Below are 72,089 nucleotides of genomic sequence, written 5' to 3'. Positions count from 1 at the left end.
GCTAGTCGAAAATAGCACGAGCACTAGTATTTCCTAATGATGTCACTTTTGGTCATGGCCTATGTGTTTTACCAACATACATTTCCATGCTTTAAGCAGGGCTGAGGCGAGGAGGGGCTTGAAACTTCCTCCTTATGACCTCTGACTGCTAAAACTTCAGTCTGCAAAAAAGGAATGACAGGCATTTAAATCCGAAGACTCGGAGCTCGATTACGTTTCTTGCGAGTTCACATATGGAAAAGCTCTTTTAAGAAGCTGATCTCAGAGTTGGAGGAGGGAAATGAGTCTCCTGTTATGTCGATCGAGTGGGCTTTGTTGTACAAGTTCTTGGGGCGTCGTATGATTATTGTTTAGCGGCCCATTGGAGATCGACATGGGCCAGACATCTGTCTCCAGCTTGTCTCAGAGAACGAGCGGTAAGTGTATGAAGGGCTTGTTCACTGACTCGCTGTTTACTCACCCACACCGCTATTTCAATAAACGGCCAGGGAGGGAAGACGTGACTTTTTAGGGCTAGTTAAGTCCGATTCCGCGGGAAACCAAGTTCATTTTCAAGTCTGGTGTTTGCACATTGGCTTTGACCTAATCTGATAATGTCTACGCGATGAGACGTACCAAAACGCTCCCATTATTATAAACAAGCGCGTGGATTTTGGTTTGTCTTGTGGCGCGTGTAGAGCAAACGATCAACAAGTACGACTTTGTCACGCGTATCTTTCGGCGAATTTAGGTGTTTGCGTTGATGGATTAGTTAACTTAACTTAACTTAACTTAACTATAACATCCTCCCTTGAAGAGGACGAAAAAACAAAAATGTACTGGCTCGTGCATTCAGGAAATGATTGTTTCACTGTGTACTTTTGCTCTCTTTCTCGTAATGTGCTGTCAAAACAGTGCTGTTGGAAATGTACTTCCTAATTCGGGTTTAAGTATAAATTATTATCTTCTAATTTACGGATGATTTAGAAGAGGCTAAACATTCTCCTTGTAACATCGCTGTATTTTTATGGTAAATTCCTGGCAGTTGCCATTTCTATTTTTACAGTAAATTGAACAAAGAACAGTGTAAGTTTATTCATTATCGAAACCCATGTCTAAACTGCAGGTTTACTGGTTTTGGTTACGTTTAATACAGGTGTGACATGTTCAGTTTCTCTGAGGCTGGAGACTGTTGAGAGTGTTGATTTTAAATTATTTGTTTAAAAAAGAAACAGTAAATTAAGTGTTTTAGAATGCACTACAATCAAATTACGATAGCAAGAATTTCAAGCAAGTACTCCACAATGCACTGTAATTGTAATATTAAGCTTCTTTCTGAACCAAATGTTGAATCACGAGATTTGCCACTACCTTCATTTCCCCATAATTTCCATTGTTGCCAAAGCGATAAAAGCTTCTATTGATCAGTTTACCAGCTCTCAAAAGAAGGTTGATCAGATGTTATTGTGTTTTCATGAACAGCATGCATATGGTGCTTTTAAATAATACTGAATCATGCTTTAAATAGTTTTGACTGGGTCTGAAATATATAGCCTAGCAACTGTACTGGATTTGAAAGGCCACAGAAATGAAAACTGCACATTATTTTGGCAGAGCGAAGATTTGGTTGAATGGCACTGAGTGCTTCTCTATTAGTTAGATCCAGAAATCGTCAGTGCTGTTTTTGTTTTTGGTCTAGTTCTTTTAAATCATTTTATAGGAAAGGCCATTAAAATCATAAGCATTTCCTGTCCGTCAATAGGGGAACAAAGTGTTGACTGAAATTGCCTTTTTTTATTTTCCTTGTATCATGAGGAACTGGGGATGTGGTATTCAAATGCTGCCAGCAAATTTTAATACAGTCCTAGATTTAGCATTCGTTGTTGCCTTTATCCACTTACCTGTTGTCAAAAACAAGCTGCAACTTTTACACTTTTATAAACGTCTTCTGCTCATTTGTTGACTAGCAAGACTTAAAAAAAAGTATTGAGACAATGAACTCATTTTCAGGCAGAGTGGCTTTTTTAGCCATCACTTACCCCCAGATCTCTCTTTACAGCTGCTTTGTATTTATTTTTAGAAGCATAAGGCAAGTCAAATGTGTGATTGTTTTATAAGAAATATGCTGTCAGGGATATTGATATGAGCTGCACTAAAATATGACTCCCGTGAACTTTTTTAACCGTTAAGTCTCACATGCCTTCTTTGAAAGCCTTAGAGGTTTTAATAACTGATGTCTTTTGTTTTCAGGTCCTCATGATTATTTGTCATGTTTGATGCATTTTCAGTGGCCTCTCCATACAAAAGAGGAAGTGAGGAATTTAGTCAGCTGTACAAACTCAAATGAGATAATATAAAACATAATATTTGCAGCATTTTTGCCACAATACAGATCTGAATGGTATGGCTAAAACAATTTTATATTTTTCAGCATTTTGGTGATATTCAATAGGCTATATTTTATATAATGTAGTTGCTCTGCAACCATTGTTTCATTTAAACTACTAATTAAGCCAAGACCCAAATTAAGGTGTGTTTTCTGTTTTTACCCTATTTTTTCAATAAATGAACACAAGGAAGTATATTTAGTCATTTTCAATTATATGCTCCATTATAAAACTACAAATTAATGAACAGATATATTTTTGCTAAAACATTATGCAAATTGGAATTGAATTGGAGTTTGAGTTTTCACTGACTGAATTAGAACTTAGTTTATGTCAGAGACTTAAACATCTTAAAGGGATAGTTCACCTAAACATAAAAAATCTCTCATGTCGTTCCAAACCCATAATTCATCTTCGGAACCCAAATTAAGATATTTTAATGAAATCTGAGAGCTTTCTTTCCCTCCACTGACAGTCCACACAACTACTACTTTGTCACTTCAAAACGTTCATTAAGATATCGTAAAACTAATCCATATGAATTGAGCGGTTTAGTACAAATTTTCTGAAGAGACACAATCACTTTATATGATTAATATGGTTGAATTTAGGCTTTTATTCACATATAAACATTGATCAGCGAACATAAAAAGCTCAACTGTACAAACCTTATTGGTTCTTGCAGAAGCTCAAACGTGCTGTGTAACACGAGAATGAACCACATTGGTTCTCGCACGTCAAGCAAGCCTTGACCTTGACCTTCCATTTACCACAACTGATGTTTGGTGAATGTTTATGTGAATAAAAGCCTAAATTCAATCTGTTGATCATATAAAGCGATCGTGTCTCTTCAGACAATTTGGACTAAACTGCTCAGTTCATTATGGATTATTTCTTTATGAACTTTTTGATTCGGCAAATAGGTAGTTGAGTGGACTGTCGATGGAGGGACAGAAATTTCCCAGATTTCATTAAAAATATCCTCATTTGTGTTTCGAAGATGAACGAAAGTCTTACGGGTTTGGAACGACAGGAGGGTAAGTAAATTATGACAGAATAAAAAATTGTGGGTGTTTTTTTTTTTATTGCAAAACATTCCATGCAACTATGCCCTCATGTTGGTTAGTATCAAACTGGCATTTTGTACATTTCAACAGTGTACTGTGGCTCTACTTTTGTTCTGCAGCATCCACACATGTTCATCTGTGCCCTTCAGATTCAAATTCTGCTTGCTCAGTTGTGAACCGGTGTCCTCTTTGTGTTCATTGTGCTTGATCCTCTGAGGTTTTGATCTCAGGGACTGCTCTCATCACTGGGAGTTCTGGGAGTAACACATTCTATTAATAATCCAATCAGTGGCCAACTGGCTGTTGACAGGCCAATGAAGCTTAGGGTCAGTGGCTCCTTAGGGAGAATTGATTAGTGAAGAGGCGCTTTGGCATTCTCATGATGGTGGTGAAAAGACCACAGACATGCTATCTAGCACATTCCTGTTACATGTGTCCGCTAATGAAATCCCTCCGTGCATTGTGAAAAACGGGCTTCGTGTTTGGGTTTCGCACCATTCTGTGTGAAAAATATCCTGGTTGCTGGTCAGATTTTGATGTTTCATGATGCTTGTGGAAGATGTGCGTGTTGGGCGGCCATATTAACAGATTATAGCATTTCATTGCCCAGGTAAGTGGTGTATTGATGTGTAGCTGAAGTGTAGTTTTGGTGCTTAAAGGGATAGTTCACCCAAATATTCTGTCATTTATTCACCCTCAAAGATGTTCCAAAACCGTATGAATTTCTCTCTTCTGCTGAACACAAAAGAATATATTTTGAAGAATATGGGTAACCAAACAGTTGATGGGCCCCATTGACTTCCATAGTATTTTTTTCCAATTCTTATCCATGGGGCCCATCAACTGTTTGGCTACTGTTTATTTATCTTATTTATCTTGTAAATTGTGCAGTTAGTACTGCCACTCCCTATACAAAGTGTACGCGAATGGACAGTTGTGAAAAGTTATTTTCCATCTGAATCATAGTTCAATCTCATAGTTCAAACTCAAGAGCCAGGAAGTTACTTTCTCCTCTCCTTTCATAATTTACTCACTTTCATGTCCTCCTAGACATCACTGGAAAAAAATGCTGTAGGATTTACTTTGAAACAAATAATTACGAAGAAATGTCAAGTAGCCTAACAAATTGAATTAAACATGAAATTTTGTAATAAATTCTGGAATCGTATTTTCTTGTAAATATTTATTTATTTATTTATTATAACAGCGCTTTATGACTTTCTTCTGGAACACAAAAAAAAAGATTTTAACGAACAACTTTGGACACCACTGACTTTCATTGTATGAAAAATCTGGCAAAAATAACAATGACACATGCACACACTGACCGGGGTCTCTGCTGTAATTCTGTTGAGAACAATGTAAGCGTGTATGCATTTCTTAAAATGATAAATGGTGTCACTGCTTTGGAGCCTGACTCTTTGTTTATTGTTTTCAATTCTTTGATCTCATTTAGCCGTGTGGAAAATGCTCTTGTGATCATTTTACACTTCATCTGGCGAGTTGTGTCTGTGACTTTAGGTCTGCTGTTCTGTTGGATTAGCCTGTTTGATGAACGGGTTTAATATCTCTTCGCATGGGCCATGTGGAAATATGTCTTCTTTTTGCAAGCTAAGAAGAAATGATGTAGTTGTCAGGGTGGGGTGGAAGAGAGTTCAATTCTTGGCTGAATCACAATTGCAAACCTTACACTTCAAGTGAGCACCTAACCTAAAATAATCAATCTGTTCTGTGATTAAGGGTCATTGTTGACTAAGGCCCTGTTTACATCTTGTATTAAGATGCATTTTGGTTGATCGGATCATACGATTTTTGAGGGCTTTTGAAAGAAGTCTCTTGTGCTCACCAAGGCTGCATTTATTTAATGAAAAAAAAAAACTGTAAAAGCAGTAATGCTATTTTAAAATATTTCTGAATGTAATTTATTCCTGTGATGGCAAAGCTGAATTTTCAGAAATCATTATAATATGCTGATTTAGTGATCAAGAAACATTTCTTCTTATTATCAATGTTGAAAACTTTGTGCTGCTAAATAATTTTTGTGGAAACTGAGATATACATTTCTTTTCAGGATTCTTTAATGAATAGAAACAGCATTTATTTGAAATGGAAATATTTTGTAACATTGTAAATGTCTTAAGTCACTTTTGAACAATTGTATGTGTCCTTGCTTGAGTAAAAGTATTAATTTGTTTCAGGCTCTTGTATACAGTTTTTGTATGCTATTCATGGAAAGAGTCAGCTAGTTGTTCTTGCTGCTTGAGGGTGCCTTAAAGGGTTAGTTCACCCAAAAATGAAAATTCTGTCAGTAATTACTCACCCTCATGTTGTTCCAACCAAGACTTTCGTTCATCTTCGAAACACAAATTAAGATATTTTTGATTAAATCTGAGAGCTGGATCACTCCTCCATAGGCTTCTTTGGGATCAAAACTTGCCGGCCCAGTAAGTTAGTAAAGACCATGTTTAAAATAGTCCAAGTGACTACAGTGGCTCAACCATAAGTTTATCAAGCGACGAGAATACTTTTTCTGCGCCAAAAAAAGCAAAAATTAATTTTCTTCTGTGTGGGCCTCTGAGTGAATTCACATAGTGTAACAGCGCAGCGCTTATGGGTTGTATTGTTTTGAATTGTATTGTTGGGTTGAATTGTCCAGCATCACACACATGACCAGCGTCGGCCAATAGTGAGCCTATGTTCTGACGTACAACCCAGAAGCGCTACGCTGTTACACTATGTAACTTCACTCAGAGGCCCACACAGAAGAAAATGAATAGTTGAATAAAGTCGTTATTTTGGGGGGGGTTTTGCGCACAAAAAGTATTCTTGTCGCTTGATAAACTTAAGGTTGAGCCACTGTAGTCACTTGGACTATTTTAACAATGTCTAACTTTTCTGGGCTGGCAGATATCAATAACCTAGCAGCCTATGAAGGAGTGATCCAGCTCTCAGATTTAATCAAAAATATCTTAATTTGTGTTCCGAAGATGAACGAAAGTCTTACGGGGTTGGAACAACATGAGGGTGAGTAATTACTGACAGAATTTTCATTTTTGGGTGAACTAACCCTTTAATGTATGTTGTTATGGTCAGAAACAATCATTCACACAAGTATTTCCTGTTGTAAAAATCTGTTGGCTATTTTCCATTGTCCTGAGGTCATTTCATTCAATGTTCTCATTTTTCCTTGCTTTGATTCACTTTTAGTGGACGGTCTGGAAAAATCTTCTCTGGCCAACTGTGATGTGGTGGGAAGCTCGCAGTCTTCTCAGCTGAAAGGAAAGGGTGGAAAGCTTTCTTCTCTGGGCAAGATCTTTAAACCTTGGAAATGGAGAAAGAAGAGGACCAGTGATAAGTTTCAGGACCTCTCCAAAGGTATATCCCTAATAGCATTTTGCTTTTATGTTTATGCTTGGGACAGTACATCCATCTATGTACAGTATATTCAGAATGTAGTTATCACATTGATACCCTATTGGCTTTTCTTGATGCCTCCTCACAACATCATCCAGCATGATATTCAAGTGGTGATTAAGTTGGATGGATACGGTAGACACGCCACGGATCATAAAATTTATTGCACACAACATATTACAGCTGGCAGCAGCCTGCACTTTTACTGAACTCTGTGAACTATAGTAACCATATAGTGTTCTTGATATAATGATGTCTTGATATGTCCTTCATCTTTATAGTTCTGGAGAGGAAAATATCCACCAGGCAAACTCGAGAAGAGCTCATAAGGAAAGGTGTCCTTATTCCAGACCAAGGTGAGATTTTAAATAAAGCAAGTGAATGTGATGCTGAGCTGTTTTCTGTGAAATTAAAGGAATGACTCATTAGAATGATCAGTTTGTTTATTGTCTAAATTGATTTATAATACAATATAAAGGCATTTCCCTGCAGCAACCCATGTTTAAATGAGGTTAAAGGATCTCTGTACTTCATATGTAAAGTGGTGCTAGTGGGTTATCGGATGCGATCTTTAATCTGTAACCACTATGGTACCATCACCTACAGTGGAAGAAAAATGCATTACCATAGCCAGTAACCATAAACAAATGAGAAGCAAAGGGGGTTAAAGATTCAATTAAAGATTATTAATTTATTCTACCACCCAGGAATGTTTTCCATTAAATAGCTTTTATTGATGTTATCCATATAATAAAAGCTAAGAACTTCCTGGACTTGCTGTTCACACACATCCAAAATGATAAAATTGAGCCAGAAGATTGGGAAGGATTCTGCTGTTCTTCAATGCAGAGGGAGTCAGAGTAAAGTCTCTCACTAATACTTTTATATGTAGTGCCTTTCAGAAAATCACAGTCCGACCTATTGAGCTCTCAGTCTTTGAACATCTGCAGGATGACTTAAATGTTAATGGAACAAAATTGTGTTTTTACTGAATAGCAGGCATGTCGTATTGGTTCCATGACAACTGAGCCATTTTTGTCTATCTTTAGATGATCCTTTGAACACAGAGACCTTGAATGGTCATGCATTGCCCAGTGGAGTTACTGAAAAGGTCAAAGTGGACATTGAAACACCAGAACTGGTCCCTGAAGAAAAAGACTTGGCAGCAGTGGCAGAGGACCCAGAAGGTACAGTTTTCTGTTTAATCTGGTCAAACTGGGCAAAATAAAGATGGTTGAGTCTTCAACATGTCCAACCGTACCGATAATGTATTTTTTTTTATGTTTTAAGCTCAAGCCACTAATGACTAAAATTATTTAGTCTAACTGGAGGGCCCTTTCATAGGTTTTGCAGCATGATTATGTTGTAGTTTTGGGAAATTTCTTCACCGTATTTTGTTGCAATTTAATTTTTACACATCACACCATCCATATCATTTCATATATCATTGTGAGGCCATCCTTAAAAATAGTCTTGTTTGCCGTAACCCGACCGACCCTGTCAATTTAGCACCAACCCAATTATTTATTTATTTTCCCTTTTAGTCCAACCGACTTGCCGGTTGTAAACTTGCGTTAAGACCGACCTATTTTTTTTTAACTCTTCAAACAACTAATACAAATGCAATAAAATAATAGTTATTAAGTATTGTGAATATAAATTGCCTAGACCTACATACAAACATAAGCTACGTTCTTTCTTTTAAATAAAAACCCGTGGCGCGGATTATGTTTACACCATTGGTTTACGCATCACATACGGCCTGTAGGCTAAGTTCGCTTCGTTTCATTCACTGTCAATGGTTCGCGCTTGGTAATGATGGCTGCGGCTTTATCAAATTACTCTAAAGATTATTTCATTTTTATATGTTGTTGAATATGGTTTATTAAAAAATAAACATGTGAGAGCGTGTTATAGGCTATATGCCATGTTATTATCAGATATAACCAGGTGTAAATGGAATCGTTTTGATAAATCAGATTGCAATCCGATCTGAGAAAACGCATGAAGTGGCCTGGTGTAAACAGCCCCTAGACATCGGTGAAAAATGTTCTCTCTCTCTCTCTCTCTCTCTCTCTCTCTCAGCACCCCCCCACCCCACCCCCCCACCCCCGACCACGATTTTTTTTTTTTATTAAAAAAAATATACTTTTTTATATTATTTTTATATATATAAAAAAAATATATACCTACCTACCGACCCTTTTTTTCTTTTTTTTTGCTGTTACTGCAAACCAAAATATTTTTAAGGATGGCCTGATTGAACAACATTAGGGAAATCAATGTGTGTGCAAAGAGCAATGTATCAAAATGGGTTGATAAAGACTGTCAGTCACAAGATAGAAATTAACTGCATTATTTAGAGGAAGTGTGAGCAGCTTTGGAGCAACAGTTTTATCTTGTTCAGTGAAATGTGGTGAAAATGTGGTTAGGTTTTTAATAAACAGTACAAATGAAGTTATTTGTAGAACAAGAACATTTCCTGAGAAGGTTATTTTTGTTTCTTTTGAAGTTTGTTCTATGTGTCATTAATGAACATCTCTTGATTGTTGAGCTTCTTAAGAGGTGAGGTGCCGACTAGTGTCTAATGTGCCGTATAGTTCAGCAGATTTGGTTTTGAAGCTAAGGTCTATAACATGATGGATGTTATGCTTTGTATTGATGCTTTGCATCCTTTTATGGGTAATGTGCCATTTAGACTGACATCATTTTGGAAGTTTTCTTTTCATCATAAGTTGTGGGCACACAAGATATGCAAGGGAAACGTCAACACCAATTATATTTGTATAATTTCTTCCTCTTTAATGTTCTACAACAGTTCTGTAATTGTTTCCACCACTTTTCCTCCAACCAATGAAAATAATTTATTTTTCATGGGGTTAATTTTGAAGAGGCTGAGGGAATCGATGCACTAAAGCATTAAAGGACAATTCCAGTGAAAAATGAACCTAGGGGTATTTAACACATGGTTACCGAGTCGATCGTTCCCTGCGATGCGTTTTCATGAAAATCGAATGTATAGAGTTTTATCTTTAAAAACAGTATAGCTCATAGCAGTAGTATATGGGGCATAGAGTAAGTAAAATTAAATCGCTAGTTAATACCACTAACAAGGCTCAAAATAGCCTCACACTAACACGGTAACATAATGAGGGTCCTTACATACAAACCGAAGCATTGAGAACTTTGTAAGTAGACAGTTTAATAAGAAGATACTTTATAAAGACAGTACATTACGTGTTTACATCACGTAAACGCCGCGAACGCCGTCGATAGGATAGCTGGTCGATAGGAGTTATGTTTGTGAAATCTAACGTAGCACGGCGTTCGTGGCTCGATTAGTCGAGACTGTTTTCCAAGATGGATCCTGGATGTAAACGCGTAATGTCTTTATAAAGTATCTTCTTATTAAACTGTCTGTACACTTACAAAGTTCTCAATGCTTCGGTTTGTATGTAAGGACCCTCATTATGTTACCGTGTTAGTGTGAGGCTATTTTGAGCCTTGTTAGTGGTATTAACTAGCGATTTAATTTTACTTACTCTATGCCCCATATACTACTGCTATGAGCTATACTGTTTTTAAAGATAAAACTCTATACATTCGATTTTCATGAAAACGCATCGCAGGGAACGATCGACTCGGTAACCATGTGTTAAATACCCCTAGGTTCATTTTTCACTGGAATTGTCCTTTAAAGCAACTTGAGGCGTTTGCGCTGTGCAAGAACACCCATTATAAACGCTTTTTTGGCAAAGCAGACTTTTCAGCAGCCATTCCTCCAGTCTTCAGTGTCACATGATCCTTCAGAAATCATTCTAATATGCTGATATAGCGCTCAAGAAACATTTCTTATTATCATGTTGAAAACAGCTTAATGCTTAACAGTTTAAACTGCTTCAAATATTTTTCAGGATTCTTTGATTCATGTAAAGTTCAAAAGCACAACTTTTATAACAATTTAAAAGTCTTTTCTGTCACTTTTGATCATTTTATTGCTTCCTTGCTGAATAAAATGATGCCATTATATATGACAATATATATAATTTGTCAGCCAATTAATATAGTTCACAGTTACTACTTGATGTAATGTATGTGTGGTCATATTTGTGTATTAAAAATGGCTTAAAACATAGCTTATCCAATTAGAAGCTAAATTCTCTATTTATACTATTTGATTATGTGCTGACATGACCGTTTAGGGTGCTCTGCTCCTCTGTGCTCAGTAGAGAGGAATGACAGCAAGCCCAGCCCAAAGACCAGTGAGTCAACCGCTCCAAAAACCCCTACTAAAAAACAACAGACCACACTCCCAAAACCCTCTGGTGAGGCCACAAGCTCAGGTGTGAAGAAAGGTGGCCAAGCAGGGGGTAAAAAGGTAACCAAGACCACCAATAAGCAGGTCTCCGCTCCTCCACCCAAACAAACCACCCGAACTGCCACTCGTGGCAATGGTGAGTACACGTGTCAGTATTGAGAATAGAGCATTGTGATTGCATGTGTGGGGAACAAGCTCTGCATGGAGGGGTTCCTGCTTGCACCTCTTTCCCCCTGACAAGTCAAGCTGGGAACCAACTTGGTCTTTCGAAGAACAAAAAAAAGCTGTCAGAAATGTCAGCAAAATCTATCTACATTTGTTTGAGAATGGGCAAATGTGCAGTTTGCTGGATTCATGCTTTAACTAGTTTGGGTTTATGTTGTCCAGTACTGTGCAAAGTGGTATCCTGACTCATTTGTGACCCAGTATGGCTTTCTTGTATTGTTATTCTGCTTGCGTTACATGTCTCATTGTTAAACATATTATAATCTTGTATTGATGTTTGCCTTTGTGTCTGAATATAATGGTATAATAAATGTGCTGCATTTTGCATGTAACCAGGACTTTGTGCATGTACACCACACTCATGTAATTGTGTATAAACAGGGGCTTATTGTTCCACACTGTGCTGTTCCTTTATCCTTTTAACCGTCCATTGTGTCCCATCATTGGTGGCTTGACAGCTTCCTCTTTTAGCTTCCTCCCTTCCACTTTTTTATAGATTTATTATTTATTCATTCGTAATGTTTTAATATTCTTAATTTCAGCAAATGAATACATAACTCGATGTGAGAACCCTAGATTATTTGTTTTATAGTGTTTTGAATTTCCTGGCTCCTGTGAATGTCAAACTAAACTCATATCTTTGGTCAGCAGTGACCTTCGCATAGAAAGTTTGTTTTTTAGTGGTGAACCTGCATGTGAAAATACACTATATCTGATGTTATCTTTTAGTTCTGTCATTGTCTTAGTACAAGTAATCCGTTTCTATTCTTAGAAAAAGCTTTTAAAACACCGCCATTTGGTGTAGCCATTAACTTATCGTTTTAAGATCTCTAATTCTCTTATTTCTCTGAATTTCTTCACAGCAAAAACATTGAATCCTAAGAAAACTGCAGGCACATCCAAGAGTTCCACTCAGGCCTCGGGTCAATCATCTTCATCGACCTGCTCGAAAACCCCAAAGAACAACAACTCAGAGCTAACAGCAGCACAAGCCAAGTCTGCCAAAAAACCCGCACCCTCCAGGTCACCGCGGCCCCCTTCCAAAACCCCGTCCGAGACTGCGGAAAGCTCCTCTAAAAAGGACCAAAGGAAAAAAGAATTGACCTCAAATGTTAATGAGAAAGCAGAGGAGAAATCTCAGGATGGGAAGGGTGCTGATCAACTTTCCGAGTCCTCTGCCGAGATGGACAAAAGTCAGCCTCATGTTAACCAAGCCACAGAGGAAACATCCTTCACTGGATCCTCAAATGAACTCTCCTCAGACAATTTAGGTGAACCTGTGAGCACAGAGAGCGAAGAAGAGAAAGAGAGGACAGCGGCAGACCAGATACAAAGGTCAGTTTACATGTTATTATTTTTTGTAAAATTTGTATTCCTCTAATGTTGTGCCTTCAATATTGATTATATAGCACATGTGCATGTCAATATATTTCCCCTAAAAGTAAGTCATGCTGTGTGTGTTAGATTACTTTTTGAATTTATGTGATCCAAGATTCAGTAGAACAGTAATATTGTGAAATATTATTACAATTTAAAATAACTGTTTACTATTTGAATATATTTTGAAACGTAATTTATTCCTGTGATGGCACAGATGAATTTTCAGCAGTCTTCAATCGTTGTTTCTCCACCCAAAGTTGCGAATTTAACTTATGAGTAAAACTGGAATATTGCATACAAATTTTGCGAATAAAGCAGCGTTTCCTTCCCATCTGTCCAAGAGAACAAAATGTCCTCTTCCTGGGAAATTGGGAAATTCCTGGCAAAATATCTGTAATAAAAAGTTGCCTCAATCGGTGAAGAAATGGTGGCTCTTTTTTCCTACATCATAAATGACTTGCGTCTCAGAGCATGCAGATGAACACTATAAATGCTGTCATGTTATATTGCATTCAGATGCCTGGTGTTTGGGAATGTAATCATGTGAGACACTTCTGGGAGGGAATTATACCAAATTATTCTGATGACAGACTTTGGCTCAGGCATTTCAGAATGATCAAACCAACATTTGAGATTATGTGCAATGAAATTGGTCTGCTGGTTAGTTCAGTTATCTAATCACATCCACTATTGTATGCATCAATTGAGAGCATAAGGTTTTTTCATGCGCATTTTTATAATTTATGCATATCTTAACATTTCTAACCAGCATTTTTAATGCGATATTCCAAAATGTGCATAAAAAATAGGTGGTTGGAAACATGATCCTTTAAAAATCATAATAATATGCTTATTTGGTGCTAAAAAGGTAATCATTTAATCACATTATCAATATTGAAAACAGTTGTGCTGCTTAATATTTTTGTGGAAAGCATGCTTTTTTTATTCTTCAGGATTTTTTTGAAGAATAGAAAGTTAAAAAGAACAGCATTTATTTGATTTTTAACTTTAACTTTAAGTATATGTAGTTGCTTTTGATCAAATTAATGGGTCCTTGCTGAATAACATTATTAATTTCTTTCAGAAAAATCAAAACAAAACTTACTGACTCCAGACTTTTGAGTGGTAGTGCAACTATTTCTGAAATATAACTTCAGGCTAAAGCATTGTTCTTTATTTTTAGTTGTGCTATATTTTTATAGTTTGCCAAAATGGTTTTGTAACCAATATTTCATGATACATCAAATAGACTTTGATCTTGTAACTTGTGTGATAGGAAATGTGGTTAGTGATAAAGTTTTAGTAATATTGTTAGTTGTCTTGTTTGGAACATTATCGCATAAATATATATGTAGCATTACAACTGCACTGAAGGTGTTATATCAAAATGAATCAACAGGACACGTGCTACTTAAAAAAGTGTGATCACTGAAGCGCAGAAATCATCTTGCATGTGAAGTGGCAGTTTCTTAAAGGCACAGCAGCCAAAAACAAACCATTTAGTTCAAACAGTCAGAGAGAGGAGAGAAAATGGCCATGAAAAACTATATTATGACTCTCTTAGCACAAAAAACTTTACTAACATTATAAATGGACCTCAGGGAAAATATTAATTTAAAAAATGAATGATGTTATGACCTCTTTAAAGTCTTGAGTATGTTGTCCTCTTTCCCTGATTATGATAACTGCTCATCCTAATGAATATTTTAGGTAAACTAAATGAGTGTTTGGCCTTTTGTAGGATTGTTGGGACTGCAGAGGGAGAGAGACAACAAACCGTCAATGTGGAAAGCCCTGAGGTGACCGTCATTCCTGACTCCATTCGAGAAAACCAGGCCAACGACTCGGATGATTCAGATGGACCTATACTCTATAAGGACGAAGAAGAGGAGGACGAAGATGATGAGTATACCTCTAGTACGTGTTCAAGTGTAGTTGTTTAAACCCCTTGTTTCTCTTCATTTTCTGTCCAATAAAAAATTGAGCCAAATTAAAATCATGTAAGTGAAAAGCTTTAAATATTCTGCTTTTCTGGATATGCATGTAGATTATTCTAGGAAATGTACGTGTCGTCAGCCTGATGTTTATGTATAATCAAAACCCGTAACACAAGTACAGGCGAAACATTTCTTTGAGGTTTCATTCTTGGTAACTGCATTTTAGAAGTTTCTCTTGTAACTTCAAAGAATTTTGGCAAAGCGGATGTCCAAGCCTTTAGTTTGTCAAACTGGAAAAACATGCTGCCTCTAGTCAGCGTTACTTTCTGACATGCTGGTAACTCTGCAGACTTTGCTGCCAGTACACAAATGCAGCAGACACATTCCTGCAAAAGACTGACGCCTGTTTCTCATTTTCTGTTCTTTCCACACTGCAATCTGAAGATGTTTCACTGGTGTCAGAATGCAAATATATTAAGTTTATTCTAAGGTTGCATTGGTGCTAAAGCTCTGTCCGATGCAGATGAGCCGATCAGGGCTAAGAACTGATAAATGGCCCCTATTGAAATTCTTTACCATTTTAAATGCTACAAGTGAATTAGGAATCACAACATTATAATGTGCAATATGAAAACTTGTGATTTTGAGATTTGCTAAAGATTACATTTTACATCTATCTATAAATTACAGAAACGTCTGTCTGTCTGTCTGTGTGTGTGTGTGTGTGTGTGTGTGTATGTCTGTTCTTCGCATATCTCTCGAACCGTTAGTCCGATTGATTTCAAACTCGACAGGTGTCTCGCTACGGGCACGAGTAAGTGCAGTGCCAAGTTTGACGTTGTTTGGATGAGAAATGCTAAAGATATCGTTAAAAATATCAGTAAAAGAAGCACTTAGAAGGTTGTGGTTTAAAAATAAACATTCTGACATTAGAGGGTTGTATCATTCAAAGAAGCTCCAAGAAGGTTGTGGTTTAAAAATAAACATTCTGATATAAACACGATGAAAACCATATTTTCTGTTTTAAACTTTCACATAGCATCTTTAGGTTATAATAACATAAACAATTCAAATCCAGATTTTGATTTTCAAAGATTTTTTATAAAAACTGATTATTTTTTCCCAAAAATGCAATAAATTCATGACACTTTTCAAAATGCAGTTAATCCATTGAATCAATCTAAAAGTTATTTTTTATCATATTGAAACTGTTGAAATCAGCCATCGCTAATATCTCCTGACCTTTTTTGACGGCGATCAGCTGCTCACAAAAACTGATTTTGCACGGGCACTTTGCACTGCTCCCTGAATCGATGCGCTTATTCATTTGTGGATGTAAACTGAATCTGTAAGTCAGCTATGCTGTTTACTTCTGAATATTATATTTCATTCTGGTGCGCTTAACGTTATCGCTGCTGTGTAATAGTAGCCTATGTTATTCACCAACTAAACATATCCTTTTCAATGTGTTCACAGTCTCTTTCACGGGCATCATTTGTAGTAGCCTATTCACAAACTGTTTCCTCAAGCATAGCGTTTTCTCGGAGTTCACTGTGTGCTTTCTACCATGCACAAATAAAAATGTCACTGAACTTTTGCTGTGTAATTGTAACAATGAGCACTCAAACACACCAAACCAACAATTACTAAAAACACACTCAAAAACTGATTTTGCACGGGCATTTTGCACTAGCACTTAGAAGGTTGTGGTATACATAAACACTCAGTCAGCTACACTGTTTACTTCTGAATATTATAGTTTATTCACAGCCATCATTTGTAGTAACCTAGCCTGCTCCCTGAATTCAATGCGTTCAGTCTCTTTCACGGGCACCAAACCAACAATTACTAAAAACACACACAAAAACTGATTTTGCACGGGCATTTTGCACTAGTTCTTACTAATTTCAGCGTTTTTAAAGATAAACTTTTAAAGTCGGCATGATTTTCTTCCCTTTTGTGTATTCCGACAAGATATTTTATAATAAATACTGCATTTTTCTATATATATATATATAAAAAAAAAAGAATGGTCAATTTTGATTTCATGGTAACTTTAAAGTGCTTTCACACTAGCACTTTTAGTGCGACCTGGGTTCGATTAATGTCAGAGTTCGGCGTTGATGAACGCTGTTTTCCGAACTCTGTGCACACCCGTGAACCGTACCCTAGTCCGCATATAAAGGGACCCAAATAATATAATGTGAACGAAATCCCGCGGGGGGAGGGGGAGCAATCGAACTCAGATTCAGACCAGGCAATCGAACCAAGTGAGTGTTAGATGACAGCAATGGTAATCTAATTGTAAAAATGAAATTACAGTCCAAGTCACAATTGAATATCTGAATCGTTATGTACAATATATATCCAATCAACCTATAATGATACATTCAAAAACAACAACTATGATCAATAACAAATATGCTACCAATATACTATCATGCATCCCTATTTTTCTTTTTAATAGGCTCCCTTGCCATCAAAATTCGACGCAGGGACACACTTGCTATCAAACTTGGTAACAGGCCCAGCATGAAGGAGCTAGAAGAGAAGAACATTCTCCCGCGGACCTCAGAGATGCAGCGACAGGAGCTGTGGCAGCAGATCGGCTGTAAACTAGTGAGGTACATTAAACCATCCTGATCTCTACTGTTAATATATTGGATACTAACGTTGCCAATTTATTATAATCAATGTACTATCATTCAAAAGTTTGGATACACTTATTTTGGGCACCTATGAATTTCTTTACAAAACACAAGCTAAAGATTCATCAATAGTCTCTGTGGTTCCTCACAAACTGACTCTTGTTTTCTTCCACCCATAGACGGCTGAGTCAAAGGCCCACCACAGAAGAGCTCGAGCAGCGAAATATTCTGAAGCGTATGTCTCCTGTCACCATCTCATTTACGTAGTTTGTAGACAGTTGCTTTGTTTGGGATGCCCTGGGCTCCAATGTTTGTTGTTGCTTATTACTGCATCTGATGTTGGAGACACATTCATTGAGTTACGGGCATCTCTATGTGTCTCAGTCCCTGTGTCATTTTGCCTTTGTTTCGTGTGATGTAATTGATGAAGACTAGGAATGTGATGAAGCTCAAACAAGCCGTAAGCTCTATGGCGACAAACAGGGAGGTGTAAACATTTAATCAAAGAGTTGCCTGAAGCTCACTGCTTACCTGAGATATAATTCATCTTGGCTGCAAATATCCTGTAAAGGGAATGTCCCAATTCTGGAGTTGTAATGTATAAATCAGTCAGTATTGTTTCCTGAAGTAAAAGTAAGCTACATTATTTTTAAAAAGATATTGGTAACTGAAGATATTATATGAGTAAACTAACACTTCGAATTGTTAGGTTAATTTAAAAAAAAAAAAGGATTTACGGACCATTTAAAGCAATCGGTCAGCGTAGGATAGATAAAGAATCCTTAAGTAATGCTCATGGTCCCATGGCATATTCAGTATTTTTGGCCAGTGTTACACAAACATATTTTTGGACTCATCAGTGAGCATGCTTTCATTCTAGACCATTATTTACTGTTAAGCCTAGCTGGTTTTCACTGTACTCTGATCACTTACTGACAAGGAGGACTAAAAATCAACATTGACCGGATACATGTTGTTTAGTCTTGAATGACCTTGGTTGTGCTAAAATGGAAAGTTCTCTGTTTTGCAATAATTGTCAAATAATATTTAATATTTAAACTTCAGAGCAAATATCGGTCATTGGATAAGATAAAAACTAACAAAATCTTTCTTATATCCCTTTAGAGAAAAATGAGGAAGAAGAACAAGAGGCCAAGCAGGAGATTAAAAGAAGACTGTCCCGAAAGGTACAACCTTCTGCAATCGACTAGTTTTCTTGAGTCAAATTCTCATCATTTGTTCAATCTATCAGGAATGTATGGATTTCTGCTACATAAGAAATAAAATAATGCTTTGGTAAATAATAATTATGAGATAAGTTTATAACTGACCATTTTATGAATTAGTTTGTCATCATTTCAATTTATTTGAAATAAATGTATGATTTTTTTTTTATGTGGCAGAAATGAGCCTCCATGGAAATTAGATGTCAGATATTGAAAGATTACAGGTATAAATGTAATGTGTTGCTCTAATTTCAAATAACACACAACCTGTTACTTTAGCATAATGCTCCATGAAGTTATGAATCGTCATTAATCAAAATCATTAATGTGACATCATTGTGGGACATTGCACCACCTGCTGGCCTTACAAGGAAGTTAAAAAAAATTGCCTAGTATCTCAATAATGCATCACTTTTTAAAAACAGGACTTGAACTAATCAACTTGACTAAATGGCTTGTACTTGAATTTTTTATTTAATAAGTTAAGATGTTATGAAAATAGATTAAGGTGAGACACTACAGGTGAATAGGGTGAAATTTTAAAATAATAGATATCACCATGAAACTTCCTCAGCTGATTACTTACACAAGTATATAAAAAAAATGAATTACAAGTTTTTGAAATTTGTATGTTTAATTATGCAAATTAGGCATTATCTAATTAAATATGCCCGGTTTTGCATATATTTTCGGTAGATAGATCTGAACATATGATAAAGCCAGGTGCAAAATTATTTTTTCATTTTGTTTACACACAAGATGAAAAAAATAATAATAATTCATATGCTTTCATTACCTAGGAAATCAAAATATACTGTCCATAGCCTTAAAAAATCGATTTGCGCCATATTTTTTTTATTAAAATGTCACATAAATCAGGCCAGGAATGATTTATTAACAGATCCCTCTGAAAATATCTTCAGAATCTGCTAAGTGTATAACTGGAAAGTTTGGTGTATATAGGTGCTACATAGGCTGAGATGTTTGTACTGGACAATGACAAAAAACTCATTTTGAGAAAATGGCATTTAAAGTTTTAAATAGCTCTAAATGAGATTTCGTCATTAGCTTTAAATCCCCCTTTGGACATTCACGATTGGTTACTGATAGAAAGGAAATGCCCATATTTGGGTTACATAGCGTTGTGCAGGAGACTTTACAACGATACCGGTCATGACAGACTTCAGTAAACAGACGGAGCTCGGCGTGTCGCGTTGGAATGATAACTTCTTGGTAAATTCGGGAGAAACTTACTGCCGCAAGTAAACAAAATGTAATCAAATAAACATCTTAATGTATATTTTCAGCGTTTTCTTGATAGCAGCTTGAAAGAACACATATTGAAGGAGTAAACTAGCCCAAAATCTCAAAACTGACCACTGCATGAAAAATCTGTTTTTGCCTGCCGACACATGAGACACTCGCCTTAAAGAGTCAATTTGATCATGTCATTAACCCACTAGCTAACTCTTAATTGTAATGTGTGAGGTGTTGTGGGGAGTGAGAAAGATATTTATATTCCTGACGTGTTGTAGAAGTGGTGGCCAGAAGTGTCTGGAGGTCTGGCCATTTTAATTTGGCCCTCCTAATTTAGTATGCTTCTAATGCCCTGTGTTATTGAGAGAATCCGGGCAGAGAATTTAAATGGACTGATCAATAAATTAGTTCAATAGTCATTTACAGAGATTTTCCTCAAAGTTGACCTGTTCTGGCTGAAACTGCAATAATAACAGTACTTTGTAGACACATGACTGCAGGAATAGAAACCACTTCTAAATATTTTCACTTGTAAAGTCAGTCACATCCTCCATCACATGCTTCATTATCAAAGATGCATTTTGTTTGCCATTCATTGTTTCACTCACATAAGGAATTACTTACAGTAGGCTAGAAGGAACATGTTTAACTCCTATAGAAGGAGACCACACACACATTAAAAGGTGACTAAAGGAATTGCTCTGTGTCTGTATAGCTCAGCGTCCGGCCCACAGTCGCAGAACTCGTGGCACGTAGAATTTTGCGGTTCAATGAATATGTGGAGGTCACAGACGCAAAAGACTATGATCGGCGTGCTGACAAGCCCTGGACCAGGTTGACCCCTGCAGACAAAGTAAGCCATTCCTCTCTCTTACTGTTGCTTTAAATTGTGCATGCTGTGCTGCATAGAGTTGTGAAGACACTTATGCACATGCACCATGGCAAATGTTGGAGCATCATTTTTCCCATTGTAAATAACAGAATTGTCCCGAGGATTAAACAAATAATGTAGATAATGTTTTGGTGGTAATACAATTTTTTTTAATTGTTAAACTAAATTTAGTACTTTTTACTTTTAACTATGGGAATACATTCTTGCTTAATTTTCATTTATGTAGATTTAAAGATCTTTTGGTGACACTTTAGAATAGTCTCATTTGTTAGCATTAGTTAATGTATTAACTAACATGAACTAACAATGAGCAATACATTTGTTGCAATATTTATAAATCTTTGTTAATGTCATTCATTGTTTGTTCATGTTAGTTCATAGTGCACTGATGTTAACAAAATACAACTTTTGATTTTAATAATGTATTAGTCATTTTTTAAATAAATGTTATAGAAATAGTTCATTCTTAGCTCATGTTAATAACTAAAGTAGTTAACTAATGTTAACTAAAGAAACCTTATTGTAAAGTGTTACAGATCTTTTAGATGATTTTTGCATATTTTAAAGCACAAATGCTTTAATAGTTCTCCCAAAATGGAAATGGTTCAATCAAAAAAAAAGAAAAAAAAAGAAAGAAAATTATTAAAATATTTACCCTCATGTCATTCTAAACCTGTTATCTGCTCTATTTGTTGTTGAACACAAAGTTTTATGGATTTATAGACCCCTGGTCTCTGTTAACTGTGTCAGTTTATGGACAAAATGTACCTGGAAAAACTTGAAGAAAAAAAATATTTTGTGTTCCAAAGTAAATAATGACACACATTTTCGGTCTATACAACTAATTACGATTTATGAGTGATAAACATTTATTAACACGTTTATTACCTGTCTATATTGTTAAATGCATAGTTTATATTATACAGTTGATGGTCCTAAAGATAAAGATAAGTAATGTCCTCTCATGTATAAGTTGGAGAATATTGCATCAATATCAGAAGAGCTCTTGCCTTTTGTATGGTCACTGATGCCACCTACTGGGCATGTGACTGGTGCTTTAAAATATGGTGATTCACAATCACTTGTGTGGTCAATAGTTCATTATAATGAAAAGAGCTGTTTTTTCATGATTGAACATAAAACAGTATATTAACATATTGTATAATTATAATGTGAATAGTGCAGTTTTTTATAATACACAACTGATCAAAAGTTGTTTTTTTTGTTATTGTTTTTTTAAAGAAAGTAGTTTTATTTAGCAAGGACACATTAAATTGACCAGAAGTCATAATAAAAACATTTATAATTTTTCAAAAGATTTCTATTTTAAATAAAAGTTGTTCTTTTAAACTTTCTATTCATCAATAGAATCCTGAAAATATGTATTACTCCACAAAAATAAGGAGGAGCACATCTGTTTTCAACTTTGATCACATCGTCACTAATGGCTTTTTTTTTTCTTGTCACAGGCTGCTATACGTAAAGAACTTAATGAATTTAAGAGCAAAGAAATGGAAGTCCACGAAGAAAGCAAACAGTTTACCAGGTACGTTTGTGTACTACTAGCAGCCTGATCAGGAGGATGAAAGGTTATTGGCTATAGTCCAGTGAATCAACTGTCATTGATACAGTTTTTGTAATTATGTAATTGACATTAAAGCTGCAGTCCGTAACTTTTTTTAGTTAAAAATTATCCAAAATAAATTTTTGAGCAAGTACATAACCAGCCAGTGTTCAAAACTATCTGCTTGCCTTAGCTCGATTCAAAACGGTAAGCTTGTAATAGTGTTTTTAATTCCAGTGGTACTGGTGGATTTCCACGGGAATGTGCGTCATTACGTCACATCTGTAGACATAAAGGAGGAGTCTCGGCTAGTAGGCTATATTGCGTGTGAGGATGTTGGAGGTGGAGATTTATAGCCTTTTCTCACAGCACTTGATATAATTAAACTTATCAATTTGATGGCGGATCCAGAAAGGTTCAAACGACAATCACCAGTGACAACTGGAGATTCACCCATTATAAAATGAGATAGACTTCGGAAGGGCATTAAACGTAGTCACGCAATGCTGATATTGTTAACATTAACATTTTGAGAACAAAGTATAATTTGCACGGTTTTGACGTGATATGATTAACGATCGTTAGATTTAATCAGCACGATTTATGCTTTTTTTCCCCTTAGTTGGTCAGAACAAAAGTGTTAACAAATGTTACTTGTTCAGACGACATTTTCCGGTGAAAATTCTTATGTTGGTCATACCTCCAAAAAGTGGAATCTATGATTGCGAATGCCGAGGCACAACACACGTAAAGTTGATAATTCCATGAATAACTGGAATCGACGCGCGTTCACGGGAGATGGGTGCCGGCGTATGACGTAGGACGTAGCGTAAGAAGCATCGTGACGTAGAACGAAGTATAGCTAAATCAAACGCTACATCCTACGTCATATGCCGGCATCCATCTCCCGTGAACGCGCGTTGACCGTTGCCGGAAGCCAGTTATTTTCATTTATAAAGTTTTAAATATGTATATTTTTACGACAAAACCGCACGGATTACCCTCAGAAGGCCTTCGTTTATCCCCCTGGAGCCGGATGGATTACTTTTGTGAAGGATGCATGCACATTTTTGGGACTTGAAGGAGGTGGACCCCATAACTTGACATTATAACCACTGAAAGATCTAATACATCTTCTAAAATAACTGAAAATGTGTTCGTCTGAAAAATGATTGACATATGCATCTTGAACGGCTCGAGGGTGAGTAAATCATGGGTTTAATATCATTTTTGGCCGAACTATCCCTTTAATTGCATAATCAGTAAATATGGGAATTTAAGATGTGGTGGGAGATAAAGCATTGAATAGTCAGCAGAAAGTTCAGTATTTTTTTTTTTTTTTTCATAATAATTGAACATCAGCCTTTCACTGACCTTCAGTCCACCACTCAGAGTTTGTCAATCTGTCTGAGGTAGAGTGTGGCTGTTCCCACAGGAAAAGGGTCCTCTTAAAGGCACAAAATGTATGATTTTGTCATTGTGTCACCTGTCAATGATGTCATATCTTTGTTCCCTTAGATTTCTGGTTTTACTTCTGTAGAAACCACTTTGATATATTATGTATTTTATTAGACAGATGAGCAACTGTTTGGATACCTTTGTCGACAGAAAACTAATCATTGTTATATAGTCCAACACTGTTTGAATCTATTGATTTCTTGATTTACTGCAAGTAACATGTTTATACCATGCCTCAGAGACAACACTATTTTGTCAAATGGCCAACATAGAATAATCAGAAAGAGCTTTATTTGTAATAACAGTAATACAGCATTTTCTCCTCCATACAATATATTTTAAAATGAACTGCATAGCATTTAGCAACACAAGTCATCCAGCTTTTATCAATATTCTAATATTAATCTAGCTTACTGCAATGTGGTCTCTTACCAGCCACTGTAGTAATTTTACAACATAACTTTCAACACATTCAAATGTATATTAGTATGATTGTACTGCATTACCCCACAATTTTAATTCATAAAATAAAATAGACCTGTATGTAGTAATTCAGTATTTGCGGGTATTTCATTAGATCAAACATAACCAACAATGTTCAAGTTCAGGGAAGGAGGCGGATGTTAAAATCATAAAATCTCACCTTTAATCATAAAATATGCATAAAGTGAAAGGAGCGGCAGCAGCCGACTGCAGCATAAGCATAATAAAAACAGCAGCGTAAAATGTCCGCCCGACTTCATACCACAGTAACGTTAATAAAACTTTAATACATTAGCCCAACCATGAACATAACGAGTCCCGTCGGATTGCTTTCCATCTGCTGTGGAGGTAAAGACAACTCCCATGATTCCACACTCGTTCACGGCATCATCAAGCTAACCCTTTGTTATTGTTTTGAATAAGCGACCTCTAGCGGCACAGCAAAAATTACATACTGTGCCTTTAAAGGGATATTTTACCCAAAAAATTAAAACGGCATTTACTCACTCTGATGATGTTCCAAACCTGTATGTATTTTTTTTCTTCTGTTGAACACAAAAATATATTTTGAAGAATATTGATAACCAAACAGTTTCAGTTGCCATTGACTTACATTGTATGGACAAAAAAATACAATGGAAGTCAATGGGAACTGAAACGGTTTGACTGTCAACATTCTTCAAAATATAGAAAAGAAAGAAAGTCATGCAGGTTTGAAACAACATTAGAGTGAGTAAATGCTGACAGAGTTTCTCTTAAGGTCTCTTAAAATGTAAACGTGAAGTACAGCGAAAAGTCACATGATGTCTATCATCACAGTTGTTTTTGCAAATCACCCTGAATGGGTTCAGGAAATGTATAAACTAAGCACAATTACATGATCTGATGTGTTAGACACCTCCGGTATGTATCTGGCAGGACTCTTTATTCGTCAAGTGCCGTGTTAATAGACTTGCTGCTAATAAAAAGACCCTATCAGCTGCTCTTTCCACTGTAGATGCCTCTCTTCCTCTAAATATTGCTCAGATCTGTTATGTGTCCTGTCTGCCAAACTAGCGTCTGCTGTCTCTGTTTTGTGGCAGGTTTCATCGGCCCTGAGGCGGTGCCTGGTGGAGGGGGTGCTGGCTCTCTCTTCCTGTCTCTTCGCCACGTTTCCTGCCGAGAGGCTAACAGACTGGCTCCCTGCGGCGGCCGGCTCTTCTCTGGCACCGGATGCGCTTTGGTTATTGCTTTCAGCCACTAGGGGGCTACAGCGTGGCTAAAGATGGGCCTGGAATGTAATTATGAACTGAATCGAAGAGAGAGAGAGAGAGAGAGAGAGACCTTCAAACAAGATAAAGCAATGCAATGTTTTCTTTCAAATCAGGAACATTTTTTGCACACACTAAGGACAAGACTTACACTTTTAATTTAAAGTGTCCCTGATATTTTCTAAAGGTTCACTTCAGCACAACAGTGTAAAACTGAGCGCGTGCAGTGACTCAACAGTGGCTTACGTTATTGATGCGTGCAGCTCTGAGGATTCTTTTTGTTGTTGTTGTTGTATACAATACATATTTCTTGCTGTATTCATGCAGAGTCCAGTAATATCTATGAATATCCATGCATGTGAAAAAACATTTTATAAGACTCATGTATCTGGTTCTGTGTACATTACATGGATATCGAGGTCCATTGTGATGTCCAGGTTTATTACTGCCATTATTCCTCTGTATCCAGATTAATACCATCCTCAGTATAATAGAATGTAATCAGATTTATGTTGTGCCTTTACAGTGTTGTTTTTTCCTTAAAAAAGTCTGATTACTTGATATACATGTGGTCATGTTGTAACATATCTTCTATATAACTGCTGTTCAGGAATAGACTATCATCATATGTTTATGACACAATCCATGTTTATTTAACTTGCATTTTACTTTCCCCTAAACATTATGACAGTTTTCCTAAAATTCCAGGTAGTGTCTCATTGATTTGGCTTTTAGGTTGTACATAAATGTGGTGAGTTTTATTAAGAACAGTGGTGCCGAACAAGATTTTGCAAGCAATATAATGTAGTAAAACAATAGTTTTAACTCAGACTTGGAAAGGGCTTCTAGTCCATTATTTTAGTCCATTATAGAATGTGTCAGTATTGCATTATTGCACATGTTGGTGCTTTATATAATATCTGATTGTATGTCAAATACAGAATTTGCTGGACGCTCACTTATGTCCATCTTTTAACTTTTTTTGTTTTTGTTTTTTGTTCATGTTGTTAGAAATTGGGGAAACTTTTAAATTATTTCAAATCAATTGTACAGTCTGTGTATGATATATGTGAATACAGTATATTGCAGTATATTGGCTTGATTTATTTCGCAGAGAAGCATTTAAAGGGCACTAAATATAAACATTTAGAATGTTAATACAAGTTAGTGTGCTTTCACTAACTTGTATTAACATTCTAACCCCTGGTTTCACAGACAGGGCTTAAGACTAGTCCTAGACTAAAATGTAAGTCTGAGCTGTTTCCACTGAAATAAACTTGCACTGACTGATCTTAAAAATATATCAGTGCCTTTTTAGTTTTAAGATGCACATCGGTAATGTTTTTTTCTAAGCATGTTTATAAAAATTACTTAAATGTCCTAATTGATCTATGGTCTAATCCTGGCTTAGTCTAAGCCCTGTCTGTGAAACCGGGCCTAAATGTTTATATTTAGTTAGATATTGGTTGAACAGCTATCGCATTTAAAAATCACCATTTTAGATCACATTTATCTAGATTTCATCAATATTTCATGATCGAACCATTTAAGATCATATGGATTATTGGAGTATATATTGGTGTAGTGTACACATTTGAAATTCTCACATTGTAGTGAGAGATATATTCATATTTAAAGTGTGTATGTATATCTTCATGTTTTAAAACAGTATCCAACATAAGCCAAATCTTACAGTAGATCTTATAGGGTCATATTTTCATTCTTTCTAATTAAATTGTCTTCAGTGCTGGAATCATTTTTGAGAATTATGTGGTGGGGTTTTTTTTTTTACCACATACTAACTTTAACACAAAATGCCCATTTAGATGTAATAGAAATAACTGATCTTTGATATATATATACATACATACATACATACATATATAATATATTGTATACACAGTATATATATATAATGAAAAAGTAATATATATATATATTATATTTAACTGATGTCAGATCACTATTTCCTTATTTTATGCTTAATGAAGATGATGGGCTGAGAAACCAAACATTATGAGTGCATTTGTTTTACAAAATATTTGTGCAGTGAATGAAAGGAAACAAGGACATCTGGTTTTATTTCATGGTGCAGTCAACTGTAAAATCCAGGAGCATTTTAGTAAAACAAAAGAGGATTCCTTGCAAAATAAGCAGCTTTCATTATAATCTTTGATTATTAAGTGTAGAGATCATGTCATTTGTACAGCTTTTGTAATTCATATTGTAGAATTTAGAAGCAATTACATGATATTTTATGCTGTACATACTGAATTATTCTAAACATACATCTATATACTTCGACAAGCTGAAAGGCTTACTAGGTACTGTATGTGAAACCTTTTTATGTGAAGATGCATTTTAAAATAAGCTACTTTATTGTAATGGCACTGGCATATAAATATAGCCATTTTAATGTATATACTGGTTAGATTCCTACAGCAGGAGACATTATCCTGCAGTGGCTAGATTGTCGATATTAAGTCAAAACGATTGTATTAACATGTCTTTATTGTAAGTGATAAATCAGACGCTTGCTATTGTAAATACTGGATTTTGTCCAGGAAATCTTTGTGCGTAAGAGTTTCCCAGTGACGCACTACACAGTAATGCATTGAGTATTGTGCATGTTTTTGCTCTAACTGTGGATCTGTAATGATCCCCCCTGCCCTCATCAAATCATCCTTCTTTGAAGCTGTGTGCATTATAAAAGTGCAGTAAATGACATATGCAATAGTCTATTTCTTATGGGAAAAAAACTGCCATACACATACAGAGCAAATATTGTATATGTCGGCTGGTCACACCTTTCACATCAAGCCCTTTTAGACATGACCAGTGCTGTCGTCATTGGCGCCAAGTGCACTCCATTTGATTTCATGCTTGTTTTAACTTGTTTTTCCTCTCCGGTTGCTTGTGCCTCTAATCAGATGGTGCTGGCATCTGTTCTCACATGTTTAATCATAGATATGCTTATGTACTCAGAAAAATAAATGTTTTAAATGTAAACCTCTATGATCTTATATTGAATTGCAGCATGCCAGACAGATTTTCAAATTAATTGTGCATAACTGATTTGCTGGAGCAAAATGACCTTTAATCTATGAGCACATTTAGGCTCTAGCGCACATAACAAACTGACTTAAGACTTATCTAGTGTTCTGACAGTTCTTCCTCTGCTCATATTCAATGGCGTTCCGCTGGAAGTTATGGCTGTTTGAGATTTTACCATTAGGGATGTAGATGATGGCTTTATGGTTGACTAAATGTAGCAATAGCCACGTCCTTAAACGCATGCTGTCAAGGTTAGCGCCAACCACTGAAGGACATTAAATGTTTGCTCAGTGGTCTTTTTGTGTGGTCAGCCCAGGTGCTCTTTTCTCAGAGCAACGATTATGTTTGAAAGAAGAGCTCAGTCTGTTAGTGTAAGAGGGTAATGACTGACTGAAAGGGTTGTTTTGTTGCAGAAATGACCATCTGCTAAAGTGCAGCATTTTTACACGTAATTCCTTCTGGGGCATCTTTCTAAGACTTTCTGGACTCCTCAACAGCTTAATTCAGCATTATTCCTCATTTTAAATTAAAAATAGCTGGTGTTCTTCAGCATGAGCACTACCGGTGATCTACTGTGCCAGTATGTTGTTCCTGATCCTGACACTGCAGAAATTGCCCTGTTGTAAGAATACCTCAAACTGTGGGGCCAGCTGGCGAGGATTTGGCCTGCTATGATAATGGCAACCGCTGACTGTCACGCTCAAAGACTGCAAATCTCTTATCAGTGAAGTCATGGTGATGCCAAATTTCCTCTGCGCTGATTCATCGGACTAACATTGTAAAAATCCACTCCCTTTTTTATGCGTTCGCTTGATTTATTTGTAAACGAGCAATATACCAAAGCGAATCGATGCAACTTTCCACACTTTTTAGTATATGTAAATAGATCTGATTTCCCATTAAGAGTAAATTTACTTATTAGACCAACCTTATAATGTACTTGCTATATTTAGGTCTTTCATCGATTACGGACTTAAACCCCCAGTTTCCCAGACCAACTCAGAGACCCCCAAAATAAAGATACCTCGTTTTCTTCATTAAGAACATTAGCATCACTATATTTTTTAATAAAAACCCAGGCTGCATTTATTTGACCAAAATGTAGTAAAAACTAATATTGTGAAATTTTATTAAAATTTTCTATTTCAAAATGTAATTTATTCCTGTGATGGCAAAGCTGAATTTTCAGCATCATTACTCATGTCAAATGATCCTTCAGAATATAATATAAATTCCTAATATGCTGATTTACTGCTCAGGAAACATTTCTTATTATTAATGTTCAAAACAGTTGCTTTATATTATTGTGAATACTATAAAGATTTTTTTCAGGATTTATTGAGGAAATAGACAAACAGAAACCTTTTGTAAAATTATAATTGTATTTACTGCTTTTATCAGTTTAGTATCCTTTCTGAATAAAAGTATTAATTTCTTAAACTAAATGTTATAATATTAAAACAATACAATCAATGCATTTGTGTGAGGGTATCAAATTTATTTTCTCAAGACACACTTGCAGTTCAACAATCTATACAAAATATCACAAAAAAAGAGAAAACATTGACTGGTTCTCAAACAAGATGATTCTTCAAGATGATGATGGTTCTCCAGGGTCGATCTCTCCCCCTCCCTCTCTCTCAATAAACATATCAAGAGCACAGCCTTATAAAACATCCAGAAGGGATTCAGTCACAATGGCCCTAAGCATCTTCAGGTTTGTCGGCTGGTGGACCACACGGCTGCAGCATCTTCTCCATCAGGTTAAAGCGGACCCGAGCCTTGCTCTCGTTCTCAGCGACGGCGAAGTAATTGAGAAGGTCAAAATGGCCCATGTAGGAGCAGTACGAGTCTCTGTGCTGGTTAACTAGCCATTCCCATTTGCTAGTGTCTGCGTGGCCCGTGCCGATGTACTTCGACTGCAGATGCTCCAGCTGACTGTGGATGTTGTAACGGTCTGTCATCTTCGATTAGAAAAATCTGTTTCTGACACAAAGAAAGAAAATTAATAACTTAAACCTCTTCAGAGGTATAAAAATGTATTTATTGCTATTCTTCAACACATCAGAACTCAAATAATACATTTTATGTTTCTCTCCAAAATACGGATTTGTTTTCAACAAAAGATGCGAGTTGATTTTTTTCATATCTAGTCAATTTGCTATAAATATTCGTAATACTTTCCCTGAGAAATTAGGCTTTTTCATTCTCCATTCCTATACAAAAACAAGTGGTGGTGGGGACTAACGTTAATAACAACTCCAGATTGTGCGTTCGGGGAACAGAAATATAGTTAAAGCACAGTAAAAAATAGTTTAGATCATGAAGAGTTGCTCGGAAAGCAAAAGTTATTCAGTCTAATCAAAACAAATGAAAACCATTAACGTTAACTTAGTTGTACTACGTTGTGGACATTGAGTAACGTTAGCCTATATTTGCTGTTAAGCTAATTTAGCTGAACGGATTACATTATTTTCTAATCAAATTTCTCATTAAACCACAATACTGTTGTTGGTTATTATTTACAAATACTATTAGTGTACTTACCTATGGTAAAAGAAAAGTAAACGAACGGATCCTTTAACAGTAACGTTAATCGTTCGGTTGTTGTGCGGGAAACAGGCTGTATCAGGAGCGGAAGGAGTTACTCAGATATCTGTCGGTGTGGAAAATATTGCCGTAGACAGAGTTCCGCTCTGATGAACCGCAGGCGTTGGCGTTGGAAGTCCTGATCACACTCATAATAAAGGGGTTTATTATTGTGATAAGGAGTGGCTGATTATCCCCCTAATTACACAGCTACATGGACATTAAATATTGATTTCATGGCTACATGGACATGAAATATTGATTTAAGTTTAGATTATATTATTATCTTACTTGACTATCATAAAGATTCCTCTAGGAAAAATAGTCACTGGGTGGAAAAAACAGTCAGCCTAGCAACAGGGTGAACATTTCAACGATAATAAAAAATTATACATTAGGCCTATAATTTATTTCAAATCAGTTTACTTTTTCTGTTGATTAGTTATCTAGCATACGAGGTAACAAATCTTCTATTTTTTCCATCTTCTGACAGCTTCTGACAAAGGTTGCATGCTCCCCATATAGCCTATATTAAAATTATTACTGCCTTCCCTGGCAATTTTTATTACAATCAGTAGTTATTTTGATTCAATAAAGCTGATGATCTATTTTAACTTACCTTGATATGAAAAGACCTCAGAGTGATACAAGAAACATAAGAGTAGGCTACCCATTATCCACATTATTTTATTTTTAATAGCAGACACGGCCATAACTTGAATGCGCAAGGCTTCCAGTGTTATTCGCTTCCAGTTATTTTACCTGTACAAAAACAGCTCATTATGCTATTTGTTATAATATTATTTATTATTTATATTAATTTATTATCAAAATCATAATCACACTGGTTTGTAGAGCAAATAGTTTTACCATTTACTGCACTTTGTTATCCTTTTAGTTATTTACATAGCGGCTAATGCATATGAAGTCTCGGAAGTCACATTCACAGAAAATAGCCTACTTCTGTTTTGCAAAGTAAGGTTGTCAGAGTCCAACAGTGTTTTTCAGAGGCCTTGGTTCAGGAAATATTTGTCATTTTTCCCACAGGTTTAAAAAAAAAAATATTCTAAAGAGTTATAAGCCATGACCCAAACCCACAATGTACGAGGTGAATCACATTACAAACTTTGCGCTATAGAATTCTTGGTGCGATTGCTTGTTTTAATTGTGTGATTGGTGGAGATTTTTCCAGAATCATGGGTAATGTTGTTTTCACCCGGAACACCACCGTTAAACATGACGGCTTCAACAAAAGCACATTGATTAACAACCCTGTAGCTTTCAGTAGGACTGTCTCATCTTAAGTTTTATAAGTTATTGTTAAAAATCAATTCACCTAGGATAAATGGAATGGGATTTTTACTTCCAGTACCAAACTGTTGCGCTCTACAGACTATAAAAAATGTGAACTTCTCAATGCTGCAAATTGACCAGTCAGAATCAAGTGTTCTAAAACAAAATAAATGGTGACTGCTTTTCGAAGGAAATATGCTGATCTTGTTTGTATAATGATAAAGAAACAGCAGATTTACTGCACTGATTTTGACTACATTAAAAAACAATGGCTTTATTTCTTATGTTCAGAGTGGGTGTGCTGGTCACATCACACAGATGCTCTGCAAGGAAATACTTTTAGAAAGCAGACCTCATTTAATTTTCAATGTTCAAAAGAAAGTATGTGTGAGTCATAAAAAATGGAATCAGACACTTGAATGGGTTATGTTTGATCTCATTACTGTAGCTAATTTAAAGGAAATGACATGATCTCACTTCTGCAGCCCATTTTTTTCAACAATCTGTCACTAATGGAGTTTGCCATCCACAATATCAGTGGTCAAACCCTTATCTTACTAGCAGCAGCAGTGGAGGAGAGAATGCTGCAAGTGCATAATAGAACTCGTCTTGTGCAATTTTCTGGGATCATACAGCACGAGCTGTCTGTTAAAGAGCACTTCAGCTGGAAGTCATCTGTTGAGTGCACACATCTACTAAACATCTTTTAAGAAGCTGTTTAAATACCTTAAAGAGTGTCTAATGACCTCTGACAGGAAACATCTTATGGGACTGATTGCATATTTTTTTTTTAGAAAGGAGAGATACTGTAGGAGCGCAAGCTTAGGCTTGTAAGAGCACTTGTCTTTTAATAATGCCAGGTGTCAGTGGCATTCGTGGATATGTGATAGCCGAGAACCGTACACATAAAAATAGCATTGTTGGCACAAAGTTAGCCGTTTTTCTTTTGTCCTCATAATAACATATGGTAGGTGGTGTGAAAATCACCAGTCTCTTGCTTTCTGACAGCCTCATTAATTTTAGCAGCACACCACAGGTTTGGAGAGGAAAATAACTGATCTGTGCTTTCCAACTGCAGTACATTACAAATGACTTCTGACGATAAAACTATGTTACATTTTGGCAAATTGGTGGCTAATTTGTATGAATTCATACCCCTAAACCTTAAAGGGTTAGTTCTCCCAAAAATGAAAATTCTGTCATTATACGTCAGAACGCTGGTATTGGCCTGCTCCTGCATCAGCATCACACACGTGTCGTGGTTCTCACGTGAACAGCGTCGGAGACTGACACAGAAGAGAAGAAAATTGTTTTTTAAGGGGTTTTCCTCTGCAATCTACAGAATCCATGTCAATTATGCATTCAGAGGTGGACAGTAACAAGGTACATTTACTTGAGTACACTTTTTGAGCATCTGTACTTTACTTGAGTAATATTTTTCTGGAAACTTTTTACTTTAACTTCACTACATTTGAAAGACAAATAGGCCTATCATACTTTTTACTCTACATTTCTGTCAAGGTCCTTGAGTAGAAAGTAGTAACGTCAGTCAGGGGATGATTTTGGTTGCAGGGGTTGCATTTTGGTTGGACATAATAGTCGGGTTGACGTCAGAACCCGACTGATGTTGGTTTCTGATGTCAAACCAATTTTCATTTTCAACCACAATACAACGTCTGTCCAACGTTGGAGATTAATGTCAATCTGACGTTGGATTCTAACATCAACCTGAATTTCATTTTCAACGTTGGGTTTGGTCTTCTAAATGCAAATTTTGTCATTGTTTTGGAGCACACTAGCTTATCGATAACAGTAAGGCTAACATATTCATACTAAAAAACTTTAAATAGGGCACTATTTGAGGGAACAGCCATTTGGGTGTACAAAACCATTGTGGACATTATTGAGTGCACTTATTCATTCTCACATTCAATCCCACTTCTGGAACTGTGTTCTAGAAATAAATTTGATATTGACTGTGGTATGAAGCAGGTCACGATTGCTAATGAGAGACAGATATAAGCGCCACACGCGAGTCCCACGGATATAAAGGAATAAGGACATTTCATTCTACCGAACTAACTTACCCGCAAGTGCTGCATTAATACTCACATTAATACTCACACAGGTCAGTTTATTAGACGAATGAAATTTGTGAGGTAATGCAGCGCTGTTTCACTTGGTCTACACACTATCACACTAAACTGCATTTGAGTGTGTTTAAAGTTATAATATTATTCTATGTGTTAGTTTGTCTGTATGAGACTAGCAGTAAGCTAGATCAACATTAGAATAACATACTGATCATATTCTAACATTTCATCATGTTGAGCTATATAACATTGATTAGTTTTATGTACATTTGCTCACCTCTACATTTGCGCGTCTCTGTCAAGTCACGGACGTGGAGCTCTCGGCATCTCAAAAACCCACGCTGATATTGATCCTCGTTTTAGCTCTCCTTTTGTCCCAAAGTCTGCTTGTCATGGTCCATAATGTTTGAACGAAACAACAACAGCGTGAACGTGCCGCTAGACGTAACGCAGTTGTCCACGTCTGTCGCCATGGTTACTATGACAGTACCAGGCGGAAACCATGGGATAACGCGGATATTACGTCATGCAGGCGACATGTGAACAGGGACCAGCCATTATTTAAAATTGGAATTTCTCTGAAATTAAAAATCTTTGGGAACTTTTGGGATATTGTAAGTACACCACTGCAGGAAATATATCACACTGTGCAAGTGATTTTTGGATATTTTATTACAAAAATCTTACATATTGTAGCTTTAAGTAAAGATACATGGAGCAATCAACCCAAATGTTCATCCTTGGTTTCATGTTATGTACTTCATCTTTTTAATTAGGTTTCATACATGATCATACATGAGAGGAAAAGAAACAATCTTCCATTGCTGTAAAAATACTGCACCCTAAGGTCACAGTTAAATGCAAACTACAATGATGACCTGAATGACTGCCACCCCCCTCCCGCCCGCCGCTCTGCTGTTTCTCTCGCCTTAGGTTACTGTATGCTGAGCCGTCCTGAACATACTAGCTCTCTGTTCCTTAATTTCCCTGGGGTGTTGCAGCAAGACTGCATGTGGGGGGAAACTCTGCTACAAAATGACTGAAATGGCAGCTCAAAGACCATGATTATTTGATTTCACAGTATTACAGAACCAAATTATTGGCCCCTTACAGCTGGCATGAGTCTCAAACTAGATAAGAGATTCTGGTAATAACTGAAAACAGCTGCAGCAGTCTTATATTTTGTGTTTTCATAGAGTTCTCTCCTTCTTGTACTAAAAAGAGTTCTGTTAAGTGAACACTTCAGCTGTCCATCCAAAGAGATTTTGATTCGAAAGAAAAAAAACAAGTAATACTGTAACTGAAAAGTTCAGTAACTCAAAAATGTGAGGTGTTACGATATAAGGCTCAGTAATTTTGACAAAGTTTTGCAGGCAACAAAGGTCTATTTTCAATAGTGTAATGATGTATGAAGCACAGCTCACACAGAAGTCACTTTCAAACCAAGTAGCTTTTTGTTGGTCAATGTCAGATTCCAGATCGTGTGGATTCTTATTGAAATGACTGGATTTCGCCCACGAAAATTCGCCAAACAATGGTAAACGTGACTGTACTTTTAGAATTTTTAGACATATTCTGTTGTGAATTATTTATTTATAATGCTGCATATATAAAAACGTACAGAAACACCAGCACATAGATCTTCTATTTTACAGCATCAAACATTTTCAGACAGAAGGTCTTAGTGTGAGTGACAATCAGACAATTACATTGGACATTTACATTAGTACAAGAGATTTGCATCAGCGTACAAGCACAATACATTTGTCACCACCAAAGCATGAAAATTATGCATTGTTGCAAGAGGCGTTTCTTATTGTGTTCGGCTTTTCTATGAAGTCCATGGTAAATCAGAAAAACAGTGCGCACGTCACTTCCAGCAGTCATTTGATGATTCATTTCAATCACTCCAAAGGAATATAATTGAATCAGACAGCTTTACCAAATTGCTTTGTTGTCCATGAAAGCAGGTTAAAATTGCAATATGATTCAAGGGAAAGACACTGAATGCTGAACATTTTGAGAAAACATAATTTTATCTTACATAATTTACATTTTCTGTGAGCACAAGTGAATACATACTTTTTTCTTCTTTCTACAAATAATGCAAATAAGCAATGTTATCACTTATACAATAATTATTAACATTTAAATGTTAAAGGGGACTTAAGAGACAACTATCAGAGAATATATATATGTATATATATATATATATATATATATATATATATATATATATATATATATATATATATATACATACACACTTCTTGAATACTGGACCAATCTAACAGATACATCAGATGCATGACTGTGAACATCACAGATAGTGAAATAAGCTCAGCTTATCGGGGTAATTTGGGGTCAATAATATAGTATTTATATCATATTTCACACTGATATCTACTTTAACAGTCTTTCTCCATACCAAAATTGTAAAACAGCTCTTTAGGGGAGGCCTAGCAAGATGCATAAAGAGGTTCAACCTACGGCAACTCCTATAGATGAGGGTGTTAGACACCTGTGGTGACCTGCGTGACCTCCGAGCTCATGTCAACACTGGGTTGGCAGTGGGACTCCAGTGATGACATCTCCAGGACTAGTCATACCTGCTGATTTGTCCTGTCAACCGTGTTGCCACTGGACTGGCCCTCACGCTGGGGGTTCCTGGTGCGCGTGGAGTTCTGCAGGTCCAGCACGGAGGGACTGGGAATGCAGAACTCCCTGAAACAACGCTTGAAGTTCTCATCCAGGAAGGCGTAGAGCACCGGATTGAGGCAGCTGTTGGTGTAGCCGAGAGCAATGCAGAAATGCCAGGTGACGGTCTGCAGGAGTGAGCTGGGAATGGTCACCAGGGCCTTGATGATCACAAAGATGTGGATCGGCGTCCAGCAGACGATGAAAACCGCCACTACCACCAGGACCATGCGGGTGATGCGCCGTAGGTTGCGGTCCTTCTCCTTAGAGCCAGACAACATGCGCACGCTCTTCAGGCGGAGGATCATCAAGCCGTAACAGACGGTGATGATGAGGACGGGCATGATGAAGGCAAAGATGAAGACGCAGATCTTCAAGAGGTTCTCCCAGTACCAGGGAGGGTGGGGAAAGAGCAAATTGCAGTCAGTGACTGTAAACGCTGTGAAAATAATAACATATCTCAGTACAATAACACAGTGAGACATGTGAAAATCAATTAATTTGCAAAGATGACAGTTAAACCACTAGTCATTATTTCCTCAAGGCATTGTTTAGGGAGCCTCAGAGACACGCAGGCTATTAAACCATCTTATGATTTTCTCAACAAATGTCTAATGCTTAAGTGATATTAATCTAAAATTTTCTGCCTCACTTCTCTCGTGTCTGCAAAATTTGTCTAATGACATTTTCATGACCAATTGGTAATGGTTCTTTGTTGATTTAGAAATGTTCATAACCAAACATTTACCCAACTGCCGCCAGTGTTGACTAGGTTTAAATTATTGTCATAGGTTTTTGTTGTAGGAAAGTCTACATCTAATCAGATTATTGGAATTGTGTATTTTGGCACAACATCATCTTTCGCTTTGTGGAAGCTAGTCAAAAGGCAATAGTTCATTTCAAAACATCAAAAATTATTACATGTTTTTCATTGTAATTGGCCTAGAAGAGGAATAAAAACAAATAATGGCTTAGTTCACCACAAAATGAAATTAATTCTATTATCAATTCACCCATATGTCTTGCTAAACCTGTGTGACTTTCTTGCTTCTGTGGAAAACAAAATAAGATATTTCTTCTCATTTTACATTGACTGTAGGAGAATGTGGTGGTAAACATACAACTGCCGTGGTACTCGGTAGTGGTGGAGGCCATGACCATGACAGGGAGACCGATGGCAGATGACAGGATCCAGTTACACACGTTGACAATCTTGGCATTTCTGGGGGTTCGGAAGTCCAGGGCTTTAACCGGGTGGCAAACAGCGATGTAGCGGTCGACACTCATAGTGGTGAGGGTAAAGATACTGGTGAACATATTGTAGTAATCAATGGACATCACAGTCTTGCACAGCAAGTCTCCAAAAGGCCATGTACCCATCAGGTAGTTCACACTCTGGAAGGGCAGAGTGCTTGTTGCCAAGGCATCTGCTAAAGCAAGATTGAAGATGTAGATGTTGGTCGCAGTTTTCATTTTGGTGTATCTGCAAAAGATAAAAATAGATCGGAAAACCAGTTTGAACGGGGCGAGTAATGGGTATGTGAAGGACGGTACTATAGAAACGGAAAAAAACCACCCCTTTCCTCATTTTGTATTATATATTATGATTTCAGTTACAATACACAATGTGCTTCAAGCCATTAAGTACGGTACCATGTGCATCTTGTAATGCAACTATGAGCTTCATTGAAATGTAAATTTAAGAGGCCAGATAACCACCATTATCTACACCATTATGCAAATGCACTCTCCACAATACCACTGCATGTTTCAGACATATTTTATCAGCTTTTCAGCACTTATAAAAAAATCCAATTTAAAAATAGGAATATGTGCTGAGGTGTAGAGATTTACGGCATTGTTGTTTTATGTATTACATCATATACTTGTCTATTCAGAAATACACAGGTTAAATTTTAACAGGATAAGTAATCCAAAGTCCTCTTGTAAAACATGTACGACGGCAGACAAATGGAAAATTACAATTACAAAAAGGGATGATTTAAACTTGAAGTTTAAGAACTTTCAAATAATTTTTAAGGAACTTCAGAAGTTTAGGAACTTTCAGAATACTTGTAATTTCAAAAGAGATGGATGGATATTTCCATCTTTGGGTGCTCCAGCCCCTGCCCTTTTTCAAAATTAATCAAAAGTGCCCTTCTCAAACAAATATCAATGATAATATTGTGGTCAATAAAACAAAATGCATTTGATTATAATTAACATGACAAGGTTTACAAAACTAAAGTAGCCTAAATTCACGTTTATTTTTACGTTTCTGTCAGTCTGAGGTGTCGTTGCTATAACGCGTTGCTATGGATTGCGTCACTTGCGTCAAGTTGCGTGTGTCTTGCTTCGGTCTTGACCATAGACTGTAAAAAAAATACACATATTTTAAAATATTACATAATTCACTGAAGCCTGTTTGTCATGTATAATACACCGACCAATCGTCATCTGGCACAAGAAGTTCAAATTTCATTGGACAATGTGAAATGGAGCGGTAATTTTCCGGTCATTTATAAATAAATCGTTTGAAAAGTACATGGACAGACGAATTTACATTTATGAAGCGACCGGAATCTGCGTCGTTGAACTAATGGATGTTAATTGACTACAAAGCACTGCACAAAACCAGCACAAAAAGTAGCATTAATGGTATAGTATTCAAATCACTTGTATTTAGATTGATACACCGTTTACCATTTGATGAAACTATCATAGTTTGTTAAATGAAACCCAGGCCTATTATGTGAAGTGTAGACTGACAACAACACACGAAATGGTGACTTTATTATTTTAATTTTTTTGTATAATTTTGCAGCAATAGTAGGCTACAAAACTAATGGTCAAAAAATTGCACACACATTACTATTTCTTTTTTTAAAAGAAGTCCCTTATGCGCATCAAGCCTGCATTTATTTGATCAAAAATACAGAAAAAAATGATTACACTTTAAAATAACGGTTTTCTATTTTAATATACTTTAAGTAAAAAAAAAAAAAACTCTCTGCACATCCCTTCCAAATACCTTTGGTGTAGAAAATGGAAGGTAATTTTCATGCTATTGTCTGATAGAGAACCTCATGAATAACTGAGCAACAGGGGGATCATTCAATCGCTGAAAAAATAAGATATTGATTTAAACATTTAGTCTAGAATAATAAAAACTGAGTGCAGAGTAGTTGCCTGCATCAATCTAAATACATAAGCTTTTTGTGAATAATGCATAATCAATGGATGCTTGGCTCATTTCCATGAAATATGTTGATATTTAGCACCTCTTTTCTGTCTTTAGGCCTCTGTTCTTTCCGTAATGGGGCGTTCTGAGACTGTATATCAAATCACATCCTTACTTTATCAAGAAATTGCAGATCTATCTGGTTCATTCCTTTAACTGGATTTAAGCATAATTTCCTGGGAATGCTGGGGACATTTATTTAGAGACACTTATACAGCTGGTATTCTTTTGTAGTAAACTCTACATCCAGTCCAGATGAAAGAAAAACATACTTTAAAGACTCTATGTTCCTTACCGTCCTTCTGGGCAAGATAATAAGCAAGATGAGTCATGCGGCAATCTGGACTATGAAGATACACAATTTCTGATTTATTGCAATAGCAGCAGAGATGATAAATTAAGAGCATTTACACTATGTAAACTACCATCCCTTTAAAAACGATTATGGTTTGTCAGAGATCCAATGTTTGACTTTCACAGAAATATACACAAGTCAGGACACAGTCTGGTCCATCCAAATATATACAGTCAGCTCTAGAAATATAGCCAGTGTGTGGACAAAACGACATCTGTAAAAAACACAGCAACTGCAGTCCCGCTTAGCTGGCTGTCACAGGCCAAACTGAAGAAAACACAAAAGGTCTCAAACATGAATAAGGACAGACTAAGCCTATTAAAAAAAAAAAAAAAAATGTATCATGGTTTCCAAAAAAACCCAAAAAACTGTTTTCAACAGTGATAATAATAAGAAATGTTTCTTGAGCAACAAATCAGCATATTTAGACTAGTGATTTCTGAAGGATCATGTGACACTGAAGACAAAACTGAAAAAACAGCTTTGCCCATCAAAGGAATAAATTATATTTTAAAATATTATAAATTAGAAGTAATTTATTTTCAACTGTAATAATATTACTGTTCAAACTGTATTCAGATCAAATAAATGCAGCCTTGGTGGGAATAAGAGACTTATACATATCTTACAGACCCCAAACTTTTGAACGAAAGTGTATTTATTTAAATGAATGTTCACATTTATTTTTCTAAATTATTTTTTGCAACTTTGATCTTATTTTAATTGTTAAACTGAATTGTAAAAAGGCCATCATGACCAGTGTTGGGTAAGTTACTTCAACAGTGTAATTAGATTACTGTACTAATTACTCTGTCTAAAAAGTATTGCATTACTCATTACTAATTACTTTCTAAATCCCATATCAACCTTGAACCGGCTGAACAATACCAGCCAATATCCTAGTAATATCCATGCTAATAAGCAACTAGTTAGTGAGAACTGAACCCTAATCTAAAGTGTGACCAAAAAATAAATGTAAAAATTTAAATCAACACTTGGGTTTGTCCATATTTGACCCAAACATGGGTTGAAACAACCCAGCACTTTTTGGAGTGTACAGTAATGCAATTATATCAGATGTAAATGTAATTAAATTACAGAAAAATTAAGAGTAATCTCTTTAATTTTGAAGTACTTATGCATTACACCCAACACTGATCATGATATTCTCTGTAACAAATAAAATGAAATTTTAAAAAGCATCGAAAACAATTCTATTTTTCAGAATGTTTCAACAGCTGTAAAGCATTTGTGAAAATGCCTAGACACAACACCCTTCCCCACAGTGAGGTGGACGGATTCATTCATCACTAACTAGAAGTCTCATGTAAGGGTTTAGGCCAGCAGCCATTACTAATGATTAGTTTGTCACCAGACAAATGGTCACACCGTTTATTTTTCCCACAGGGCGCTGACTAATTATGAGGGCTGCATCTCAGGGACGCACTGCTCCTCTGTACTCCACATTAAAGACTTCAGAGGTGAAATGCCAGACCTTTGAGTCTTTTCACTGAGTGGAGGAGCTGCTCTTTGGTGTTGTGAACATCACTTACTGGAAGGCAAGCACATTAAAAATGTATTTATCTTCCTTGTTGAATCAACACTGATGGTTAGCAGCATACAGTATATGTTGTGTTTTGGATGCTGGTGAGCAGTTTTTTACAGCAAGATTACAGTACATCTATGTCCTCCCTGAAGCTTTGTAAATCAACCAAGGGAAGTTTACCAAGAGAATAAATGCATTTCGGACAACATGCCTGGCAACCAATACCTCTGATTAACCTAGAGGAAGGTGTGCAGTATTGCTTATGGAAAGAATTAGGACTGTCAACCAACAGCTCAGAGTCACAGTCCATAAGTTCAGAAAGGACATTGACCTGCTAACTCCGAGATGAAGACAGACACGTCTTCTAGTCAACATGTTTTCTACAGAGAGCTGTCAAAAGTAACAATTATTCAAAAGTTAAAACAGGAATGTAATGTCTGTCGTTTACAAGGTGGTCTTTATTCATGTCAATTTGCTTGAGTGAAGCCGAACTGAATTTCTGAGAATAATTATTTTTTCTCTGCCTCTGGTGCTCAATGATGAAACATGACAGGTGAAAATAGGGAAAACATCTTGTGAAAATAGGGCTTTTAAATACCCTGCTTGTGCACCTTCATGCATTGATGGTGAGAATATTTGTGACAAGACAATCAATTTTCTTCTGTTACGGTTGTATTCTCAATGCTATTTATATAAATGACTTTTACTTTTAAAGAAAAATATTTTAAAGAATACTGTTTAAAAATCAGAGTCATGTCTTTATGTTAAATAAAGAATAGGCTATTACTCTCAAAATTGTATGAAGAGAAACCATAATAGCGCCATTTCACTCACGTCACGTTAGGCTGTTCTTTTGAACTTTCCATTCATCAAAGAATCCTGAAAAAAATGTATCACAGTTTCCTATAACATATTAAAATATTAAGCTGCACAGCTGTTTTCAACACTGATAATAATAAGAAATGTTTCTTGAGCAGCAAATCAGCATATTATAATGATTTCTGAAGGATCATATGACACTGAAGATTGGAGTAATGATGCTGAAAATTCAGCTTTGCCGTCACAGGAATAATTTACATTTAGAAATATATTAAAATCAAAATGATGTACTTTAAATTGTAATAATATTTCACAATATTACTGTATTTTTAATACAGTAGTGAGCATAAGAGACTTGTTTTAAAAACATTAAATCTTACCAACAGAAGTTTATTTATTTAAATTAACATTCAAACATTTATGTGTTTAAATTAATTTTTGCATCCCTTACATTTTAACTGTAAAATATGAGTATTATTATTATTATTATTTTCATAAATTACAAATTAAAAGCTTAATTTTTAAAGGGTACCGTTTAAAACTGAGGGTCTTTAAATAAACAATACTGTTAAATTTGAATGATGACAATCCATAATAGATTAACATTAACCGCCATTTCAAATAAGACTATGAACTTGAAGGAAGAGTGTAGTAACCAGGCAAATCAGGTTTTGTTGTGAAAAAACCAAGGACTACTTGTTGCTAGGGAACACCAGAACATGTGCAGATTTCTACCTATGTGCAATCTGCTCATAGATATGACATAATGCTATGTTAAATTACATTAAGAAAATACTTGGAACAAATTAACTTAGATGCTGCATTCAAATAATTAACATATAATTGCCATAACTAGCCAATTTTGCGTCACAAAAAAAAGACTCAAAATATTCAAAGCTTTGAAATTACGTGTTGGTTTTCATTGGTTATTTGATTTGATAGAATGTAGGCTATATGAAAAAAAAAAAAGCATAATTTAAATACCCAATGCACAGCTGTCAATCCAAATAACAAGCTTTTAAAATGAGCACCAGCAAACTTTTTCATCTTTAAAAGCAAGAAAAGAAGAAAATGGGATAGAAACAGATGAATCACTCAAAAGCTTCTTTTCTCTTTTTTCATGATGCGCTTCTGATTTCAAAGCCTCCAGAATGGCTGAGGAAAATATGATAATGTAACCAAACTAATCTGAGTGAGTCATGCATGAATTGCCTATGCTGATTTAAAACTCATCAAAGGTGACGTTTACTAAGGCTCGGTTGCAAGGCTGGAGTCCCAACAACAACCAGTCAGCTTGTCCTTATGTTTCTATGCCAATTAGGTGGATGTCAAGTGCAGTCTTGTTATCTGTCAGGTTCATTAAAAAGAATAAGGGTAGTGAAAAATAGCACTTTTCAAGTCAATCTATGACTATGAGATGCTGAAATGTCTCCAGGAATCTGCTTAGGCTTTGAACAACAATTTTCATTTACTATATTCTCTGTTGCTGTCCACCTCCACTTGCTCTTTATATGTGGCAAAACCAGTGATTTGAGTATTAAAAGACAAAAAATAACCCTGATAAAACATGACAATGCCAAAGACATCGAATTAGAAGTCAAAATAATAAAACAATATTTCTCTAACCATGCCATTATTATTAATTTCACCATATCAGCCAAGGCAAGCACTGCGGTTTTATCTGACACTGAATAATGTTCTTTCAATGATTCTGCAGTGCAGAGAAGTTTGGTCTGTCTCTTGCATCCCTACAAATATTCTCATTTAGTCCATTCACACAGCAGCACAACAGTTCCATTCCAACGTCACGCATGATTGGTCAACAGAGCTCTATATCCTCCTGTGAACATCCGTTCCACATTGAGTCTCTGTGTTTTGCGCACACTGACTGCACTTTGTAGATTATTGACAGTAATAGTAAAAACTAATAGCCAAACATAAGACATAGTGCCAGATTTATTAACAGATTTATTAACAGTTTGCACAAATCCTCTTTTAGCGTTACAAACTATTGTCAGGATTTCGGTTCGTCCCCTCTATCTCCGCTGGGGTCTGCCCACTTTTCCAGCATATTGCCAGTGGGTGGAGTCAGGCTCTGACCAGGGGTTTAGTTACCCTTTAAGACACGCAGGGAAAAATCAGCGATGAAAAGGCGTGGACACAGTTATTCTTGCGGCTGACTTTATTGCATATCCATTTGTAGGAATTTCATTCATCAATATCTTCTGCCACTTTTAGACCCTGTTTACATATTATATACTTAGAATATAGGTAACTTATATACCCTGTATACTTATATTAAGATGGTTTGGTTGACCGGATCAGAAGTAGACGAGGGAGACACACAAGTTTAGCAGCTAACAATTTTTGGTTCCCAGAACGTTCTTTTTTTAAGGTTTGTTTTTGATTAGCCAGGAAAGTTCACTTAACGGAAATAGAACGTTAGTTTTTGGTTTGTATAACGTTATTCTAACATTACTTTAACATTTCCCTAACGTTGCTCTAACGTTATTAAAACGTTTCCCTAATTGTGCAGTTTAGCGGGATATGCTTCTTTTGGTCCGTAAACAAAAAAAATCTCGATTAACATAGCCTATCATGTTCTCTTCAAATCTATCCGAAATCATGTTTACTCTCACATCTATAGGCTATTAATTATGGATTTAATAAAGAGATCGACAAACGAATATAAGTCAGGTAGTAAAACAAAGTGAAGTTCACAACGTAATTTCGGGAGGAGTGAACCCATCTAATCTTTCAATTAACCTCCAGAGCATACACGCAGCCACTCATCTTGCTCTGGCATCAGCTGCTTTGGCATCCCTCCACCTCTACCAACATAATTTAGGCATCTTGCTACCATACTCATCCAAGCTTTAGTAGTCCAACTGGGGGGTATATATATATTGAAGCTGCTTCCTCGAGCCCCTCCACTGCGGACAGCAAGCCAAATACGCTTAACGAGATTATATGGGCAAAGGAACTATGGGCAAAAATAACCACCCTGCTAGTTATTTATGGTTGCAGAATAATAACCATTATAGAATGTTCTGTATAAGTTGTTTTAAGGTTATTTAAAAATAATCACCTTACAATGTTCTGGGAACGTTCTTTTATGGTTGCACAATAATAACCTAAAAAAAACATTATTTTTTCAGATCTTTCGATCTAATGTACAAAATAAGCGTGCGCAATTTATATATGATCATGCCCAAAACGAAGGAAAAACATACAGAGAGCATCAGCTTTTGTTTCTGCTCTGATTGCCGCAAGAGAACTCTGAATGCTGTGAATGAGTGTTAGAAATCAGGAATGGTGAGAGAACATTGTGCTTGCTACGTTTTTCATCTTCAAACCAAACTTGGGTCTTCAGACAACGAAGTTAAATCCCCTCTGGCTAGCGCTCTTCCCATAATGTTTACGCATTAAGTCAGTAGAGGCGGAGAGTAGGTGGTCTTTTGTGGCTGTTCGAACACATTCAACCATATAAGCGTCTACACTACTAACCTGGTATTAAGGCCCTGTTTACACCTGATATTACAGTTTTTCTGAATTGCTAAAACACATTTCTTGAAACCATCACTCACTTTCTCAAAACCTTAAACATTGTTAAATACTGTATAGTATTGAATGTCTGTATACTTGCACTTGCATACTGTGAAAATACAGTGACCCATCTGCAAAAGCCAAAACATTTACAGTAAAATACTCTAAATGAAAAGCATGTTACAGTCACTCAGAAGAGTTGTGCAACTGCAGAATCAAGGTCAGTGAGAGAGATTGATTCTGCTTCAGTATCACGTCTTCATGTCGGGTCCGGCCTGAGGACTTTGTCCACATCACAGACAATGTCGTCTCTGCAGGCAAAGGGAAAAACCCTAAAGCCTCGACAACATTCTCCACACCTGCTCTTTCTCGTCCTCCTTGTTCACCACCTCTTACGCACATACCCTCCCTCTTATATTATTTCCATCCATTGTTGGTATCAACATTCAGTGCAACATTTTGAGTCAATTTTGGGACTCTGAACTGACTTGTATTATGTACAGTTGGTTTGACCACATAATTAGAAATAAGTGTGAACAATTTTGAGTCGTTGTGTGTAAACGATGACAACTGTGTTGTAGTTGTATTTAACCTTTGCCTGCCTGTGTTTAGTGTTTTGAAACTTAAGTGTATCACAGTGCGAAATGTGTTTTAGTGAGTGACAATGTGTTTAGAGTTTTGAAAAAAGAATGCAAGAGATTTGCAAACAGTTTTAACTACCTGAACTTGTGTAATGTTTTACAGAAAGAGTGATTTATTCGACCAATTGGTTATTGAGAATTTGGTTCAGAGAATGGGGTTTAGTGTTTTAGCATTTCAGAAAAACTGTAAGATGTGTTTTGGTCGATCGGATCACAAGTGGACAATGCTAAATGTAGGTATAAACAGGTTCTAAAACGTTTTGAGCTTGTCCACTTTCAACCACATCCAGAGTCGAAAAAGCATTTGACCCGATTTGGTTTCGTAGTGTAGACGTCCATGTGGTTAGGGATACAAACCAGATACCTAAGTTTGGTTTGAAGATGAAAAACGTACCAAGCACAATGTTCTATCACCATTCCTGATTTCTAACATGGACTCGGCGTGGTCTTGTCGCTATCAGAGCAGAAACGAAAGCAACTGCTCTTCGTATGATTTCCACTTGTTTTCTCCGGTCGTGTTCATATGTAAATTGTGTGAGCTTATTTCATCCCTCCCCTCGAAGAAATCAGGACAGAAGTGGTTGAAAGTGCAAAAGAAGGTGTAAACAGGTATGATCTCCCTGATCTACTTGTGATCCGATCGACCAAAACGCATCTTAATAACAGGTGTAAACGGGGCCTAAAGCAATCTGGTCGAACTCTTTTCAACTACCTCTGTGTCACACACACAGCAGGGAACAGACTATTGGTAATGTAAAACTGGTTTATTGAAAAGCAGAGGAGACAAAGAGTGACTGAAGATTGTAGATGGTGACTTAGCTAGCTGTAGATTGATGTGGAGTTTCTGTGTAGATGGTGAGGAAAGGTGAGGAGTCTGTATGTCGTTGAGCATAGACGAGACCAGTGCTGCGTTCCAGTCCAAAATTGTCATGCCCTTTACTCACTAAATTCCCACCGTCTCCGTTCACTCGGATGTACGTCATTGCTTACGTTGCATGAGTGCCCACTACTGGCGGAACCTTTGCAATAAGCTATGCTATGGTTAAGCCCTTGATCACTTAGAATCCACTATGGGGATGATTTATTATTTCTTTTTTTCCCTTAAAAAATTGTTTAATGCAGCATTCTATATGTATATAGGTGTGTTTGAGTTGTTTATTTTTTATTTTAAATAATTAATATCATAGAGTTGTTTGTGGTGGGGTAAATTAAACGCAATATGCATTGACGTCACAACCGTGTTGCATTGTGGTATATGGAGCTGCCTTAAGTATACATATGAAGTAGACTCGCTCCCTCGGTCAAAATCAAGGGATCGAGGGTCTGTCCATATAAACTTCCCTCGTCCACTTCACAAAATGGAACGCACTTCAAAATGGCGGCAGGGATTCCCCCGATGGGAAGTGCTTAGGGAAGTTTGCAAGTGCGTGTCTAAAAGTGGACTGGAACACAGCCATGACCGAGATGGAGAGGAAAGTGACTGAAGGTGTGATAATGAGGGTGATGGTTTTCAGGTGTGGGTGATAGAAGCACCTATTTATTCTGTCTTAAATACAAACAAGACCAGAGGGGGGAAAAGAAAAGAAAAATACAAATATATATTTTTTTGTTTTGTGTGACAAAAACATTACTGGGATACAACCTCTCGAAACAATTTCCTTCCAGACAGGAGCTCTTTTTACACAAATTATATAATGGATCATAAGAACCATTAGGATTGCACAAGGATCAATAAACATTTGTGGCTAGGCTACTGTACCTTTTGTTAGCTCAGTATACATCATGGGTATATTGAATGGTATATGAAGCCGGGTTCAAAATGCTATAAAGTGAAAAGGGTGCAAAAAGCCAGGGCTGGATTGAGTAAAGCTGTCTGAAACCTGAAGACATTAATCAGTCAAGTTAGAGCTCAGTATAAACTAAATAAGCCCTCTTTTGATTGTCTCTGTAATGCCGAATGCAATGTGATTTTTACTTTTATCATAATAATTGAATGTTTCAGGTTCATTTGGCACAAATCAAGGGGAAAATATGCAGAGATAAGGGAGGGATATCAGCAAGCTTTTGATAAATAAAACAAATGAGAGAAACTGTGGTCAGTATTGATTTTTTTTTGCCTGATCTCTTGTGTACTTTCCTGTGGAACAGTAGTAAAATCAAGAACAGCTTTTAACCTTTCCTCAAGATGTGTATGAGAAACTAATCTAAAATGAATTGATATGTACAAATGTTTACTCTAATTCAGGTATCCTTTTGCCTACAGATATATAATTGATGAATGTTTTCCATTAATTTCTCATTTGTTTCTAGCTGCAGGACGCATGTAAAGGATATTATTCCCAGAGCCGAATTGTTGTAAACAATCGCATAAGCTTCTCCATCACAACAAGAAGCTTATGTTATTTGAACTCACAGCATTTACCCTCAGCACTTGAAACTAATTTTCCGCACAGCTGTGACTGTTTATCACTTGCAAGAATGCCTGAACACTGGATGCTCAACAGGTTAAAACAAAATGCAATGCATTAAAAAGGCTTCTGGCCATTTACTTCTAAGGTTCAATTTTCACATTGTCATAAAATGGAGACGCAAGTTAAAATGTTAAGCAGACTGTTTTAGAACACATTTTACAACCAGGATTACATACCTGTTTTTATTTATCATTTTGACACCACAAGAAAAACAATTTAAAAGACAAAGTTTTTCTAATGAACATCTTTGTATCAAGGGAATTGTGGAAATTATAAATAAGAGGAAAAAAAAAAAAACATAAATGAGTGCTGTAGTATAAGGGGGTTGGTTTTGGTACAAGTGTGACACCAAATTTGCAGAGGCAGGACTTGCAAGAAGTGCCTTTGATCTTGACTTTTGATCTTTTTGTAAGTAGTCCGTTCCGGTGTGTTTTAGACAGTGATCTGAAATAGAGATATTTGAATTCCGCAATACTAGCAACCATAGACTTATAAACAAAGTAGAGTGTACATATTTACTATTTATTTATTATAGTGAATATGTACACTTAGTATTAAAAAAGTTAGATTCTATTTACATTGATAGTGGTAGATGTTTGCACCAAGTATAAATAGCAAGAAGTAGCATCTAAGTGCAAATGGAAGTGACAAGTGCAATTTTTACTAAAGGTGAAACATCTGAGCAGTGGTGAGGGGAGTGGGATATTTATACTGCCTCATATTTTTTTGTATTTCATTTTGTTTACAATTACAAGCACCACTTTTCATTCCATGGACAAAACCTCAGTTTGGAACCTTAATGTCACCATGAAATCAAAATTCTCTGACGTGCTTTTCGCATGAGGGTGGGACAACCTGTCACTCACATGAGATCACAGCAATAGAAAACCACAACCATCCAATTCACAATGGACAAAATCAAGTCCCGCCCTACAGTTTTTCTTGTTCAAGAAGCCGTTTCACTCGGATATACATCACAAAAAGGAAGAAAAGACTATCAAAACTTTGGTTTCATGCCGACTTTAAAGAAATCAAAATGGACAATTCTTGATTGTTTTTTTATTTTTAGAATATTGCAGTATTTATTATAAATGATTTATCCGCGCACATCAATTTTATTTATTTATTCATATGCCCTTGTAATCTGTAATCTAAATGACTTCCTCTTCCTCTCGCAACAACATCTCTTCTCTGATGATGTGTTTACTGTCGTGAGGGCAGGACAACCTGTCAATCACATGAGATCACAGCAATAGTAAACCACAACCATCCAATGATCCAATCAATTCTTGATGGACAAAATCAAGTCCCGTCACAATTAAGTATCTTGTACAAGAAGCCGGATCACTCAGATTTCAATACATTCTCACTTCCAACTCGTCACATATTGATGCTTTGTCAGGACCCCCCAGCGTCACTTTTTAACTTTCAGGGTACCTCTTTAGCATAATCTATCAGTATTTCATTGCTTTCAATGAGAAACTTTTGGCATCATACATCATGTTCTGAGGCCAAATTATTGATTTGTGTGAGGAACAGACTAAAAAAACTAATCAGCGTCTCCATCCACCGTCAAGATCCAATGCACACCCATCCAAAAATTGTCAGCTTTGATTGTGAAATGTGTCTCGTCACTGATTGCGCCATGCTAATGTTTGGGTGTATATTCTGAATGAGATATGACTGAGTGCATGCGTTCACTGAGAGGGATCATTTTCAGCGACTAAAACCTTAATGCTGCCTTCACATCTTATTGGAAATGTCCTAATTCCCACTTCTGAAGTTGTGATTACGAGCTTTGTTGTCGAAAAGAACAGGAATCATGGAGGACTCCAGGTTTATTCTTGCCTATTTATTGGGAAACTCTTTTTAAAGTCCGTGTGAACTGGAAGTTGCAACTGACTTTACTTCAGTTTGTGACGTATTCCTTCTCTCCATCTCTTGCTCGTAGCAAACTGACGTTTGGAGGGGAGTGGCTAAGGATATTCAACCCAAGCCGTCAAACTGATGTCATAAGAGAGAGGGAACGCCATTCCATTGATTTTGATTAAAGTTTACCACAACAAACCATTTTTTCTGTGTATTTACTTGCTCGGGTTAATTGTTCACCACAAGACTAGTAATGTGCACTAACAAAGTAAATAGTGTAAATTTTGATTTCATGACGACTTTAAAGCCTAAATCATATTTAGCATTCCATTCATTGACTATGTATAAATATTCCAAGCATAAATATGTGAAGAGTTTGGAGTGACTTCTGTTTCATGCCAACTTAAAGGCATAGTTCAGCCCAAAACATAAAAATTCTGTCATCATTTGCTCAACCACATGTTATTACAAATGTGTAAGACTTTTCTTTGTGGAACACAAAATATATATATATATATAGAACAACATGAGGATTAGGACATGAGGATCCAAGTGAGGATTTTTGGGTGAATTATCCTATTAAAGAAAAGAGAATTGCTAGACCCGTTCCTAAGGTCTTTAGATAACTGCGTGAGAGGAAACCTGCTATGCACCTTTAAATCGACTTACAATGTCATTACTCAATATTTTTTATTTCTCCCAAGGCTGATTTTATTACCACATGATGGGGTCAATAAACCAATCCCTGACTGTAATCGGCTCATTACTCACAGAAGTAGATTGCACCTACTGAGCTATATCTTTCTTTTGCTTCCCACTGTAGGCAGCTGCCTCTAAAACTCTGACTGGTTGCTCATAAACTCTCGGAAAGCACTGAGGCTCCACAAAGCAAAGAAAATCAGGTGACCTCACACAGGGGTCAATGCTTTAGCAATTAAAAACAAATCAACCGATTCCTGTATGTCTTTACGCTCCATATGCCTCATATATCTGTTGACCAAATATTATTCTGTTTAAGAAGGATTAAAAAAGTTGTATTCAACGTCTTATACACAGCATCTCTGAATTGAGTAGTTAATGTGTGCATGATCTGAAATTCAGTGCCGCCTATTTAATCACAATTCTCTAAGACAAACAAGTCCTCACCCTTCTCATTGAAATTCATTCACTATCTGTTTAATTACTGTATTGATTGCATCCTTCCCTTATGCCCAATACTGTGATCCTAGGCTTATAGGATCAGGTCAGATGTGTTTGCCATATGGTTAGATGAGGCAAGTCACAGAAACCAGTTCTGAATCATTTTAGCAGTTTACAGCTGTGAGGTGCATGTATCGGGAAACAGCATGGGCATGTGTCTATCTATCTATCTATCTATCTATCTATCTATCTATCTATCTATCTATCTATTAAAGCCATTCACTTTCTGCTGCATTTTAATGGATTATTCATGTGAAGCATCCGCCCAGTTTTGTTCCATTTGCTTGCTCTTACATAAAAACATGAACGTTACTTAATACACGTGATAGAAAAGTATGAGTAGGCTACTTCACAATATTAAATGCCAACTCAATGTGAATGACACGTAATGTGTTATTCTCTCGTATACGCTGACAGAAACGCGTACGCACTCAATGATCTGTTTCATCAGTGGATATTAAATAGCCTATGCTAGTGCTGAGCCGAGAAGCATTAATATTTTACAAATGAGAACCACGCATATTTTATATAAACATGAAGTACGGCAAGAGATTATTTAATTGTATTATTGACAGGCCGTTTTTGTGACTGAATGACTGACTGACATCAACATAACAGGCAGTTATGTTTCTGTAATGCAATGCAATGAACGTGCCGTTAATGGCCGGAAAACACTATCACCATCTCTTTCAACAGGTTCTCTTTGAAATTAACAAAAAGTCTAGTTTTTAAAGCAACTATTTATCCCTTAAATGTGCTATTCAGGTGAAGCCAGATGTTTTTATGCATCGGCAACAGGTAAAGCAATTTACCTGCATGTCATATCTTACCTTATAATAACATACATGACGAGGACGTTGCCCACTAGTCCCAACACACACACTATAGAATATAGCGTTGTGATGATGATCGCCACTATAAGAGGAGTTGCGCTTTTGTCCAGCTCAGCCGTCCTGTCACATCTGGAGCTGTTCATGTTCACGAGACTGGAGCTGTTGCTGAAGTTTCGGCAGAATACGCTGCTATTCGACATCACTGGGTTAGAAAGCGCATAGAGAAAGTCCGAAATGTTGCCAGTGGTTTCCATGGCAAGTGCTGTACGGGTGAGATTCGCCCAAGTTCTTTGCGCGCGCGGTTTATCAGTCACGTTCTTGGATATCGATACCTGTCCGACTTCAAAATGCTCGGAGCTTCAACTCTCAACCGTTCTACTGAGGCAGTCTGCTGCTGCAAGTGTAGGCTACCTAACAGTCCCTTTTGTTTATGACTCTATGTTAAATCTATCACCGCTGTTCTTACATTACCCTCGTGAAATTGTATCGAGCGTCGCTCATAGCGCGTATTCGCATTTTATTCAACAAAATGACGTCACATATATGCACATGACTAGAGGCTTTTCAGCAGTCGCTGATTCCAGCACTTCACTTTCTCATCGGTGAAGCTGTATGAATTTACAATCGCTCTTCTGCATCTGCATCTGCATTTCCAGCTGGGTTTACGGCTTAATGGCATATTTACAGGATGCGAATTATAGGAGAGTTTGAATTAGACTTTAACTATAAAAAAGGAAGTGAAAACAAATGGTTGAGGTCCTAAAAATACATATTATTTTATGAAGATATTCCGTTAAACAAAGTTAAACAAAGCTCATATTTTCACCTGGAGATAAACAGAAAATCTGTGGTAACCATGGCAACAGTAGAAGCTTGAGAATTATTTTTGTTATCTTCAGCATGGAACATTGAAAAAACTATATTGCAATATATCAGGTCTTTACACTGGCTCCCAGTTAAATTTAGGATTGATTTTAAAGTATTATTACTGGTATACAAATCATTCAATGGCCTTGGACCTCAAAATATTGCAGACATGCTCACTGAATATAAACCCAACAGATCACTCAGATCATTAGGATCATATCAGCTAGAAATACCAAGGGTTCACTCTAAGCATGGCGAATCTGCTTTTAGCTATTATGCCAGCCGGCAGCCGCAGCTGGAACCAGCTTCCAGAGGAGATCAGACGTGCTCCTACAATAGTCACATTCAAATCCAGACTCAAAACACATCTGTTTAGCTATGCATTTACTGAATGAGCACTGTGCCACTGTTCGTCCGACTGTTTGTACTGTACTGTATTTTATTTCTATTTTTCGAAACCGTTTTTAATTATTCTTATTTCTTTTTATTATTTTAATTTCTTCTATGTAAAGCACTTTGAATTGCCATTGTGTACGAAATGTGCTATATAAACTTGCCTTGCCTTGCCTTGCCTTGCCTATACCTGTATTGTCATTATTTATCACTTAATTATAGATTTAAATATTATAACAACACTTAGTCTCCTTACATCAGTGTTGCACATTTTACACTAAATATGAATTAATAGCTACTGATTTGGCTTTTGTTTTTGTTGTTTTTCTTGGGCAAAATTTAGGGAAATGTTTATTTGCTTTTTGATGCCTAGATTTAAGGTATGTGGCATATTTACTTTCACAAGTAAACTGACCATGATATTATTAATTTACAATATTAATTTACTGTAAGTCAAATATGGATTGTATACCAACACTTGTATTACCGGTACATGCTTTTTTTTCCAGTTAAGGATAAAATGAGTAATTATAGCCATTTTATATAATATTATATTATATTATATTATATTATATTATATTATATTATATTATATTATATTATATAAGATTATAGTTGTAATATTTCATGGAGATTCAGCATGTAAATAATCTGCTTTCTGATTTTGCTTATCATTTACAATTGCTTAACAATTACAGAAACAGATCAATTTTAAACATTGATATAAATGTCACATTTAGCTGTGCCTCCATTGGTGTGAAATAAGTTGTCTGATGTGTTTCTGCCTCTGCATGTCTGAATGTAATGAGTGCTGTCAGTGAGCGCTGTCTGTGATTGCTTGTGTCTTTCATAATTTCTTCTCATGTTCAGATGAGCGGAAGGAAAAACAATTCCTTTCCTACACAACTAACACAGTTAATTTTTTTCATTTCGAGGGTTCTGTTGAATAATTAATAATAATCAATATTAAAAGTAATTAAATAAAAAACTACTCAGGAACAATATTTTAAGACATAAAACATTAATAGAACATATTTATATATAAATAAAATATAATAATGCAGGGCCCTTGGATTTTCACTATAAAACAATAGTCTCTTCAAATGACTTAACTGCCTCTTAACTCTGCTTTGAACTTAACAATATAGCTTATTTATATATATTGGGGCTGAGAGACATACCAATTTTACTGATGGTCTCTAATGATTGTAATGATTTGCCACAGGCCACTGAATCTTTTGAATCCAATGAAAGGTACAAATGACTAATACAAATTAGTTTCCCTCCATCAAAGAGAAGAAGGACTCAGAGTACTCCTTCATTTTAATGTTTTATGTTATCATGTAATTTTATTAGTGTCAGATATCAGGTGTTGCAAAGTCCAAACTAATCCAATAGTAATTGATTTTAATTATCCTAATGTAAATGTCTGTGACATCACTTTCCTTTGAAAGTGTTAAATGCAAGAAATTATATTCTGAGGACATGTTGGGTGAGCATTACCAAAGCATTACTTTAACGTAATATCAAGTATGATCCATCATGCAGAAACTAGTATGCATAAATGTGCAAAAGAGATGTGATAATTTAATTTAATCCAATTATATTCTGGCACCTGGGTTGCTGAAACAGCATTTGCACAAATGATGTTTTACAGAAGTACACACTGTTCACATATAAAATCTTTTTTTTTCATGCCTTTGAGGTGTGCCTGAGATTTGGTTTTACAATGCATCTTTTGAGTCATCTCGTCCCTATAAGAGTTCAAAAATACTTTTCCTTGCACAGCCCACTTCACCTAATACAAGATTTAGCAGATTTTTGCATATTGCAAATTGCTTAGTCTAAGATTATACAGGACACTATGTTCTTAGAATTTACTCTTAACTTTTTCAGATCTATTGTCTGAGATCCAAGACCACAATGTCCTATGTCTTTAATTAGAGTTGAACACCATTGTCTCCTTAAAGTACTGTAGTTTATAGGAGCTGACCCTGATCTCCAATTTATTGCTCAAATACTCATTTCTCACAGCAGGGCTGTCTTTTATATGCCTTTTTAAATAAGATATTGAACTCAATGATTCCGGGTCTTTTAGCCAATAAAGTGGTGCACTAAATTCTAAATATGCTCAACTGACATCTCATCTTATTTAAGATCTTTCATACTGTATATAGGTTTGATCTGCCAGGCATGCTTCCAGTGCAATTTGAACCTATAAAACTGACTTAGAAGCTTTATATTGTTACAGAGTGAAATTATAATAATGAATGTTGTGAACTTGTAATACGTATATTTATTTATCAAAATAACAGGTGTCTTTACTTTGTGTGTGAATATGTATATTGTATTGTACACTCTTAGAATTCAGTTCAATTCAATTCACATTTATTTGTATATAACGCTTTTCACAATACATATAGTTTCAAAGCAGCTTTACAGAAAATGCATGTTTACGTTACTATTTAAAGTATCTGTTAGTGACAACATCAAATTAATGTCCATATGTCAGAAATGTACAGTTATAAGATAATACAAATCATGCAGTTAGCTAACATTATGTAGCCTATTCATTCATTTTAGGCAGAATTATTACTTTAATAATAAAGTTGATAATATAAGTTGATCATAATTACAATATATAGAAAATCTGTCAGTTGTGTATGTTGATTCAAAATTGGCATTTCAGTTGGGTCATCTAAATTAAAAGAGTTAATGTGTGGTTCTAAAAAAAAAAAAAAGTGGGGTTCTAAATAAAACCCTGTTCTTGACTGTTTTAACCATAGATATGTATATCTATGGTTTTAACCCTTTCGCACACACCAGTGTGATTAGAACTGTCAGTGCATCACGTGATCGGCATTGAGCCAGAGATGGACGTTCATTATGTTCATTACCACATTATGTTTATTTTAGGTTTCAGACATTTAAAATCACATAAATACTAGAAAAACAATGAATTTGAGTTTGTAAAATACACTGATGTCTATGGAAGCGGGAATAATCCTTTCCATTATATGACACGTCTTATTCATATCAGATACACATTGTGTAAGTAACGTTAGCTTTAAAGTTTACCCTATTCTTCTCCCAGTTCAGCGGCCACTTACTATATTTTGTGAGAAGTGGATTGTAACTTAGTCCACTGAAGCAAGCGTATGTAGAACCCATATGCAGTTTAATGAAAATCAGAATCAGACATAGAAACAAAAAACATGGCAAGGCATGGCGAACACAAACTCAGGAACATGAACTTACTAAGTGGTTACATCAGCAATACAAGACCCCGACACACGGCAAACATGAGGGCTTAAATACACACAAGACTAATGACTAGACAAGGGACACCTGTGAACAATGATCAAACAATCAGACAATAAACTCATGACAAGACACATGGCAGGATCACATGACTACAAGGGATCACATGACAGACAAGGAAGCAAACACAAGAACAAAACCAGACCAAAACCGTGACAGAATCCCCCCCTCTAAGGGCGTCTCCCGACGCCCTGCAAAACATAAGTTCAGGTGGGTGGTGGAGCGGAGGCGGTCTTGGGGGAGGGATGGTGGGCCAGGTCCGTGCAGGGGGACAGGACATGGGACGTGGCATGGCGTGGACGGGCCTGGGTCGTGGCATGGCGTGGGCGGACCTGGGCCGTGACAAGGCGTGGGCGGACCTGGGCCTTGCGGACCTGGGCCGTGGCAAGGCGTGGGTGGACCTGGGCCGTGACGAAGCTTGGGCGGACCAGGGCCGTGACGAAGCTTGGGCGGACCAGGGCCGTGACGAAGCTTGGGCGGACCAGGGCCGTGACGAAGCTTGGGCGGACCAGGGCCGTGACGAAGCTTGGGCGGACCAGGGCCGTGACGAAGCTTGGGCGGACCAGGGCCGTGACGAAGCTTGGGCGGACCAGGGCCGTGACGAAGCTTGGGCGGACCAGGGCCGTGACGAAGCTTGGGCGGACCAGGGCCGTGACGAAGCTTGGGCGGACCAGGGCCGTGACGAAGCTTGGGCGGACCAGGGCCGTGACGAAGCTTGGGCGGACCAGGGCCGTGACGAAGCTTGGGCGGATCCGGCAGTGCAGGAAGCCAGGGTGGATCCGGTAGTGCAGGAAGCCAGGGCGGATCCGGCAGTGCAGGAAGCCAGGGTGGATCCGGCAGTGCAGGAAGCCAGGGCGGATCCGGCTGTGTGGGAGACCAGGGCGGATCCGGCTGTGTGGGAGACCATGGCGTTGCAGCCTCCATGGTCCCATCAATGACCCTATTACCCCCTCCCAAAATTTTCTTGGGGAGAGCCAGGGGGTATAGGACTGGCTCAGACGTGGTGAGATCAGGCACTGCCTGGGCAGACGAGGCGTGGTCAGGCGCTGGCTGGGCAGACGAGGCGTGGTCAGGCGCTGGCTGGGCAGACGAGGCGTGGTCAGGCGCTGGCTGGGCAGACGAGGCGTGGTCAGGCGCTGGCTGGGCAGACGAGGCGTGGTCAGGCGCTGGCTGGGCAGACGAGGCGTGGTCAGGCGCTGGCTGGGCAGACGAGGCGTGGTCAGGCGCTGGCTGAGCTGACGAGGCGTGGTCAGGCGCTGGCTGAGCTGACGAGGCGTGGTCAGGCGCTGGCTGAGCTGACGAGGCGTGGTCAGGCGCTGGCTGAGCTGACGAGGCGTGGTCAGGCGCTGGCTGAGCTGACGAGGCGTGGTCAGGCGCTGGCTGAGCTGACGAGGCGTGGTCAGGCGCAGTATAGGCCGACCACACACACCAAATGGCTGTGGCAAAAATGGTGAGTGTGGCTGTCATTGAAGGCTCAGATGTAGCGGCAGCCATTTTGTCCGAAGACATGGCGTGGAGAGACTCAGGCATGGCGTGGAGAGACTCAGGCATGGCGTGGAGAGACTCAGGCATGGCGTGGAGAGACTGAGGCTTGGTGAATATTGTGGAGTTGTGGGGTTCTTCATCAAACCTCACGTTCTCCACCTCACCCACTGTGTAATTAGAACCAGTTAAAAACAAAATAAAGTCTATTTGCTGGCATAGTGTAGAATGGTGATCAAATGAAGGAATTAACTCAGCGAGTTCATCATCCAATCCATTTTGAAAGCACCATTTTAAATAAGTCTCATCCCAAGATACCTGATCCGTGAAACATAGAAAATCCTTAATGTACGCTTCCAGGGGACGATTCCCCTGCCGTAGGTTTAGGAGTGCAGCTGCTGGGTTCATGGTTGGTCTTGTATTATGTAACTTAGTCCACTGAAGCAAGCGTATGTAGAACCCATATGCAGTTTAATGAAAATCAGAATCAGACATAGAAACAAAAAACATGGCAAGGCATGGCGAACACAAACTCAGGAACATGAACTTACTAAGTGGTTACATCAGCAATACAAGACCCCGACACACGGCAAACATGAGGGCTTAAATACACACAAGACTAATGACTAGACAAGGGACACCTGTGAACAATGATCAAACAATCAGACAATAAACTCATGACAAGACACATGGCAGGATCACATGACTACAAGGGATCACATGACAGACAAGGAAGCAAACACAAGAACAAAACCAGACCAAAACCGTGACATGGATGAATTGACATGTTGTAAATCCAACAGCCGTTTTAGCTTAAATTGTAACCAGCGTTACTCGTCGTAATTGCATTTTTACTAATAATTAAATTTGAGAGCTCTACAATTCAATTCTTACTAGTAGCAATTACAATTAGAGTGCTTGGAATTTTTACTAGTAATAATTGAATTAGAGAGCTTTGTAATTGGAATTTTTACTAGTAATAATTGAATAAGAGAGCTCTCTAATTGTAATTGCTAAGAATTGAATTAGAGAGCTCTCCAATTGTAATTCTTACTAGTAACAATTCAATTGTAGTGCTCCATAATTAAAAATGAATGGAAGTCAATGGAGACATGACTAGTAAAAATTCATTTGTAGAGCTCTCTAATCGGAATTGTTACTAGTAAAAATGCAATAAGAGAGCTCTCTAATTGTAATTTTTACTAGTAATAATTGAATAAGAGAGCTCTCTAATTGTAATTGCTACTAGTAAGAATTGAATTGTGGAGCTCTCTAATTGAATTCATACTAGTAAAAATGCAATTACGACGAGTAACGCTGGGTACAATTTAAGCTAAAACGGCTTGCCATACAGATCCGATTCTCTAAAATGTGGCACAAACTAACATGGCGGCGCCCATCGCGCATACAGCTCAACTAACGCGATCGTTATAAAGGTGTTATAAAGGTGTTTATTATGTGCAACAAAACACATCCACTTGCACATATTTGACCATATCAGATATTTCACGCTATAGCTAATGAATTTGTGAGTTGAATAAAAAAGGAAAAATGACAAAAGCAGATCATCATTCATTCAGCGCTGTTGTGGTTGCGGTGTGTCACGTGACAAGCAATGGCGCGTCACCATGGAAACAATAAAGTGGTCGCCTTGAAAAACTTACGCTGGGGGGTCAGTTTGAATATTTTAAACTCCGTGCCAAAAATGTTCTATAAGGAGAAATGTCTTAAATTATTGCATAATACTTTAATGTTTAAAGATTTATTTAATTTTTTTCTAGTGATAAAGTATATTTATGAGTCGTTTAATTCATAAAATGTAATTAAAATTGAAAATAAATGAAAACAAAATTAACTAAAATAAAATACACAAAATGATCTCATGATAGGAACCCCATAAAAGAAATAACGAAAGAAAGGTTGTAGAACCTTTTATTTTAAGAGTGATACAATGCAAACATGTATTTCAACTTTATGTGTCAAATAGCTGTTAAAATAATACACTTGTTAAATATACAAATGCTTGATCAAATCTAACAAATCACTTATGATGTAACTGTCAGCACCATTTTGCTGCTGTGGTGTGTACAGCAAAATAAGGCAATGAAGAGTTGCCCTGAACACGAGCGAAATGTTGTGCTCTCATGAGTGGTAGAGGAGTATCTCTGTTGCCATGGAGATGAGAACATCCCAGATGAGAGCACCCATGCAAAGCTTAAAATCCTGTTAATTAGAGATAATTTGTTCAAATATCCATAAAACAAGGAAAATTACATTTCTCTGTCAATGAATTCTTAACTTTGACTAAACACCTTATGAACAACATCATGAGGAATGCCCTTATTGACCCCCAAAATGTGTTGTTTATTAGCCTACTGTTAAATTCAGCCACATACCAAAAAAAGAAAATCTTTTATCTAAAATAGTTTTCTTTTAAAATCTCGTTCTATAATTAAATAAGGTATTAGCACAACTTATTCAAATTAAGAGAGAGAGAGAGAGAAACGAAAATAATAGCATTTACAGGTCATTTGTTTTCATTTTTCTGTTGTGTTTTCTTGTTTACCATAATAACTGCTTTATTAGTAACTAAATAATGCTCCTTCTAAAATCGTATTCATTCAGCTATCCGAATAAAGGAGAAAGGAAAAGGAAACAATTCTGATTACTTTCTGAATTCAAAGAAAAAACGCGCAGAAAGTCTGTTATCTTGACGCTACTTCTGATCAAACAAAGCCATTTAATTTTACAGCCTGAACATGTCCACATTAACTCTTTCCTCGCCATTGCCGAAATTTTCTGGCAATCTAAGTTTTCACTGTTATATGGTAGGGGGCGCTATTACGCATCTTCTGAAAGAGTACAGAATCTCCTGATTAAAACACAGGCGAAGAAGAAGCAGAAAAAGGAATAGAAGCATTGCTTATGCACATGTAAAATAACGCGATCAAACATTAAACAGCATATCCTAAATCAAAACTTCCTAATGTTACAGAATGAAAGGAAGAGGAGAGGTAAAGGACTGTGAAGCTTTGGGGGTGTTGCTGGAAATGATTAAAGCTACAATATGTAATTTTTTTTCGCTGCTAGGGGTCGCTAACCTCTTACAATAACAAAGGCATATGTTGATGACGCATAAGTGGAATTATGGAACTTGTCGTCATGCCGAAGGATCTAATAATGTTTATGGATGAGTGAATACATTGATGTTTTTAACATGACAGTGGAATGAAGCAGGTCATTATTGCTAATGAGAGACAGATATAAGCGCCACACGCGAGTCCCGCGGATATAAAGGAATAAGGACATTTCATTACCGAACTAACTTACCCGCAAGTGCTGCATTAATACTCACATTAATACTCACACAGGTCAGTTTATTAGACGAATGAAACTTGTGACGGTAATGCAGCGCTGTTTCACTTGGTCTCACTATCACACTAAACTGCATTTGAGTGTGTTGAAAGTTGTAATGTTATTATATGTGTTAGTTTGTCTGTATGAGACTAGCAGTAAGCTAGATCAACATTAGAATAACATACTGATCATATTCTAACATTTCATCATGTTGAGCTATATAACATTGATTAGTTTTATGTACATTTGCTCACCTGTCTAATAAAATACATGCAGGAGCGGCGTCTCTGTCAAGTCGAAGTTTGTCACGGGCGTGGAGCTCTCGGCATCTCCAAAACGCCATGCTGATATTGATCCTCGTTTTAGCTCTCCTTTTGTCCCAAAGTCTGCTTGCCATGGTCCATAATGTTTGAACGAAACAACAACAGCGTGAGCGTGCCACTAGACGTAATGCAGTTGTCCACGTCTGTCGCCATGGTTACTATGATAACAGGGACGAGCCATTATTTAAAATTGGAATTTCTCTGAAATTAAAAATCTTTGGGAACTTTTGGGATATTGTAAGTACACAACTGCTATGTTTTGATCATCGTTCTGAATCCGATCTGGATGAACATAATCTGACAAAAAACTTGCTTTTATTTTTACCCACATTCAAGTGTTGATAAAATGAGAAAAAAAATGTTTTGTTTGTTTTTTTAAGCAGATCGAGGCTCTGTCCTTTCTTTTGATTATTATATGTTCAGATGTTCATACAACAACATATTCTGGGGGCCATGAAAATGATCAAAAATGCTGGCGCTGGCTGGCAATGTTAAAAAAAAAAAAAAAAACGCTGGCGGGGAAAGGGTTAATGTGAAACAAAAAACTGGACTGTTATTAGTGCCTTCTCTATTATAAGATAAATTGAGTCTGTCAGTCAATGTAGATTATAATGAAATATAACACTTTACCTGAGTAAATTAACGTAATGCTCATCGTATTAAAAGCATTTATTATTTAAAAATGCCTTTGTCCATTTGGCTTATAGTGTCTCTGGCCTGGAGGACAAATTTATAGCACTTGCCGGGAGTTAATTTGACTTCTGTGTTATTAGACATTTGGGAATAAATTAAATATTAATGGAATGGCTGTTTTTGATGAGAAAAAAATATTTACCTCATATTTCAGCAGTGAGACTTGAATGACTCTTAAAAGCAGCACTGATGTGCTTTAGTCATTATTCCTCGGGTTGTTTCCATGGAGGCCTGTCTTATCAACTCTTCCAGCAAACAAGCTGTTGAACAGGAAGAGGACTGTTGAAGAAGGTATACTGTAATCATCCACAATAAATCAGAACACCAATGGTTAAATATACAGACTTTTAGATGTGTGGATTTATAACGATTAGAGGAAGATGGGGAAAGATGCCCCCTGGGGCAAGACCAGAGAAAATCTCATCAACACATGCGAGATTTAGTCAGTCGAAACAGTTTTGATGTTAATTAATGTAATTGTGTGTCTCTGGAAAATAATGATCTTTGACTGAGATTTAATATGTTGAATATAAAAGATTTTTTTGTGGTGAATAGTCAGTATTTTTACATTTTGTGCTAGGACAACTAAATTTACAAATATTTAAATTTATTTTTAATAACACTTGACGCATTATCATCCTGTACACGCTAAACTTGTATCTAAATATGTTTCCAAGTAAATGCACAAGAGGCATCTTCCCCTCTTAAGTGACTTTGCAATCTTCTGATCCATTATATGTGAAATGTATGAGAGAGGAAACTCAAACAGGCATGTTAAATAGACCACAACATTTTCAACATGGCTAATTTGAATAAGCCTTGAAGCATTTACACTTAGGCCTCGCAAAGATCATATAGCATGAATTTAGCTTATGATGGAAAACTTAATAATCATACCCTGCAACCTATTTTTTATGCTCATCTCCTCTATAGCGATTTAATACCTCCAAATGGTTCCTATAGGAAATTAGAGGGCAAGGGTATTGCATTTGTAGGTCTGCACCTCCTGAATAATTGAACACATTACAGAACATGTTTTTATTCCCCTGACCCTAAACACTCATTTTGGATGCATCCATCTGACTTTTTCACCTTCTCATTACAGTCTGTTTGAGAAAAGACAGACTTGCATGCCCGAGTTGCTTTGACTTTGTGTTTACATGTGAGTCACTGCTCATGCTCGTCTTTTTGAGATTTTTCTACACAAAAAAATTCCAGAATAAATATGTTATGAAAGCACTCAAGCATGGAATATGTGTAAGGTGTAAACTTTTAATAATGATATGCAGCATGTACCGTGATCCTTTAGTTTAGTTAGAAATCCACAAACAACACAATCACTAAATACAACAATTAAAAATGTGACAAGAGGTAGTCTAATAATCACATTTTGGTCACACTTTATTTTAAGGTGATTGTATTTACTCAAATAAGTACTGAGTACATGTACTTAACTACTTGTACTTATACTATAGATTTAGGGTTAGTGTTAGTTACTTGTAATTATGCATAATTTACTATTATTACTATAGTAAGTACATGTAATAACATGTAACTATGTCACCTTAAAATAAAGTGTTACCCACATTTTTAAACTGATGGAAACCTAAATGTCAATTTTGTTCTTTCTTGTAAATTTTTATTTTTTTAAATACTGGATCATTTCAGAGGGAGTTCAATTTATTCATATTTTGAAGAGTGCTAATTTATCAATTTCTATTATGACTATTGTGCCCTCAGAGAATATATCCTCAGAGACAGATTTGAGGTTATGCAACAGCAACCGTGCTTGTAAAGGCAGGTCAATGAAATGTAAAAACAATTGTCTAGATATTTCTATTACAACTTTGAGACCCCTGTGGAGATTCAATCTGAATTCCATCAAGATTCACATAAACAAGAGGCTAACAGGCTTTCACTGTGTTACTTATCAAAGTCTGTGAAGAGCCACCACTTTGTCATTGTCACAGCCAATATCTCCTGAGGTAGGCTGACATTATAGTTGAGCGTGTATTGAATGTCAAGGAAAAGAAGGAAGTCAAAAGTTTTATTGATACTGCAGGATACTGTCTGCTGCTGCATTGATAAATGACTTTTATGGAGATTGTGAGCAGATGTATTTGTGCTTGTAATTATACTTGTCAGTGAAAGCTCTAATGCACATGTTTAGGATTAGTCATGGAGTTGACAAATGTGGCCGTTAAAGGCCCTCCATGCGGTGCTCTTATCTTCTTCTTTAATTGTCCATCAGATGGCACCCATCAGGTGAAAAGGTTCATTCTACTTCATGTTCACAAGCTGGTCCGTGTCAGGATTTAATTGTTGCCAGAGACATTGATTTCCATTGCTGTCAGTACTGCTCAGCATCCTGAGGACAACTAATTACAAGAGAACATTATTTTCTTTTTGTGCAAAAATAGGTTTGATTCAAATGTTTATATGAAAATTATATAAACGTAATCTCTGCATTGGTGGTTTGACCCCTGTAGGTTCCATTGTTACTGAACGGTACAATGTTTTTATGAGTGAGTCATTTGAACCGATTTGCTTAATAACATTGATCTATCCAGGAATGAAACAAGAGTTCTATATCTTTACAACTGAGTCATTGAATCATTCACTCAACCAATTTTTTCAAAACACTGATTAATTAAGGTCATTGAATCATTCACGCAACCGATTTGTACAATACTGATTGATTCAGGAATGAAACAAATGAGTCATTGAATCATTCACTAAACCGTTTTGTTCAAAGCAAAGTACTTACATTGCGAGCGCTAAAAAGTTTGTTCTATATAGTTTGAATGTGTGTTGCTCAAAGACGCATAACGCCTGCTTCTGTTTTTGGTTTGTTTGGGAATATATTTGTTGTTGCAGTGAAAAAAGATAAAGAAACTGGCAATGTCTCTTTATGTCAGTGTCTTGTTTACTGAACTATCATATTGTTCAATCGTGCTGTTGGTCTGGATATAAGAATGACTGCTATATTTGGAACAACATCAGTCTTGCACGTGGCACAATAGACGATAATGGTTTGAGCACTCTGCCTCCTCTATGTAATAATCAACATGTGTTTTTAAGTATTCAAACAAAGCAGATGTTATCTGCCTATTGTAAGCTTGCTGAAATCATTTTAAACTGTGCCTTTCAACAGTACCTTGACATTACATTCAGTCATTCAATGACGACCCTTTGACAAAAAAAATTATAATTAATACCTTATACCTTAATCAATGTTCTATTGTTCTCTTGAAATGATTCTTCGTAGCTGATTATTTTGTGTGCGCTCCTCACATTCTATCTACTTTATAAAACTAAGAATGTGTATCAGCAGCACAGAGCTCCAAAAGTCATCATGAGATTGAGGATTGTATTGTTAAGCCAATGCCAAAGCTTTATCCTGTTTGGATAAATACTTTAGCTGTGATTGCAGGCCTGTGTTGTGGATGATAATGGCATATAAAGTGATTTATTGATAATGTGATATTAGAGTATCTATCTCTTGAAAACATATATTGTGTTGGGTGTGCTGATCAAACAGTTCTGTTGTCCATTTTACCTGTCTGAGATTATAGCAAAACAATGAAACCAAACAAGTTCGGATGCAGATGAGTACCAAAACTTGCTTTTTTTCAAGCATGCAATTATGCTTATACAATATTGAGTTTATTGTTATGCAAGTCTGCAAAGTGCATCCAGCGCTGCTCGCACGACACATTAGTACAACCACAAATTTTATTGAAATTGTTGCTCTTAGGGAGATGTCTAGAGGCCCGGAAAGGGAAAGGATGATGATGTTTGGGAGCGGTGGTGATGACAGCTGTTTGGAGTGGAGTACAGGCTTCCTGATTTCTTACGGCATAAATGCTCCTTCATTTTCCATTGGCTCAATCCCAGATGGATTTGTCTGGACTGAAACTTCACTGCCTTTCCTCACCCTTCTTTCAAATGATGTGAGCGACCGCTGTGTTGGAGAATGGAGAGCCAGTGATTTGTTGCAGCAAAGGTTGTGCTTTGCAGTACACCAATCACACGCATTTCAGACAGCTGCGTTTGTTAGTGCCCTGGCTGAGAGGAATCGGATGATATACTATGTTCAGTGGTCAAGCATGAATTCAGTTTATGGTTGTTACGTTCCCAGCTGCGGCTGTTCAATTTCATGCGGTCTTTGAGTTTAATCTAAATATAGGTGCAGTGGTACCTGTTAATGTCCATTTGCTCTGAAGGTTAAACTTCTGTTGTAGCTTGTGGGTTCAAAAGTGTGAGACCACATTTAAAATCTAAGATTCAGAATCAAATAGAAATAAATCTAGAAATAATGTTTTATGATATGAAGCAGAAGAGAGCCATACTAAACAAATTCATGTCCATTCAACTTTTAAAAGTAAACTTTTATAGTGGTGAGCAGGAGAATACAGCAAATATGACTTTTGCCTTCCCATTTTCTCCAGTAACAAACATAAAAAAATAAAATAAAATAAATCATGATAGGCTTTCCTATTACTTACAACAGCAAAAAAATACAACAGTCAAAAGAGAGAAAGAAGTCAAATTTACTGTAATTTCCTTAGCCAACGTATTAAAAACACTCTTGCAACAGTGTTAACAATTTTTTTTGTAATTAAATGCCAAGGTAATATAATACAAAGTATGATGTTATAAATGTACATCAATTACAAAAAAACAACAACAAACCCCCCCCCAAAAAAATTCATAGTAGAAACATTTTTTCTTGTGGTTTGACTTTTAGACCCTGTACTATATGTGTTTATAATCTCTGGAATATTTGATTCTGATTGGTCAACTGCAACATTCTGTGGACAGATATTTTTGTACAATGATGACTGCTAAACTCCAGAGTTGAGTCGGAATTTCAGACTAAGTAACCAATCGTATAAATTATTTTGTGATTAATATGCAAATGTAAGCATGTAAATGCAGGAATCTATAAACTTAATAACTACTGTATATAAAGTTATTTTCTGTTGGTATTGGACTGCATTTCCCATCATCTAACCTAACTTTTAGGTTGGGCACCTAACTACGCACACCTGTAAATCATCTAGCCTTCATCACCAGCACTATATAGAGCACACACACTTCCTCAGTCATGGTCTGACCTCGTCTGATGCTACAGAGTTACCTGCTTTATGTCATTTTTATGTCATCTTCCAATCACCACTTCATCCCTTGGGCCGTATCTTGCACCCAGCGCAACTGACTTTGCAGCAGTTTTCATTTTTGCTAATCATACATTATTACAAGGAAAAATATTAACACACGAGGGAAATCATTGTTGTGTCCATGAAGATGTGAAAAAATAGGCATAAATCTAGCTTACACATTTACCCAAATTATTATACGCCTATTTAACCTAAGCTAATTTGGGTGGGTTTCTCCCATCCCCATACAATGTCACTTCTCTGTATTTTACGACACTGACAAGAACGTCGGTCTCCTCGGCTGTGAACCGCTCCTGGTGTGTGCCTGGCAAATTCGCCGTTATAATAGCAATCCGCCATGGAAAAACCCAGCTAACAAGTCTTGGTTCCCAGAACGTTCTCAGAACGTTAGTTTATGGTTCCCAAAACATTATTTTTTATGGTTTGTTTTTGGTTAGCCAGGAAAGTTTTTTCAAACACTGAAGGGATCTTTCACAGTCCAGGTACCGTCATACACCAGGCGCAATGTAGCGTTAAGCGCAACGCAAGTGGTTTTTGCTAGTTTCAGCCCGACGCAGTTATCATTTTCATGTCCTGCTCCACGTTGTTTAAATAGCGAATGCATCTGGGCGACTGCGCCCATTTGTGCACCCATGGGCATGCTGGTCTGAAAACGAGGTGTGTTCAGGCGCATTGTTGGCACGTTGGTATTTTGAGGCAACTGAACTAGACTGCGCTATTGACCAACAAAAACCTGTTCTAAAGTCAATGGCCATTATTTTTTTTGTTATTTAAAGAGCGTGTTAGTAATGTGCGCCTATAGGCGGGTTCACAACGCGCGTACACTCTGCTTATTACACACACAGGGATGCGGAGCAGCACACAAACTAGCCAAATATTAAAAATAAATCATTAAAATGTAAAAGATTAATACTGTGTGTGCACATAAAGATATGGTGGAATCCGGCTTGTCCCGTAGATGGTCTGCTTCCGCGCTTTAACCTCGTGCACAAGCAGATCCATTTGCTCTCTGGAGACGCGTTCAGTCGTTCCACTTGCAAATTCCGTCATGTAAATAGCAATCCGCCATGACGCGAGCGCAACTGGCTTTTAAAGGGAATGGGAGATGAGACTCTGGTTGGTTTATTTCATGTTATGCCCAAAACTCACTTATTACTAATTAAAAGAATAACGACAACCCCGTTTAGACCATGCGCTGACCATTTTCCCCGTCGTTAAACTAGCAAAATAAACTAATTGCACCTTGTGCTTTAGACCATGCGCTTAGATCGTTAAAATAGGGCCCCACATGTTTGGTGATAAATAAATTATAGTGGATTCAATAAAAATAAAAAAGATTATAGGTTATAAAACATGCCATTCAGTTTCCAAAATAACAGCAGTGCCCAAGGCAGAGACTGTTATTAATTTGACCTCAGGAAATGTAAGCTAGATCTCAGACCAAACTCTTAAAAAAGAAGAAGAAAGGAAACAGCCATGCATATTGAACACTGGGCTTAGCAGTAAAGTCATGTACATAGCCAAGAAGCTAACTACCATGCATTATTTGTTTGGTTCACAATTAGTAGTTTTATAACAAGTCATCATGCATCCCCTTGTCAGGATAAACCAGACTCAAACAGAGATAAACAATCCAAACAGTTGTTTATTGAACAAATGTATGAATGGCACAGTTCAGGTGAGTAGCCTAAATGGCACATAAACAGTTCCTGAGTGAATGCTTGTGGATAATTCACGTTTCTTTTCCTTGCAGCTTGTAAATGGTGGTGATGGTAGAGGAACTGGATGAAGTGCACCTCTTGATGAACACGTTGAGTAGACAGGTGATCTTTATACAGGTAATCCACAGGTTTCAGACATGAAGATGAAGGAGATAGTTGGAGAGATGAAGGAAACACAGGAATTCAACAAAAGAGGCTTACTAGTAGAACCACCAAGGTAAGTCGCATGCGATGTAAAGCCAAAGCTCAGGATTTATGTGCTCACACTGTACGGTCCGAACGTCGAGCTGCGACTTGACTGCTCACACTATACGTGTGAAATATGCGCGAATCAGCGCGATAAATCCTCGTGCCAGGTTGCGCCTATGGATGATATCATGTAGCCTATCCAGAGATATTGTCAAAACAAGCATCAGCTATCAATATCAAGAAGATTTAGCATTTCCAATTTATATATTAAGTTATTAGTAGGCTAGTATTATTGTATTATTATTATTATTATTATTATTATTATTATTATTATTAGGGAAGGCCTAGGCTATTAAAGTGATAGGCTACTATAATTAAATTGCCACGCAACAATTTCATAGCGCATCACCGCATAACCAACGCGCTGTGAGGATAATAAAATATTACATAGAAGCTTACTTCTCCGCATTAAAAATTGTCTAAAACATTTAGGTCGATTACAATGAATTATATACATATAATTAATTATTAACCGTCTATAATATGTCCGAACACTGCAATAATTCATCAATGAAAATTAAAAACAGCTTTATTTCAAAAACATTTTTTAACAATTAAAGAGGCAAAGTGTAGGCCTACATCGCAGATGGCTTGGAAGAAGTGGGTAATGGTTAATCCATTTTGCAACACGAACTGGAGGTAAGCAACAGTAATTTGTAGCTTTGAACTACAGAACTTAAAGATCTCCCTTTTTTCGTTTTTTTTTTTTTTTTTTGCTGCAGATGAAACTGTCTTTGCGCAGGCGCAGTGAGGGAAAAAACACTGAGT

At 36.8% G+C, this 72,089-nt stretch overlaps 3 protein-coding genes across 9 annotated transcripts in view; 1 reads left to right on the top strand and 2 right to left on the bottom strand.

Annotated features, from left to right (window-relative positions):
* phactr2 (phosphatase and actin regulator 2) overlaps window positions 1-26,576 on the top strand; it is a 39,863-nt gene extending 13,287 nt beyond the window's left edge. The window contains exons 1-13 of one of the 6 annotated variants that reach the window (XM_084092556.1): window positions 98-416; window positions 6,641-6,808; window positions 7,129-7,203; window positions 7,897-8,034; window positions 11,074-11,301; window positions 12,254-12,725; window positions 14,512-14,687; window positions 17,175-17,331; window positions 17,535-17,590; window positions 18,481-18,542; window positions 20,554-20,691; window positions 22,200-22,276; window positions 25,318-26,576. In XM_084092556.1, the coding sequence (XP_083948682.1) occupies window positions 374-416; window positions 6,641-6,808; window positions 7,129-7,203; window positions 7,897-8,034; window positions 11,074-11,301; window positions 12,254-12,725; window positions 14,512-14,687; window positions 17,175-17,331; window positions 17,535-17,590; window positions 18,481-18,542; window positions 20,554-20,691; window positions 22,200-22,276; window positions 25,318-25,333 (1,806 nt within the window). In that variant the 5' untranslated portion in view covers window positions 98-373 and the 3' untranslated portion in view covers window positions 25,334-26,576. Of the gene's footprint in view, window positions 1-97; window positions 417-6,640; window positions 6,809-7,128; window positions 7,204-7,896; window positions 8,035-11,073; window positions 11,302-12,253; window positions 12,726-14,511; window positions 14,688-17,174; window positions 17,332-17,534; window positions 17,591-18,480; window positions 18,543-20,553; window positions 20,692-22,199; window positions 22,277-25,317 lie in introns of those variants that run through there. The other 5 variants (XM_084092557.1, XM_084092555.1, XM_084092554.1 and 2 more) reach the window with 5 other exon arrangements.
* A 3,440-nt stretch (window positions 26,577-30,016) lies between these two features.
* sf3b5 (splicing factor 3b, subunit 5) lies at window positions 30,017-31,214 on the bottom strand. Of its 2 annotated transcripts, none has more exons than XM_084093459.1 (2): window positions 31,087-31,214; window positions 30,017-30,525 (listed from the first exon to the last, which is right to left on the bottom strand). In XM_084093459.1, the coding sequence occupies exon 2, from the start codon at window positions 30,501-30,503 to the stop codon at window positions 30,243-30,245; it is 261 nt and encodes an 86-aa protein (XP_083949585.1). In that variant the 5' UTR covers window positions 30,504-30,525; window positions 31,087-31,214; the 3' UTR covers window positions 30,017-30,242. The 2 variants fall into 2 exon arrangements, with proteins under 2 accessions (XP_083949585.1, XP_083949586.1); XM_084093460.1 differs by having other exon boundaries at window positions 30,017-30,519; window positions 31,087-31,198.
* A 5,557-nt stretch (window positions 31,215-36,771) lies between these two features.
* Window positions 36,772-54,233, bottom strand: oprm1 (opioid receptor, mu 1). Its single transcript, XM_084093040.1, has 3 exons — window positions 53,730-54,233; window positions 38,333-38,694; window positions 36,772-37,650 (listed from the first exon to the last, which is right to left on the bottom strand). Exons 1-3 carry the CDS (start codon window positions 53,984-53,986, stop codon window positions 37,118-37,120), a joined length of 1,152 nt encoding a protein of 383 aa, XP_083949166.1. The 5' UTR covers window positions 53,987-54,233; the 3' UTR covers window positions 36,772-37,117.
* Between the last annotated feature and the right edge of the window lie 17,856 nt (window positions 54,234-72,089).

The sequence above is a fragment of the Abramis brama genome (genome assembly GCF_963993115.1).
Source record: "Abramis brama genome assembly, chromosome: 19".
Lineage (NCBI taxonomy): Eukaryota > Metazoa > Chordata > Actinopteri > Cypriniformes > Leuciscidae > Abramis > Abramis brama.
This window is presented reverse-complemented; position numbering and strand designations above follow the sequence as displayed.

Excerpts from the sequence above, each read along its gene's own strand:
- sf3b5 (XM_084093459.1), bottom strand. The coding sequence starts at position 30,503 with ATGACAGACCGTTACAACATCCACAGTCAGCTGGAGCATCTGCAGTCG.
- oprm1 (XM_084093040.1), bottom strand. The coding sequence starts at position 53,986 with ATGGAAACCACTGGCAACATTTCGGACTTTCTCTATGCGCTTTCTAAC. Across the intron at positions 38,695-53,729 it reads GTCATGTATGTTATTATAAG|ATACACCAAAATGAAAACTG; the intron begins GTAAGATATGAC and ends TATCTTTTGCAG. Across the intron at positions 37,651-38,332 it reads TACCGAGTACCACGGCAGTT|CGTTTACAGTCACTGACTGC; the intron begins GTATGTTTACCA and ends TTATTTTCACAG.